We start from the raw sequence: 72,089 nt of genomic DNA, 5'->3' as shown, positions 1-72,089 counted from the left end.
CAGTATTACCGATTCGATGTTACTGAATCGGTAATACCGAGAGATATTTAAATGGTGCTAGGGTGTCCAAAGGACACCCTGTTGCACCCCTGAAATGTGCATGTGTGCACATGTGGCACACATGCATGCGCTAAGGGCATGGATGTGTGCTACATGGCACATTTCAAAAAGCAAAAAAGTGCTTTTTGTAAGGAAATCGCTACTTACCACTAATAGCGATTCCTTAAGGCTGAGGTGCACTGTTTTAAGTGCAACGTAGATTGCATTTAAGGAATCAGTATATACCGATTCCTTATTACCAATTCCTTCCCTACATCAGGAATGGCTAAATACTGGTTGGTAACAGTGAAATTTACCGAATTTCACCGTTACCGACCTGTATTTGGGCCACCTACATCTGGCCCATTGTACTTTGCTCCGTAAATCCGCTGAACATGAAATATAAGACTTGCCTGGCTCAAGATGGTGTCATGCATGTTTCCTCTGTGAGGTTGATGTTTTCTATGCTAAAGGATTTCCAATGAGGTGCCTGCCTTGCTCACAGATGGATCCTTTGTGATCTGGGTCATGTCAAGGGTTGCACAATATGGACAAATAAGACACCTAACTTCAAATGTGCCTCACTTGGTTATGAATTTTGGAAAAGGTGATGGACAGAGTTTCTGAATGATGCAGAATACTCCTACCCAGTCAAGAGATCAGGGCTTGATCCATCACCGTTTTTTAGCTCACTGCACCATCCCAGCTCAGAACCTGGCTATATGCAAATTAGTCTGTTCCTGTCCCAGTGCATGATGGGAACAGGGCAAGCCAAACTACCGAGCCAATTCTTATACTGGGAAGGAGACAAGCTTCCAGGAACCGGTTTCTGGCATTTCAGCCGTCGTCGGCCCGGCTTGCTTGAATCCTGATGGTGCAATGAGCTAGGGACTCACGTCAGAGTATACCCTCCCACACTTAGTGTGGATAAAATCAATTTTGGAAAAGGTGATGGACAGAGTTTCTGAATGATTCAGAATACTCCTACCCAGTCAAGAGATCAGGGCTTGATCCATCACCGTTTTTTAGCTCACTGCACCATCCCAGCTCAGAACCTGGCTATATGCAAATTAGTCTGTTCCTGTCCCAGTGCATGATGGGAACAGGGCAAACCAAACTACGAGGCCAATTCTTATACTGGGAAGGAGACAAGCTTCCGGGAACCGGTTTCTGGCATTTCAGCCGTCGTCGGCCCGGCTTGCTTGAATCCTGATGGTGCAATGAGCTAGGGACTCACGTCAGAGTATACCCTCCCACACTTAGTGTGGATAAAATCAATTTTGGAAAAGGTGATGGACAGTGTTTCTGAATGATGCAGAATACTCCTACCCAGTCAAGAGATCAGGGCTTGATCCATCACCTTTCTGCCCAGCCTGCTGATCATTATGTCCGCCGGCTGGTCTTGTCATACAGGCCTGATTAAACAATTGCAGCAATAAGGACATGGAGTTGCAATGTAGCAGAATCTAAAGTGTCGGGTTGGCTCTGTTGTCAACTAATTGCCAATGAAAAGATGAAAATGTAATTTCCAAGGAAGAAGAGAAGACAATAGGAGCCATGTTTTGCAGCCAACAGAGCCAGCAGTGGAGGAGCGTCACAAACATTCAAGAATACCTATAAATACAAGCATGTTGATATACAGAACACACAGAACCGAAAAGAAGAAATGTGCTAATAATCTGTCAAGTAGTCATTAGTTATTCCTAAGGTAGCAAACAATGACAGTGCCAGCAGCCACCGATGGATCACCAACTGTGCTGACACTCTGTCACCCTTCAAGAAGACACCAGGAAAGCTACAGTCAAAAAAACCAAGCTGATTCACTCCCACCCTCCACAAGTCCAGAAGCACCTGCTGATGACTAGAGAAGCAATGGAGGAACAACAAAACCTCGGACATCCATGCAACCTTCAAATCCGCCATCAACGCATATCACCTTCTCCTTAAAACCACAAAGAAAACGCCTTCAAGACAGACTAAATGCCAATGTACACAATAGCAAAGAACTCTTCACCATCATCAAGGAGATCGCCAGGCCTTATAGCGAGACCATAGACATCCCAGGCTCTCAAGACCTCTGCAACAATCTCAGCACCTTCTACCACCAGAAGATTAGGCAGCTATGAGAAAGCTTTGACACCCAAGACCCAGCCCATCACCACTGCCTTCAACCATGTGGCACCCCAACAGCTTGGTCTCAGCTGGACTCCGCTCACCACAGACAACACACTCAAGACCATGCAAAGCATCCACTCAGGAGCCCCATTGTATCCTTGCCCGTACCACATCTTCCACAGAGCAGGAGTCTCCATCTCCCCCCATCTGCGCCACACCATCAATTGCTCCATTAAAACCGCCACCTACCCCGATGACTGGAAATGCACTGAGATCATCCCCCAGCTGAAGAAACCATCCGCCTGCCTGACACACTCCATGAACTTCAGACCTATCCCCCTCCTCCCCTTCCCAGACAAGGTCATCAAGAAAACCATCAATGCCTAACTCGCCAAGTTCTTTGAAGAGAATCGCGTCCTGTATACCTCCCAATCCGGTTTCCGAAGCAACCACAGGACTGAGACAGAGTTCCTCATCGACACCGACGACATCTGCTCTCTCCTCGACTGGGGTGGAACCACACCCTTCATCCTTCTGGACCTCTTGGCCACCTTTGACGTAGTCTCCCACTGCATCCTAATCACAAGACTCCACAATGCCACCATCCACGACAAGGCACTGCACTGGTTCCACTCCTTCCTGAATGGCGGAACACAGTGAGTCAGACTACCTCTGTACCTCTCAGAAGTTACAGAGATCAGCTGCGAAGTACCCTAGGGCAAGTCCCTGAGCTCCACACTCTTCTACATCTACATGGCTCCGCTCGCAGCCATTGTCAGAAGCCACAGACTCAACATCGTCCCCTACGCAGACGGCACCCAACTGATCATCTCCCTCTTCTATGAAGCATAGCCGCCAGAATCAAATTTCACAACAGAAGGAAGGCAGTTGCTACCTGGATGAAAGACAGCTGCCTCAAGCTCAATTCGGAAAAAACTGAAGCACTCATCCTAGGACCCACCCCCTCATGCCTTGGATGACTCCTGGAACTCTTCTTTCCGCAACAGACCACGCAGGCAACCTTGGTATCATACTAGACTCCTCGCTCTCAATGAACAGCTAATTCAAAGCAGTACCCACATCCTGCTTCTAAACGTTGTACCTGCTTAAAAATGCATTCTGATGCCTCCCCACAGAATCCAGAAAGACGGTCACCCACGCACTCATCACCAGTAGACTGGACAGCGGCAAAGCACTCTATGCCAAAATTACCCAGAAACAGCTCAGGAAACTACAGAACACCCAAAACACTGCAGCCAGACTGGTCCTTGACATCCCGCGCCACAGACAAATGACACAAAACCTCTGACAACTACACTAGCTCCCTATTAGCAAGCGAATCCCCTTCAAGCTCCTCACAGATGCCTACAAGGCCCTCAACAACACAGAACCAGAATACTTGAACCACCACCTCGAATTCCACACATCCGCCAGATAACTCCACTCCAACCAACTCACCCTGGCCTCCGTCCCAAGGATCCACAAGGCCACAACTGGAGGAAGATTCTTCTCCTACCTCACCACCATGACCTGGACCACCCTGTCCCTCCAACTCAGGCAATCTGCGTCATTGACCCAGTGTAGGAAGGACCTCAAGACCTGGCTCTTCTACTTAACCTCCACACCCAAATGGATCAAACCCCCCCCAGCATCTGAAGACCCTCATGGGTGAGTAGCCACACTATACAAATCCCAGATTGATTGATCAATTGATTGATTGAGTGATTGATTGATCCATAGACTAAATACTTTTCCCAGTATAATTGGTATAATCTCTTTCTGTAACATAAACTATATACTTTTTTCCACTAAATATTCAGAATTTGTCCCATATATTCTTTGCATATGATTCTAGATATCCAACTATACTAATGTTTCTTCTAAATTTTCTTCAGAAATGTATCATTATATTGTAACTGGCTGATAGCAGGTTTTAAGAAACATAGGGGCATATTATCAAGGGGGTTTATCTCCGCTTTTTTGGCTTTAAAAGCCAAGAAAGCGGAGATAAAATTATCTCCCTATTACCTAGCTGTCACTAACACCAGTTAGCGACAGCTAGTAGGAGATAGCGATCATCTTGGGCCCCACTTTGCATGTCAGTGATATTTATCACTAATGATATGCAAAGTGGGCGTGCCAAGATGTTAGCGACTGAAAACAGTCGCTAACATTGCTATCTCCTGTTACCATCTTTTGGAGATATTCGCGCTAAGCGCGAATATCTCCAAAAGCTAACACCTGCCCTGAGCAGTTCTTAGCCATGTTATCCAATGGGAGGTGGATAACATGGTTAAGAGCATTAGCTCGGTAATGCATGAATATCGCGGACTTTTCAGCGATATTCATGCATTGCGGCGATTTTTATCGCATTTGCGATAAACCTTATTTGCGGTAAAAATCGCCGCAGCTCAGCGGTAAATTTTTGTCTCTAACCAAGCAATAGCGATAATTATCGCTATTGCTTGGTAATATGCCCCATAGGGCCTTGTTTTTGAAGGCCTGCAAAACTTTTAAGCCGCCATTGCATCACTTTTTGTGACGCTGCGGTGGCATAAATAATGCGCCACGTTGCACCATATTTACAAATTGACGCATCTAAGCGGATGCTTCACTCTGTAAACTCCTGCATTATATTATACTTGCGTCAGGTATAATATATGTAGGACGAACATTCCCTCTAAGTAAAGGATCGTAGAAGAATCTAAGAGATTTCAGTGCAACACTTCTAGGACTCTACTGCATCAATATCTAACGCCTGCCTCAGAGCAGGTTTAAGACTGACACAGGCCCTTTCAAGGGCACTTGCCCATGTGAAAGGACACATTGCTGAAGTTGTGTCTGCTACAGACACATCCCAGCAATGCGCCACTTTTGCGCCTACAGATACATCAGAAATACTGATTTATCTGTAACTCCTTGCGACATGGAGCACCGTGCATTAAATACGAATCATATAGTTTGTCAGAAGGAGGGCGCAGTGAAAACTGTTGTATCACTGTTTTCATGCAGCGATACAACAGTTTTCATGAATGAGGCCCTCAGCATCTTCCTCTAAATTGCATACTAGAATACCTAGAAACCTCCCAACCAAACCATAAATGTCTCACACAAAAATCGCATTGCATATTCTGTAAAATCCTAGGTGTGGAGCATTTGGTGAAAACTCTTGCCTCTTCTACTTCACTTTTGTCTTGCTGTTCTTACTTGGGCAATTGATAATATTTTTCCGGTGTAGAAGTGCTGCCTGAAAGTTTGAAAGAACTGCCTGCTATCTGACCACAGAGTGGGTTTGTTACTGTCGATATTCACAATGTTGTCTTGACAAGATTTCTGGATTTTATATGATCAGCTTTTGTGCAAAATACTGGAAAATGGATTGATCCACAGAGTTGGAGAGTAAGTCACAGTGCCATCAAAGCGGTCTCTATATAAGGAAATGGCCAGGCTCCGGAGATCTGTGTGGCCACACTGAACTAACATCTTTGCCCTGCCCTCATCACATTATAATGACTGGATGGGTGGCAGAAGCATAGCTGTTGCCACTGGGGATGCAAATTCAGGCTTCTAAGCCAAATCTTGATCTCTAGCGACACCATGCTAAAAAAACAGCACCCTCGAAGTGCACCTATTTGTTTTACCACTACACATATAGAATGTCAGACAGGTAGAGCATAATTCTGAGTGCAAAATCAGTACATTTATGGTAGTCTTTAAGGAGACACTGGACATTTTCTAAGTGCATTGCCTAATATTTTGCCTTATTGTTGACTCTTTGTTGGTGTCTACCCCCTGTTTTATTTCTTCTCTGGTCGCTGCTGATCCCTTTAGATGGTCCTGTGTCCATGATCACCCTCGGTCAAGGGCATGTACTGCTGTCACCTTATCCTTCCCTCCCAACTTCCATAATCACCTGCTAGCATGAGGGAACAAATACATTTTTCACATATTTCCTTTTTTGACTTGGGTGTTAACGTCACACACCAGTAGCTCAAGACAGGGCTGGTGCAGCCATAAAGTAAGGGAAGTGGGCAATAGTAGATGTCAAGCAATAGTGGTGCCTATTTACCAAGCAGTCTGTTTTTAAATACTTTTCAAGCAAAATATTGTATGTACGTGATCAGGGGGAAGCCAAGATAGGTGTCAACAGCCTCTTCTAGGGGATTTGACAGTTCTTCCTTTACAGCATGGCAATCTGCTTTGGATGATAAGATGGTGCAAAATTAAAGTACAAGATTTCCAGCGGGGACAGCTCAAAGTGTATTCTGGGAAATGAAGTTCAATTCTCAGTCCCTTTAGTCTGTGATCTAGATGTAGCATTGCATACAGAATTCACAGCCCTGCTGACCCTTTAATTGGGTGAATGGCAGGGAGTCTTCTGGGACACCGCTTCCAGCTCCTGGGTCCCACTCACTGATCTCTGTGTGGCCTCGAGGCACCCTATGGATTGTGGGAGGCCAGGGTTAACTGACAGCAGCTCCATGAGCAGAATGGCATAGTGTGTTCTGGGCCACTGAGTCCTGCTTTCTAGATCCCGATGACAGATCGCCCTTAAAGTTGCTTTTCAATTTATAATATCATTTTAGACTAGCACTGCGAGGATATTCAGCTACAGTGTAACTAAAAGTCTAGATTGTTTAACTTGGAACATGGACTATTACAATTTCTGACTGATGCTTAAGGACACAGCTAAGCAGAACATATGCTTCGACGTACATCGGCTCAGCGAAACTATTTTTTTAAGTGGTGGCATCTCCAGCAGAGCTATGTGTTATTTACAAGGAACGATGAATGTGTTTTATGTGTCTGTTCCTGGCTGAGAGCTAAAAATAACAGCCAGTATTTTATTCAGTAGTGTTACCCGATTATTGTGTTGATAGAACGAGTATAGCTGAGGACTCTAACATTTTCCATGGGTGTTGGACGTGTGGGAAGACTTCTAGGATCTCCTGCCAAGAATATATTTTTGTAGAGCTCAGGAATTAATTTTTAACACCATTTCTAAAATATATTGGCCTAAAAATGTACAGCACTTTTAAATAGAGATGTATAAGATATTCCAGTACCTTAAAATGTAATGCTGTGCAGAGAAGCAATATTGCTCAGCAGCATTAAATCTTGAATCCGCCTCTAAAAATTATGGGGTGCTCTCTCTGGACTGCTGGTGATGGATGGTCATTGTGAACCTGCGGATTTTATACATGGATAAACATGCGCAGTTTTGCAGAATACTCCAAATTGTATTAATTTATCCCTTTATAAAGTCTGTTCGCACTATCAATCTATATCACACATTTATTTTCTGATTGCGAATACGTTTTATTCAATATTCTTTAAAACCATACAAGAGATATTCTCAGCATATCCGGCATTCCGATTCCTATACCCAATGCATTCCATGCCACAAAGTCAGTTTTCTCATTTTAAACGACTTCGCTCGGTTGTCTTGTCTTAAGCACTTTCTCTATATTCATAAACAACCACAGTGGTCCAGTCCAGAGAGCTAGTGATGAAAGCTGCCCTGTCTCCAGCCTCTGGAGAGTGACGCCACAAGCTTCTGTTTAGGCTGCCGCCATTCATCAACCCCCAGAGCCCTGTAAGTGTCCTGTTGGTTTACAGCCAACATGACGGTAATGCATATTTAATGGTTCATAATAGCCCTTCCAAAAATACTTGTGCCAGTGCTACAATAACTCAAAGGGTCTTTTTGAATAATTGGGCTTTTGCAGAACAACTGCTTATGATGCCACTATTTCATCACTTACATACATAACCTGAATTTGACAATATGAGAAATATCTTTCAAATTTATAAATAACAGAGAGACATGACACAATGATTGGACTTCCAGGAGATGGCCGACTAGGCTTAGGGATGCAGGTTTGAGGGGGTTGATGTAAAGGCAGTGGGGGAAAAGTAAAAACATGGTGACAGGAAGAAGGCTGATGCTATGACAGCGAGCTAGAGAAGGCTGATGAAGCACAGAGGAACAGAAGATAGGTAGAAGGTGTTGTGGCTCAAAAGCAACAAGCATAAAGAGGGTGACAGATAAACAAAAGCAGCAGACATTAGGGTGAGGGCTAAATCTTGATAGGAAGGCGAACTTGACTGTGCAAAGACGGTTAAATGGAAGGAGGGTGAGGAAACACAAACTTTATCTTGAGGAACAAACATAGGCAAAGAGTTGGCAACCAGTCAGAAGGAAGGCACGGACGTTCTTATGCTGAATCACAGTTGGATGCAAAGAGGAAAAAGAGAGAGGAAGAAATTAGTCTTATATGAAGAAGAGATTTGGTTGAAGGCGAATGAGGATGGATGGGTGAACTGTTGACAGAAAAGTAGTAAACAGGTGTGAAGGTAAATGATCGGAAAAGAAAACAAAATATTCTTCAGTTAATAAAAACTTACAATTAAAACACCATTATGCAATTCTTCTTACATTTCATACATTATTGAGCCCACATAATAAAAATATACATTTTTCAATTTATAAAACCAAGTTTATATAAAACCACCCTTATTTTCAAGAGTTAAGCAGTTTCTTCTCCACTATTTCTGTAAACTTCAGAAGTCTGCCTGTAAATTGCAAACTTTCTCCTTGTAAACTGGCTATGACTGCTTGTCGGCATGTTCGTATCATTTGACTAATAAAGTCCGACCTTAGCAGCCTCCTACATTCCTCTATCAGTGCAGGGCCATACGGATTATGTGGCAAATATCTTCCCTCTTATTATTACAGAGGTGATACATCCTCTCACTACTCATAAATTTCCATGCAGGGGCGTCTCCAAGAAATTAGCTATTTCCAAATCGGCGATTCATAAGCTTCAGATTTGCCCTTTGGATTTTTGAGTCTCCTAAATAGCTCTGAGGTTTTAGCATACCGTGCAAAGCAATAACTGTCCATGCATGGGATCTCTATTCTAGTACTGCTTTATCCCATAAAGACAATATAATTGAACAACAGGGGGTGGTGATGGACAGAGTTTCTGAATTAAGCAGAATACTCTCACCCAGTCAAGAGATCAGGGCTTAATCCAACACCGTTTTTTAGCTCACTGCACCATCCCAGCTCAGAACATGGCTCTATACAAATTAGTCTGTCCCTGGCCCAGTGCATCATAAGAACAGGGCAAACCAAACTACCAAGCCAATTCTTTCACTGGGAAGGAAACAAGCTTCCGGGGACCGGTTTCTGGCATTTCAGCCGTCTTCGGCCCGGCTTGCTTGAATCCTGATGGTGCAATGAGCAAGGGACTCACGTATGAGTATACCCTTCCACGCTTATGGTGGACAAAATAATTAAACAACAGGGGGTGGTGATGGACAGAGTTTCTGAATTAAGCAGAGTACTCTCACCCAGTCAAGAGATCAGGGCTTAATCCAACACCGTTTTTTAGCTCACTGCACCATCCCAGCTCAGAACATGGCTATATGCAAATTAGTCTGTCCCTGGCCCAGTGCATCATGGGAACAGGGCAAACCAAACTACCAAGCCAATTCTTTCACTGGGAAGGAAACAAGCTTTCGGGGACAGACTCACGGCAAGATGGCGGACGCGATCGTGTCCGTGTGAGCAGGGCAGCAGAGGCTCCCGACCGGCTCCACAAGTCACCGCAGAGTCACCGCAGAGGAAACGGGCAGATAACGGAGCTTAGCAGCAGCAGTAGTATTAAGCGGAGCGGATTTGCAGGCACCAGAATATTTGGAGAAATAAATCAAAAACTCACGGATTTGTTTGGATAGCTGCCGGCTCTGGTATGCGGTTAGACCCGTGGAAGAGCTACTCGCGTTTCCTGCAAGCAGCGTGGCAGCAGCGTTCCTACCCCTCCCCCGTCTCCACACCTGGTCAGAGAAGTCAGAGGGATTACCAGGCAGCACCGAAGTATACAGAACGCCAGCAGCAGATACAGCTACGGTTACAGCGTCCACATTTACAGGGGAAAAAACGCTATCCTGGTGGGCAGACAAAGATAATGGCGCCAAAAAACCCTAATACAGTGGTTCAAAGACAGCAGAAGCCAAAGACAAGAGCGGCTACAGCAGCAACACAGGAGACTAAAAGATAAGACGGCATCAACAGCGTTATCAGCAACTGGCGCAGTGAGTACAACTAGCACAGTTTCTGTTGGAGCCTCATATGAGAGAGTCTCTCAAAATATGACTGTAATAGATGCCTCTTGCAGCGAAACTACACCAGTAGTACAAACACTAATGGATGCACAAAACATGAACAAGGTGGATTCTGGGAGTTGTAGGCAAGGTGCAATTCCCCAAAAAATACCAGGAATGTTTGTGAAAAAAATCGGTAGTTCAACTAACTTTCCGAAAGGCCCTGATGTTTCGAATACACTTCCCGGTAAAGTACCTGTTATTGGGTCAGACATTAATAATATAAATATTTTGGCGAATGAAGAATTGAGTCAACTTGAGGAGGTTCCAGAACAAATGGGCTCAGGACCACCTAATTTAGGGGAGGATTTGGAATCTATAGACTCTGCTGGAAATTTTTACTCCATGACAGACTTGTCTCAAGCCTTAGACTCAGAAAGTACTGAGGAACAGGAGCTGGAAAGAAGGGGCCAATCTCTGCAAGATTTTGAAAAATCTTTTTCTGATCCGGAACATAATGATTTATCTGACTCAGCAGAGTCAGATCCGGAAGAATCTCCTAACAGACTAAGACAGGATGACAACGCACCTAATCCAGCTACTATAAATAAAGAAGGACCTGAAACACCTGAAATAACATTGGAGATTTTGTATCAAGTCATGCTACATCATAGGGAGGAGACAAGAACAGAGAACCTCCGTACTCAAGGGGCAGTAAAAAAGCTGCAAAATAATCTGAGGAAAGTAATGAAGATATCCAATGACACAGTGGCAAGGGTTGCTGAGACAGAAACCAGGATATCGCAAATAGAGGATTCTATGGTCCAGCAAAATTCAAAAATAAAGGCTATGGAGGGGCTAAAAGAAGATATCAATTGGAAGATGGTTGATTTGGAAAATAGATCACGCCGGAACAACCTTCGAGTCCTTGGAGTACCCGAAGGAAATGAAGGATCTAATCCCAGACAATACATGATTGATCTATTCACGGAAGCCTTTCCTGAACTAAAACAATGGAGATGGGAGACAGAAATTCAAAGGGCGCATAGATTTCCTTTTTAAAAGAGTCGACAAGATATGGCCGTAAAACCTCAAGCTATTCTGATCTCATTGAATAATTTTCTAGCTAGGGAAGCCCTTTATGACTTGGCCAGACCAAATAGGAAGCGTAAGGGCAAAGATATTGAATTCTTTGTGCGTCCTGATTTTTGTCACGTCACGGTTCAACTTCGGTGGCAATTTCGTCAGCTTATACCTCAATTTCAGGCTAAAGGAGCACAGGCTTTTCTGTTGAATCCGGCAAAGTTAAAAATAATTCATAAAGAACGTACTTATTTTCTAACATCAGAGGAGGCTGCCAAAGAGTTATTAACTTCACTATGATCAGGAGGGCAGGAACATAAAGGCTAAAGGGGAAAAAAAAAGGGAAAAAAAAAAAATAACATAAAAAAAAAAAAGAAAAAAAGGGAAATAATAGCTATGATATGGTGACATGATGACATAGTGACAAGCTGGCTATATGTCCCTATAAGTATCAGGGCATTTATTTATTTATTTATTTTTAATATTTTTTTTGGGTACTTTCTCTGTTTAGTAGCTCGATACAGTGATTAGTAGTTAGTTTAAATGCACAAAGGATGTATATTATATGTTGCATAAGATCTTAAGATTTAAGAAGTGGGGCTAAAGGATTCTTACTTGGTGTGATATTGGAGTAATAGTAACAATATGATGTGGAACCATAGGGAGAGAGCCTCTTAGCGGCTATCACATCATCAATGAGAGGGGCAAACCAGTCCCTTTGCCCTGATAGGTTGGGGGAGGGAGAAGGGGTGGGTGGGCTCAGGTTGAGCTTGGGGTGGGCCAGCTGGGACGGTAAAATGGGGGAAAAAAAGGTTTGCAAACAAAAACAGAAATTATCTAATGGTGTAGCTATAGGAAACTTCATTGTTTTTTTTCCTAAATTTGCTTGTTGTCTAAGTTTTGTGAAAGGTATGAGACATATAATAAGATCTGAGATGAACTTCGAAATCTATGCTCTCAATAATATCGTATATATGCTGAATGTGGTAGTAGGAATAGAAAATATATATCATAAATGGAAAAATTGAGAATCTGTTCTTGGAATATATGTGGGATTAATAACAGAAAAAAAAGGGGAGTGGCCGCTCAAATGATACAGACTATGAAATTGGATATCCTATGTTTACAAGAGTCACATATTACATGGAATGATAGAAAAATGTATGATGAGCTGGGGATGAAATTATTAGTATGTACTTCACAAGGCACAACAACCAAAGGAGTAGCAATTTTAATTAGAGAAGGGTTGGGGATCTTAATCAGGAACAAGGCTGATCAATATGGTAGATGGGCAATAGTAGAGTTAAAAATTGATAATAAAATGTGGACCATTTGCTCAGTATATGCCCCAAATTCAGATGACCCAGAGATTCTAAACTTCTTAAATCTAGAATTAGCTAAATGGTCTCCATTACTAATATTCTGTGGGGACCTTAATCTTCATATAGATATAAAGAAGAATATACGTGACATCTCACATTATCAAGGGATTAAAAAAAAATCTTTTAAATCTCTAAGTACTCTATTAATGGATCATGGGCTGTTTGATGTTGCTTTCGAAAAGAATCTCATGATATCTGGATTCACATATTTTTCTTTTCCCCTCAAAAAATCTGTACGCCTTGATTATTTTCTTATTAAGAAAATACTACTGTGTGATACTAAATTTGAGATCTATCCGCGAATAATCTCGGATCACAACCCAATTCTAATTGAAATTAAAAATAATTTAATGACTCCCAAGGTTAGGACATGGACTTTTGATAGAAAATTGTTAGTGGATGCTGAATATGTACATATTATGACTAAATAGGTAAAATAATTTTTTGATATAAACAGAGGAACGTCCACAATCCAAAATGTTTGGGATGCATTTAAGGCGGGGGTCAGAGGGGAATCATTATCATATGTTATTAAAAAACAAAAGACAGTACGAGCAAGTGTAGATCAAGGCTTTAAAAATGTATTATTATGGGAAAAAAAACTATCAACTGCAATTATTCAAAATCTCCCAACTGAAGATATTGAAACAAATCTAGCAATCTATAAAGCCGCTTTATATGAATCTTTTGCTTCAAAATTGGCAGGGATAATTGCAACCCATAGATCTCAAATGTATGAAATGGCTGAGAACGCAGGGAAAATCTTGGCTAAAAGAACTAGACAAAAAGAAGTCTACAATACAATTGATTCAATTAAAGATGAAGCGGGACATATACATAATAACCCTGAAGAAATTTTAGAAACCTTTCGACAATTTTATCAAAAACTATATACATATAATGATGATTCTTACTCTTCGCAAGATTGTATGAACTTTGCTAGAGCTAATACTCTACCACTTCTATCTAATGATCAAATGTTAGCTCTAGAGGCTGAAATCTCATGGGAAGAAATTGAAATAGCATTAAATTCTTTAGCGTTAGGAAAAGCCACTGGACCCGATGGCATTCCATTGGAATTTTATAAGGTTTTTAGAGATGTCATAAGATAAGATATACTTGTCACTTTTCTAGAAGCACAGAGAGGTTCCCCACCGGACTCCTGGGCCCAGTCGTTGATAATGACATTTCTTAAAAAAGATAAAGATCCATTAAACCCGGCGTCATATAGACCAATATCTTTAATTAATACAGACAGTAAGATATATTCAAAAATATTAGCAACACGATTATCAAAAATAATTGCAACAATTGTATCCCGGTGGCAACACGGGTTTATTCCAAATAGGGATACAGCAGATCATGTACGGAGGGTAGTGGCTATTATGGACTGGGCTGAGGGAACAGAGACATCAATAGGGATTACCCTATTGGATGCAGAAAAAGCATTCAATAGGGTGACGTGGCCCTATCTCTGGGATTTGTTAATAATAAAGGGCTTTGGTCCGGGAATCATAACTGCTTTCAAAACCTTATATAAAAATCCAATGTCATCAGTAAAAATCGGGGCTATGAAATCAGATTTATTTCCTATCCAATGTGGAACGCGTCAAGGCTGCCCATCCTCCCCACTCCTCTTTGCTATTTACATTGACATCTATCTTTCTTAATCAACTACATCAAGATGAATATATCGCTCCAGTGACAGTGGGGGGTATAAATTATAGAGCCCTAGCATATGCAGATGATTTAGTTGTGCTTACCACGGATATAGAGAGGACGTTTCCTAGAATTGAAGATCTGGCAAATAATTTTGGCTCCTTTTCAGGTTACAAATTAAATCTATCTAAGATGCAAATAATTTATGTTGGTCAAGACTCTCCTCCTATTGCCAATATAGTCCGGGAAGCAACATACTTGGGGATTAAATTAACTACACCTATAATAAAAATTCCAGACCTAAATTTTGCCCCGATTTTGAGTAAAGCGAATTCAACATTGGAAAGAATAGACCATTTGCATCTTTCCCTATACGGCAGAAATAATGTATTAAAAATGCTAATTTTGCCAAAATGTATATACTTATTTAGAACAATCCTCTTGGAATTCCCGCTGGAGTATTTCAAACAACTTGAAAGAATGTCAGGAAGATTCTTATGGGGGTACAAGGGTATTAGAAGGGCATATAAAAAAATGATACTGCCAAGGGATAGAGGGGGATGGTCTGTTCCGCATTTGTTATTTTATTATCTTGCTACGATATTTCCGTGAATTGCACCATTAATTGTGGGCAAAAAAACTCCCATCTCAAATGCACACTCTCCCTCGATCTATGAATTAATTTTAGGCCAGGATTCTAACAATCAATTTCTAAGAATAATAGAATCGAGCTACTACAAAAAAACAAAATTTAAGATCATATTAGCAGCTTTCAAAGCATGGAGAATCATTAAAAAATTGGTGGGGATCCCAAAGGTTATAAGATATACTCCCCTAAATTCTCCACACTGCTTTCCACCCATTTTTAGAGACGCAGTGATGAAAAGGTGGAATAACAGAGGTATATATTTTCTGAGTGATTTATATCCGACTAATGCAAATACTCTAATCTCCTTTTCCGAATTACAACAGAAATTTAAAATTCCTTCACAAGATTACTTTAAATATTTACAATTATCTAGCTTTCTAAACCCTTTAATGCTTAATAAGTATCAAGACTTAAAATCGATCTTGTTGATAGAAAGTCTGTATGTCAAAAGAAAAATAGGATATTATTATAAACTTTTCATGACTTTTCTATCTGATGATCTTTCTGGAATTCAACACAAATGGGAAGAAAAGTTGAATGTAGATAATCTGATGTTGGAGGAATCAATTATAATGGCTAATAATATTCTGATTACAGGACGATCAAGAACTCAGCATTATATGGCAATGTTTAACCTTTATCACACACCGGAAAAAATTATGAAATGGGGGGGCACGGCAGGTATAGTGTGCAATCGATGTATGCATATTGGAGCAGACTCAATACATATGTTTTTCTCATGCATCAAATTACATGGGCTTATTCAACAATTACAATGCTTTATTGAAAGAATTACAGGAAAATAGATAATTCGTACACCAGAATTGATTTTATTTGGACTTTCATCAGATACATTAATTTTGGAACAACAACATTTGATTTTCATTATGTTAGCTGAATATCGAGCATGTATAACTCAGGAATGGATTAACTCAATTCCACCATCGTTTGCTATGTGGAGAGCCCGTTTTTTAGCAAAACTTAATTTTGAATCAGCTATATACGCAACTAAGGGAAGGAAGAAGAGGCAACTAGGGATGAAAATATGGGCTCCGGTACAACAATGGATTCAATGGGAAACGACCTAGTACATGTATATATGTAGTCATTTGTGTAAACTTCTAAAAATGACAATGTTGTTGTGTTACGCTGATGTATGTAACATATAATTGTCTTAATTTCTGTGTGTTTGCAACCTGAAATAAAAAAAATGTAAAAAAAAAAAAAAAGGGAAGGAAACAAGCTTCCGGGGACCGGTTTCTGGCATTTCAGCCGTCTTCGGCCCGGCTTGCTTGAATCCTGATGGTGCAATGAGCAAGGGACTCACGTCTGAGTATACACTTCCACGCTTATGGTGGACAAAATAATTAAACAACAGCGTGGAAGGGTATACTCAGACGTGAGTCCCTTGCTCATTGCACCATCAGGATTCAAGCAAGCCGGGCTGAAGACGGCTGAAATGCCAGAAACCGGTCCCCGTAAGCTTGTTTCCTTCCCAGTGAAAGAATTGGCTTGGTAGTTTGGTTTGCCCTGTTCCCATGATGCACTGGGCCAGGGACAGACTAATTTGCATATAGCCAGGTTCTGAGCTGGGATGGTGCAGTGAGCTAGAAAACGGTGTTGGATTAAGCCTTGATCTCTTGACTGGGTGAGAGTATTCTGCTTAATTAAGAAACTCTGTCCATCACCACCCCCTGTTGTTTAATTATTTTGTCCACCATAAGCGTGGAAGGGTATACTCAGACGTGAGTCCCTTGCTCATTGCACCATCAGGATTCAAGCAAGCCGGGCCGAAGATGGCTGAAATGCCAGAAACCGGCCCCCGGAAGCTTGTTTCCTTCCCAGTGAAAGAATTGGCTTGGTAGTTTGGTTTGCCCTGTTCCCATGATGCACTGGGCCAGGGACAGACTAATTTGCATATAGCCAGGTTCTGAGCTGGGATGGTGCAGTGAGCTAAAAAACGGTGTTGATTAAGCCTTGATCTCTTGACTGGGTGAGAGTATTCTGCTTAATTCAGAAACTCTGTCCATCACCACCCCCTGTTGTTTAATTATTTTGTCCACCATAAGCGTGGAAGGGTATACTCAGACGTGAGTCCCTTGCTCATTGCACCATCAGGATTCAAGCAAGCCGGGCCGAAGACGGCTGAAATGCCAGAAACCGGTCCCCGGAAGCTTGTTTCCTTCCCAGTGAAAGAATTGGCTTGGTAGTTTGGTTTGCCCTGTTCCCATGATGCAATGGGCCAGGGACAGACTAATTTGCATATAGCCAGGTTCTGAGCTGGGATGGTGCAGTGAGCTAAAAAACGGTGTTGGATTAAGCCTTGATCTCTTGACTGGGTGAGAGTATTCTGCTTAATTCAGAAACTCTGTCCATCACCACCCCCTGTTGTTTAATTATCCCATAAAGACGACAATTTTTTGTTCACCCATTTATAACTTTATTAAAAGCCACCTGTGAAAGAGGCAAGGCCCATAGTTGTTCCGCCTTGAACATATCTATGGCTATTTTAAAATATTCATGTGCCTGCTTATGTTTATTATCGCATATTGCCTCCCAGACCACTGACATAATCAAGGAATTATTATCCCTTCTAATTTTATGGCAGAATTTTAAATATGCTCCTAATCTATTTAGGTTCTGTTGTTTAAGTCCAAACTCAAGTCGGATTTGTGCTGGTGAAGTATGTCGCAGAAGATTAAAGAGGCGTCGGTACCCTGTCACTAGCTTATCTATGTTGCTGTCAGCACATCCTCTTAATATCTCTACTCCATATGCGAGAGTTGGCACATGTTTAGCTGACATAATTTAAAATAGCTGGTTAAGGGGAAGCCTTTTAAGTTATTCTGGAGTATAGAAAATGCAGCAATTAATGAGTTATTTCTTCTCTGTATTGCAGTGCACTTGTTTTTACCCGTGCCCCAAGCATCTATTATAACACCCAGATATCTATATTCAGTGACCAATTCTAAAACAGTACCTTCCATTCTCAATTTTGGTCTTACAGCCAACCCCCTAGTCACCAGCATTGTTTTTGTCTTTTTTAAGTTAATCTTTAGGCCATGAGTGGAGGGGAGTACTGTGCACTTTCACAAATTAATCTCTGCAGTCCCACCTTGGTATAACTTATTAAAACAATATCGTCGGCATGAAGTAAATGTGAAACATTAAAACCTGCCACAGACGGTGCGTGAGAATTAATTTCACTAAGGCTTGATGAAATCCCAGTTAAATACAAGTTAAATAAGTTTGGGGCCAAAACACACCCCTGCTTCAGCCCGTCATTTACCACCATTTTTTGTGACAAAACTGTGGTCGTTGGCCCAACCTTACTCTCGTCCAAGTATTAGTATATAACAATTGTATCGCTTTCAACAACTCAGTGAAATTTCCATTTTCGTTAATTTGTTCCAAAGAATATTTCTATGCACAGTGTCGAAAGCTGAGCTAAAATCAATAAAACATAAATGAAGGTTCATTTTACAGCTTTTCGCCATTTCCATTATAAGAACTAGCATTTGAACATTAATAATTGTTCCCATGCCTTTAATAAACCCTGTTTGATTCTTTGGGAGTAAATTACTGACAGCAACCTAAACCGTAAGTTCTGTTAGCAGACACTAAACAAAGAACTTTGCTTCACAATCCATAAAAGCTATAAGTCTATAGTTAGCAGGGTCCGAATCTTGACCAGCTTTGTAAATCGGAGCCAAAATTGAACCCCTCCATTTGTCTGGGACTTCTTCCTTCATTAAAACATGATTGAATAAGTTTGACAAGTTCTTTGCCCAATATTGTGGATTTTCTTTAAACAGTGCTTGAGGAAGGCCATTTGGCCCTGGTGCATCACCCCGTCTGCTAGAACTTATAATTTTTTCCACTGTTGTCTGCTGGATCATTAGCTGGGCGGTTTTTCTTACATTATCATTGTCCCTTGTATTTTCCACTGAATTTACTTCTGTTGGCTTTATTATATTTCTGGTGTAACCTGTCATTGATCCCAAATGCTTCTCCCAGACTTCTTCCGATATATTTGTAGTTTGATGTTATTGTTTCCTACCATTGGCTTGATTGACCAGTCTCCAAAATTCATGTGCATCTTTACGTTTTGCTGCATAATTGATTTTACTCCAGAACAGATCAAGCTCGGTTTTTGTTTGTATTCATACTTCTTTTTTATAGAGTGACCTCAGTTTTGGTAATATCGTACCCCTGACATTGGAGGATGGCTGATTTCTTAGGAACTTCAGCGCATTTTTCAATTTCTTTTTCGCTACCTTAATTTTTTTAAAAATTTAATTATCATTTTGGCAAGTAAAGGACAAAATCATTGTACAGTCTGATGGTGTGCAAACATTAAGGTCACAGATAATACACAAATCAATTAACACATCACAGCTACATAAAGACGCAGGAGAATCATCAATAGTGCAAATACTGTAATTGGGGTTACAGCAACACCGTCATCTGTTATGATGTCAGTAGCACAGCAACCTTATCAACATGGTGAGCACTCTCAATGTGAGCAAGAGAACACAAATAAATCTTTAGAACCATCCTCGCGAGGCTAGACAGCATCCATCCGCGTCAACATATAGGCTGTATAAGGTCCCCAGATGTCTCGTCGCCGAGACGCTGATGACAGGCACTCAAATCAATAGGTAAGTTGGTCGCGGCAATATGCCAGGTCCCGCAGCCATTGCTGCAGGTCAGGTGCCTGCCGCCCTCCCCAGCATGGCAACCCTACGCTTGGCTAGCTGCAAAGAGAGCACTACCAGTTTGCGTATCGCTGACGGTATCTTGGACACTATTCCCAGCAAGCACAACTTGAGGTCATTCTCAATCTGAGCACCAGTCATAGCAGACAACACCTCAGTCACTCCCGTTGAAAATGCAGATATTCTAGAGCTAGCCCTTGCCAGGTGCACAAAGTAGGCACCCTCCGAGCCACAGCGCACACAGCAATCAGAGTTTTTCAGACCATCTTCATATAGCTGCGCCGGAGTATAGTACATCTGATGGAGAAATTTGTAATGTATAAGTTTAAAATTCCATTCACAGCAAAAGTTCAGTCATCCTCCAGCTTTCTTCCCATTTGTCATCTGTCAATGGTTGCAGAAGGCAATCAACCCATTTACCCTTAGAGCGCGACCCTGCAGCACCCTCATCCATCTGCGTTGCACAATATAATCGGAAGACCATTTTTGTCCGGGCTGTGGCCGTGTAGAGAAGCTGCAATGCGCCCAAAGTAACTGGCTCTTTGGGAAAGGACGGGTATAGGCTACACACCGCAGCCCGGAGTCTAGCTTAAATGAATGTGGCCATAACTGCATTTCCCCCTTTCACTAAGAAGTCCTACAGCGTAAGAAACTTTCCATTGATAAAGGTGTCCCCCACAACCCGCACCCTGGCAGCTTGTAGAACCACGCTCAGGCTGTACATTGCACCGTGTCCACCTCATCTCTATCATACACTGGGTGTGGATTGCCTATCATGGCCTTAAGAAGCAATGGATGAACCGCACCAGCCTCAACCGCCACGTGCGGCGTAAAGGATGGAGCCGACTGCCAGTATGAGGCAAAATGTGCCTGCACACATAAATAGTATAAGTGCATGTCTGGAATCGAGAACCCGCCTAATACATAAGGTTTTGTCAGTGTATCCCATCCTACGTGAGGTTTTTTACCCCCCAAGCCAGAGTGATCAGCAAAGAGCGAAGTGTGTTAAAACAATTACTTGTCAGTGCAAGCATGGCAACCCTACGCTTGGCCAGCTGCAAAGAGAGCACTACCAGTTTGCGTATCCCCGACGGTATCTTGGACACTATTCCCAGCAAGCACATCTTGAGGTCATTCTCAATCTGAGCACCAGTCATAGCAGAAAACACCTCTGTCACTCCCGTCCAAAATGCAGATATTCTAGAGGTAGCCCATGCCAGGTGCACAAAGTAGGCACCCTCCGAGCCACAGCGCACACAGCAATCAGAGTTTTTAAGACCATCTTCATATAGCTGCGCCGGAGTATAGTACATCTGATGGAGAAATTTGTAATGTATAAGTTTAAAATTCCATTCACAGCAAAACTTCAGTCATCCTGCAGCTTTCTTCCCATTTGTCATCTGTCAATGGTTGCGGAAGGCAATCATCCCATTTACCCTTAGAGCGTGACCCTGCAGCACCCTCATCCATCTGCGATGCACGATATATTCGGGAGACCATTTTTGTCCGGGCTGTGGCCGTGTAGAGAAGCTGCAATGCGCCCAAAGTAACTGGCTCTTTGGGAAAGAACGGGTATAGGCTACACACCGCAGCCCGGAGTCTAGCTTAAATGAATGTGGCCATAACTGCATTTCCCTCTTTCACTAAGAAGTCCTGCAGCGTAAGAAACGTTCCATTGATAAAGGTGTCCCCCATAACCAGCACCCCGGCAGCTTGTAGAACCATGCTCAGGCTGTACATTGCACCATGTACACCTCATCTCTATCATACACTGGGTGTGGATTGCCTATCATGGCCTTAAGAGGCAATGGATGGACCGCACCAGCCTCAACCGCCACGTGCGGCGTAAAGGATGGAGCCGACTGCCAGTAGGAGGCAAAATGTGCCTGTGCACATAAATAGTATAAGTGCATGTCTGGAATCGAGAACCCGCCTAATACATAAGGTTTTGTCAGTGTATCCCATCCTACGTGAGGTTTTTTACCCCCCCAAGCCAGGGTGATCAGCAAAGAGCGAAGTTTGTTAAAAAAATGACTTGTCAGTGCAAGCGGGACATTAACAAATAAATATAAAAACTTGGGAAGTACCACCATTTCATTCAGGGCGACCCTATCCGCAAAGGACAAGGGTAAACGCGTCCACCGTAACACCTGGACTTCAAGTTTGGAAATCACTGTCCCATAATTAACCCTAATAACCTCTTGCGGGTTCCCATGTACCCAGATGCCGAGGTATCGGATGGGCTCCGTTGCCCACTCCAGAGGGAAGTTTAGTTCAAACATTACTGTACTGGGGGTGAGCAGTAAGATAATTGATTTAGCCCAATTGATGGCCAGGCCTGAGAATCATTCAAAGCAGACATACTCCCGGATGACCCCTTGCAAATATCGCTCCGTCTCCCTCACATACAAGACCATGTCATCAGCATTCATGGAGACCGCCAATGGCCTATGAAAGAATCGAAGCGCCGACTGGCATGCCTCTGCCGTAATATACAAGCCAGAGATTACAGTACAAGAGCAAATAAAAAGGGTGAAAGCAGACACCCCTGCCTGGTGCCCCTCTTTATTGAGAATGTATCCAGTCAGTAAAAAGAAAAGGGCACCCCCATGCGGTGGAGAACTGTGAACATATACTGTCATACGATCGAGTCGAACGCTTTGGCAGTGTCCAGTAGGACAGCCACCGCCGATAGTTCTGGCTTGAGCAAGTGCAAGACAGCAAATAGAGCTCTCAGATTGTGAGCTGTGGAGCGCAACGGGATGAATCCAGATTGGTCTGGGAGAACCATGACATTAAGCAGCAGATGCAGCCGTGTCGCCAGAACCTTATCAAGGATTTTTACATCAGTGTTCATGAGTGAGAGTGGGCGGTATGTCTCACATTTATTTGGCGGCTTGCCAGGCTTTGTCAGCACCACTATAAGTGCCTCTCTGTGTGTGGCAGGTAGGCCCCGCTGCTCGAACGCTTCCGCATACATAGCCGTGAGGTGGGGCCACATCTGGTCTCCATACTCTTTATAAAATTAAGAGGGAAGGCCGTCAGTACCTGCAGCCTTCCAATTTGGCAAGCGGCGATAGCCTCTTTAATCTCGTCTGCCGTCAAATAATGCATTAAAAAGTCCTGCTGCGCCTTGGAGAGCCATACCAAAGCCACATCATCCAAATACTGCGCTATCTCTTCCTCACTTGCCGTACTCTTATGCCCATACATGTCTTTGTAGAAGTGGACAAAGTGCTCTAGTATCTCAGCAGTGTCTGTCATTGACCTATCACCCTCCGTTAGTTCCTGCACTACACAGTACTTAGCCCAGGGTTCTGAATTCCTTTCAGCCCACCCCCGCCTTGGATGACCTCCCTCTCCATAGTATCTGGCTTTGTGTCGTTTCGCTAAATGACTCATCTCCTGCTCAGCTAACTCATTGTATTCATCCACGTTCACCCTTATAGTAGCTAGGAGGGAATCAGCCAGTGTTTCCTCATACTGCCATTCAAGCCCCTCCAAGTCACTCTGCAATCTACCCATAGTAGCCTGTATTAATTTAAGCACCCCTGCCTGTAAGCCGATGCATGTCCCCCTTATGGTCACTTTAAATGCCTCTCAGACGGTACTCATATCCTCAACCGACCCGACATTCACTGCAAAGTACTTCTCTATAGCCTCGTGTATGCTTTCACAAAATACCAAGTCTAATAGGGCCGTGGGCTGCAACTTCCATGCAAATGGGGCAGGAGCATATGTTGGAAGTAACATGTCGATCATGACGGGTGCATGGTCTGACAACGTGCGGGGCAAATGCACGGCTTTCGCTACCCAAGTATTATCATCCCGGGTCGCTAACCAATAGTCCAAGCGGGACCACTTGTTTTGCACATATGTATAGCATGTCCCTTCCCTCGCACCAGGATGCCGCAGACACCACACATCCACCAATCCCAGATCAACCATGCCAGTTCGCACCGTTTGCGCTGCTCTCTTATCATGTGTGGGGTTGCAGGACTTCTTATCTATTTCCTGATCCAGTACCACATTGAGCCCCCCTCCGCATATAATGGCAGATGCCGGTAAAGCATAGACCTTGTTCCATAGCGTTGTGTAAAACTCAGGGTCGTCCACATTTGGACCATACACATTTATCATTGTGATCAAAGTGCAGCATAGTTTACCCTAGAGTATGATGTACCTGCCATCTCTATTGATTTCCTCAAGCATGCTCTAAAAAGGGACATTCTTCTTTATCAGTATCGTGACCCCCCTGGCATAGGACGAATAAGTGGAGGAGAGGCGAACCCCAGCCCATTGTTTTGCCACAGATGTAGCAGTATGTCCTGTGAGATGCGTCTCCTGTAGGAAAGCAACCTGTACATTATGGCGATTCAAATACGCCAGGACCTGACTAGTATTCTTCGGGTTGTTCAATCCCCTTACATTCCATGTAATCCAAGTGACTTTACCCACTCTATCCATTAGGAGTCATATAGAAGTAGCCTGTGACAAAGATTCAAGTAGCACACCATCACATTACATTGACAAAGCTCGTATTCAAGCAACCTGATACTGCACTCACGAAACTTGTACACCTTTAAAGTGAAAAGTAACAAACAATCCCACTTTCCCCTATCCCAAACCACCAGCCCACCACTCACTTCAGCATCCCCAACCTGCCAAAGCCAACCCAAATACCCTCCGAACCCCCTCCCCAACCATCATCATCCAAAATTTGGGGTACTCCCATATGATGGGGCGTAGATGCGTAAGCCTCCCATTTAACAGGAGGTGGCCAAGCAACAATATTATATCATCCAATATCAACAACAGGAAACATGTGCCTTCTGGCAGGCCAGAGCAGCCGATCTAGGCCACGTGCAAGGAGAACAGTAGACCCTACCACCATCATGAAGACACGTATATGCAAAGGGGAACAAATTGACGCTGTAACCAAACGTTAGTACGATGAACAGTTCAAGAAAAGTAACATTTCCAAGTCAGTTGTCAATCCCTAGGCAATAGAACAACAAGGTTATTCTATCTCCCACCAACCATAATGGCAGGATACAAGTGCAACACACAATTGAACATCTAGTACAACAATTCAACAGGCAGTGTCCCCAATCTGCTGGAGCAAACCACTTAGCTCTCCTCCGCCCCCTGTTCCTCCTCCTCGGGTACCTCAGCCGAGTCTCGCTTTTTGCGTTTTAGCTTTTTTGAATAGTCCAATGCTGCTTTCGGGGAGGTAAAGATCTTGTTGTCTGCGGAGCCGGGCTAGGTACAGCATGGCGTAGGGGACAACCTCCTTACGTAGAAATTGTTTCACATTGCCAAATTCCCTCCGCGCGGCCTGAACCGCGACTGTAAAGTCCGGAAAGAATGCCAGCTTGTTCCCTTGATATTCAATCGTCCCTTTCTCCCTCGCCATACGCAGGATGGTGTCCCTGTCTCTATAGTTCAAAATACGAGCTTTATAGGGAGTGGGGGTGCTCCAGGCACTGGACGGGCAGCCAAAGAGCGATGGGAGTGTTCAACTATAAACATGTTGGACAACTGCTCCACTTCGAAAATGTCCGCAATAAGACGCTCCACATACACCTCCATTTTACCCACATTTGTGGATTCCGGCAGCCCTGTGACGTGGATATTATTGCGTCGGGACCGCACCTCCAAATCCTTGCTCTTTGCTTGGATAATAGAGAGGACCCGTTCTATATTCAGCGCCCTGTCAGTGACCGTCGATAGGCCATCCTTCGTGGCGATACCCTCTGCTCCACCTCCCCCATAGGGGCATTCTGTTTGTCAAGCTGGCTAGACATATGATCAAGCCCGTGATTTACCGCTGACATGGCACCTTCAATGGACTGCAGTGTCTTCTGCATGGCCACCAGTGTGGCCTCCAAAGTGGGTGGGCCCCCGCTTCAAACTCCAAGTCCGAGGCCGCCTGCAGCGAGGCTTCAGATGGCCACCGTGCCTCAAAGGTGAGCTTTGGCTAGGTTCTGTCTGTCCGGCCCATGATGAGGTTCTGAACGCAGCACAGTTATAAATGTGGGCAGATATTAGGCCAGATCCGTAAAATTTTCTTTACCAACAGTACTATCCCCGGTCACTACCAGATCCCGAGTGCCTTAGTTGATAAGGGTATGGTATGCCACTAGTGCCCACTCAGCATATCGTGCCCCCAAAGTCCCGACTCCACTGCCCATTCAGCACTATCCAGCCAAAAAATTAGAGCTCCAGCACACAGTGGGTGATAATGTACCACCAGGACCCACACAGCCTATGATAAATCACCAAAGTGCAGCAAGAAGAGGATCGCCAGCTACAGCAGCAGGTAGCCCGGGACACAGTCCCTGCAGCCGCAATTGTTGAGAGAGTCAGTAAGGCCCGTGGGCACCAGAACCTGGCTGCAGCTAATTGAGGCCGGGGATCCACGGCCTACCTCCGGAGCCCTGCGCAGGATTTACCGCAGCAAATGTCAGGGCGCAACTCACGCCATCGCCAGGCAGCCCACTTTCATCTCCCCGATGCCTCCAGCCGGCGCCGCCACCTCCCACATCCCCCGACACCAACCGCAGGGAGCAGCCCAGGGCCATGCCTGGCACCGCCTTCATGATCCCAGCTGCCCCTAGGCCCCAACCCCACTCACCACGGCCGGCGCAGGAGAGGACTTTTGCTTGCTGTTCGATCTCTTGTATATTATTTACTGTCCAGTTTATCCTTCTATAGGTCAGACCTATAGGCTCCCCTAAATCAGGGGCGCTTTGTTCGTAAAGGGTAATATGAAGATTGAGGCTGATCATTTGTGGTTGGTGATAACTTTCCAGTCTATTTCCAAGGTTATAGCTTATTATTGATGGGTATAATGGGAGAGACACTAAAGTGTAATCAAACAGCTTTGGATTGTGCCGTAAAATGGGTCACCTGTGCTGGGATGTCCGGATCCACTCGGCCATTCAAAATCTAAAGGCCGTGATGCTCCAGGTTTCTCATCATTTCTTTACCCATTTTGTCTGATAATTGTTTAGTTGCATCAGTTGCCGGGATATGCCAGATTTGATCAATCACCTCCATAATTTGATTCCTAGGTGCCCATTGAAGAAATTCATATTAAAATCCCCTTTCAAGATGATCCAAGGAACTGGATTCATCATGCTTAGTGTTATTATTAGGCTCAGTATTATCTCTATTGTTTCTTTTTTTTGCTGCCAAGAGGATGTATGTATACATTTATTATCATCAAAGAAGGAGCCTTATTTCCTGTGCAAACCGGCCAGACCTCAATTGCTTGAATGTTTGAATGGTCGATTTCCACTTCTTTGATCTTTATTTTTAAAGCCACTGCAACATATAAGGCCAAACCTCCTGCTGCTCGCCCCTTCCATTTTGTTTTAATTGCTGGTTTACCGTACTATAAGTATGCTGGTAACTTAATTTCCTCCTGTGCCCATGTTTCTTGAAATAGGATTATATGATATCTTCCAATGTATGTTAGGAATTCATGATCGTCCACCTTTGCTGCCAAACTCTCTATGTTCCTTGAGCAGATGTCTACCTTTGCTGCCAGACCCTCTAAATTCCATGTGCAGGTCTCACCTTCATTTCTATTGTCAACTAGACGGTTTATATCCTGTCAGTATCTTACACCATTGTCTGTCCTGACGTTCAAGGCACTCGGTAACCAGGATCACGCCCGATTTTGAGTAAAGAGTTTTGCTCTCCTTGGCATCAGTGTAGTTATCTGCCTGAAGGGTTATATTGTAACTTAAAGGGGTAATTGAGCTACTCCTTGCCCCTTTCAAGATCGTCAGTATCCCCGATTGTTGATTTTTATTTCCCATTTGTGGACTTTTCGTTAGTTATTGTCTTCCCCTATCACCTTCTTCATTGACCCTCTTAAACTGTTTATCTCCACCCTTCGGTTTTAGAAACTGTGGATAGGGTTCTTCCTTTTCCCTTATCATCTCAATACCCCATGTTTCAAATTTCTCTTTTTCCACCCATAGTTGGTCCGCTATCTCAGCAGTCGTCCATGTGATCATTGTTGCTTCCTCACCTCCCCACATCAGGTTACTTACAAATTTAACTGAATGTATGTCCGTGGACTCTTGGTGTAAATGATGTTGATAAATAAGGTGAGAGGTAAGCGCAGAGAAATGGACAAGTAGGAGGGAAGGTTCATTTATTGGGCAGAGGACAGGTGGTGAGTGGAGACTTGGGAATTGATGATTCCTCCATGCAAGAGGTTCTCCCTTGTTATTATTATTATTAGTATTATTGGTGACTTGTAGAGTGCTTGGCTACCTAGAATAGGGCTCCCAGCACTAGCCTCCTCACTAAACCAAGGACAATCAAACATTCACGATTGAAGAGGTGAAAACAGCCAAGTTTTAAGCTGCATCCGAAAGACTGCGAGTGATTTGCAGGCTCTCAGCGAGTGTGGCAGGGTATCCCAAAGCTTAGGGCCAAGATACGCAAATGTCCTGCCACCCTGGCAAGGCTTCTTGATCCTAGTAATTATTGCCAGCTCCTGATGGCTGGATTGGAGTGCATTGTTTGGAATGTATCCAGACAACTAAAGGTCTCAGATACATTGGCTCTGAATGAGCAAGGCACTTGTGCATATAGCAGAAGGTCTTAAATTGTACTTTCTGCTCAGTAGGCAGACAGTGAACAGTATGTAGCAAACTGGTTGAGGAGGTGAACCTGGGTTTGTTGAAGAAGTAAACAAACTGCAACATTTTGGACAATTTGGAGCTGTTTGATCAAAGACTTTACAATACACAGATACAAAACATTGTTGTGGTCTGGTCTGGAGATCACCAAAGCCTGGACAACTATTAGTTGAATAGGGACTCGGAGACATGCCAGAAGTTCATTTAGCCATTTAAGGATGCCAAAGCAAGTGGCAGCCACTTTGTTTATCTGGTGACTCATGGACAGCTAGTCATCTAGCTATAGTCCCAGACTTTTTACCACCTGAAGTGATGTGGGGGCATACCCACAGTAGATGTCCAAAGATGAAGACACCAAAAGTGGGGGTAATTGCCCACTAGCAGAGCCCTCATCTGGTTCCCATTAAGTGTCAGTGAATTGGTGTTCATACAGGCTGAAACTTTGGCAAGACAGGTATTAAGGGCTTTTGCATTGTGATTGTCCTCAGAGGATAGGGATACCGCAATCTGAGTGCCATTGGTGTACGGGAATATTGTAAGCCCATGGGATTCCACAATCTCTGCAAGAGACCTTACTTATAGATTGAACAAAAGTGGTCTACAGGTAGAACCCTGCAGCACCCCTGAGGTTAGAAGCTACGGTTTGGACCTGTATTGATGTGAATGCACCTGGAAAGTGTGATTATACAGGAAAGATCTTAGCCAATACAAGGCTGTGCCCTGCACTTCCGTTCCTTCGGGTCTGAGACGCAGAGAAGAATGATTCACTGTGTTGAACGAGACACTGAGATCAAGAAAGAGCAGTGCTGCAGTCCTTCCTGAATCTAATTGGCCTAGGAGATATTCCATGACACCAAGGAGGGCAGATTAAGTGCTGTAACCAGCCCTGAAGCCCGATTGCATGGGGCGCAGTATCCTATTTAGATCAATATGGGATGTAAGTTGCAGACTGATTGGCTGGGGTAGGCAAGAGCGAAATGGGCCTATAGTTTGACCATATGAGAGAGTCAAAGATAGGATTTTTGACTAAACATGTGACTAAGTCCCGCTTCCACGCTAAGGGAACACTGCCTTCAGTCAAACAAGCATTCAGAAGCTGGGTGAGTTGTTTCATAATTGGCATGGCCAGCTTACCTCATATAGAAGCCAGGAGCCTAAAATAGTTACAAGGAGTAGTGACATAAATAAAGGCATCTCAAATGGGGGAAAAGTATTTAAGGCACCGGACGAGCATGGAGGAAGTTCAAAAAGACAGGCCATGGATGTGCCCGAAAATGTGGTCTGAATATCATCTATGTTTTAAGAAGAAATCGGAATTTTGTCACATTGGGCTTGTGAACGTGGAGTGGTAGGGCAGTAATAGAATGGTCAGAAAGATTCTTTACTACCCCTGAAAAGAGTTTATGGGCAATGCATCCGAATATTAGTAAGCTCTAATTGTGCAACATTTTTTCTGCTAGTCTTTCTCTAATAGAGAAACATATAAGAGAGTACAGCAGTCAGGAATGAAAAATTGAAAGTGATGGAAAGTAAAATTAATTTAATCTTGACCAGGACCTTTGATAAGTTTAGTGATTAAGTTAATTCAAGTCATGAATAAAATCCAGTCCATTTTGTTTGACAGACATTAAAATTATAAAGAAGCATCTTTCCATATTAACTCTGGTCTGGACTTGGGAAGTCACAAAGGGCTCCCAAATCTCACTGGTTATCTTTAAAATGTGCACAGAATCCTTATGTGCAGCAATATAATAATGTTGGTGCTGTGCAGTTATATTAAATTAAATACCTGCTGTACATTGACCTACTGGTAAAATGAAACTTATAGCATTGCAAAGTCATTATGAAGGACATCACACTTTTGTTTAAAATGTGTAGAACTATTAGATGAGGAAAGCACAGCCCGAACGGATGTTTACTGTGCATGTGTGTATGGGACGGGTGTGTGTGTGAGTGAAACGCCCAATGCGGAATACATTGCTGTTAGAAATAGGATTCCTGGTTGGCTGAGGTTTGCACCCAGGTCAGGCAGGAAGCACCACTCTCATCAGGGTAAACTAGTTACGCACTACAAGATAACCTGTTCTCACCCTCTTGAAGCTTGGAACAGAGCATTCAGGCATATCTAAAGAGGCAATGTTAAAGTATTTGTGGAACACATGAGTAGTGTTAGCCCCTCCCTTCTATCCTGCCCCGGCAATGCCATCAGAATGCAGATATATGTAGATGCACCAAAGTTTCTTGTGTTTGAGGCTGTCTAAAGGGAATGCACAAATTGTAGCTGTCACCCACCCCAGAAGTGTATTGAAGACAGGCTGTCAGCTACCCAGAGTGGAAAGTGCAGAAAAATGTTCCCTTTCTGAAAGTGGGATTTCTATTTATCGTAATCATCTCAAAGATATGAGACTTGAAAAAGCTACTCCCTTCTGATCGGGAATTACCACTTAAAAGTGTATAAGATAATTCCCCATGTCATCCTATGAGAGAAGTAGGCCTCATGGTAATGAAAAACCTCCCTTAGGGGTGACCTATATGTAATAAAGGGGTAGTTTAACTCTTGGCAAGTACTTTTAAATGCCAAGTCGAGGTGGAAATAAACTGCACACAAAGGCCCTGCAAAGGCAGGCCTGAGACAGGTTTGAAAGGCTACTTATATGGGTGGCATAATCAGTGCTGCAGGCCTGCTAGTAGCATTTAATTTCCAGGCCATGGATATATGGTACACCACTTTACAAGGGACTAATGGGAAAACAAAATATGCCAATCAGGTGCACACATATGTCACCATGTTTAGGGGAGACGTACATGCACGTTAGCACTGGCTAACAGTAGTAAAGGGCTCAGAGTCCTAAGGCCAATACAATGAATTCAGCAAAAAAAGGAGGACAAATAGAAAATGTTTGAAGTGATCCTTCAGAGAGAACATTTTCCAACAGTTGCCTGCAAGAAAATTGTTTCCCTGCTATTACAAGCTGCATGGAAACAAGAAAGACTTGAATTATTACCTCCTAAGTTCTTCAACTGCTCAGATCAAATGATAAAATCTGTACACCACTACTGGTGTTACCCCAAAATAATATGAAAGTATCTATTTTCAACATTTCCAATACAAACTCAAATATCTTAAATCATGTACAACACAAAAAATATTTCGATCTTTATCAAAAAACACTTCATGAACAACAATAAAGCAACTTAGACAGGTAAACATCCACAAGCTCACTTATCAGCATGTGCCAGTTTCTTCACCAGCAGCATTATGATTGCACATTGCAAATTTGTGGTCAAATGTGTATTTTCTAAAACAAAAAACTACCTTGGAACGGTTGGGTAGCGGAGAGCTTATGGAGAGCAAATATGGTGGCTGAGGTTGCCCTTGCATTTCGAGTCCACACCTATGATTAACTTCAAATCTACAACACAGAGCAAGCATAAATAATGATCATTGTCAACACATGTCTCTCAATGGAGGCCAATTGTAAATAGACCTGTGTAATACAGACATGCCAGCACCTGCAGAATGGAGTGCGACACACAGATACATCATGATCTACCATGATGAGTTGCAGGGGAACTGATTGGGTGTGGTTGATAAAGAGGCATAAACACAAGCTCATGCCTCACTTATGGCATTGTCCATGAACACAAGAGTTATCACATCATTCCAATCAAACAATAGTAAACTATATACAAAATGGATGGCAAACCAAAGGTAAGTGCAAACAAAAAGTGTTATTAAATTATATCCTCCACTTGCCTCGCAACCAGTAACTCTAAACAAACCCCAATTAACCTACAAAATATAAGCTATAACGATAAAATATATTCAACACCAAAGTGTTATCCCTACTTCCCAGTGGATCATAAATTTTCCATAATACCTGGCAGCTACTACTACATACCCCACTTGCTCCCACACTAACCATACAATTAAAACCCATTAAACTAATGTAGGAAACAACTCTTACCCCTATATGCAAGCATTTTCTTTTTTTAATATTGCAATCCAATACATGGGTGAATACAGATTAATTTCATAAATGTGATATACATTACAAAACATCCATATATCCTCAAAAGAGGCTAATAGAAATTCAGTAGACGTATAAAGCAGGATAAATACCTCACAAGCACAGTTCAAAACAACTGATATATAAATAAGTTCATAATAATCCTTCATATGCTGAATCATAGACCCCCATATCAGTTATCCTAGTTTCCGTTTTCGTACCCCCTTATAAGCATAAAGACTTTGTTCCAGGTTAAAAATAACATAAAATCTAGCTCTCCAGATTTCTAAAGTAGGGGTTTCCTTCTGCAACCCCAAAGGGGCCGATGTAGGTGTCAAAATACCGGTCGAAACGGGCGAAAATACCGATTTTCGGCCGTTTCCGACCGGTATTTTGACATTGGTATGTAGGGCATTGAAAATCCTACAGATTCGGTAATTTTACCGATCGGTAATTTTACCGAATCGGTGAAATTACCGATTCTGTAAAATTACAGAATCTGTAAATTTTACCGATTTTGTAAATTTACCGATCGGTAAAATTACCGAATCTGTATTTTCCTATGTAGGTAGGACTTCTAACAGTGCTACAGGGCCTTTAGAATTCGTTATTTCCCATGTAATTTAATTGCATGGTAAATAACAAATTCTTGTGTACATGCACATCTGTGCATGTACACCTGTGCCATGTGACACACATACATGCCCTTAGGGCATGTATGTGTGCCACATGGCACACAAGCCAGAAACAGGGGTGTAACAGGGTGTCAAAGTGACACCCTGTCCCCCTTGGCAATTCGGTATTTTTACCGATTCGGTACATACCGAATCGGTATTTGCTATTGAATCCTATGGGCTTCATTGCCCATAGGATTCAATAGAAAATACTGATTCGGTATTTACCGAATTGGTAAATACCGAATCTTAACGATTCAGTAAAAAATACCGAATTATTACCTACATCAGATTTACCTATTCTAAAATACCGAATCAGTAAAATTCAGTATTTTAGAATCGGTAAATCTAATTTACCTACATTTAGACCAAAGAGGCTATACAAAGACAAGCTACAGCAACTGCAATGAAAATCAGATATCGGAATTCAAATTCTGGGTGTCCATCTGTCATATCTTCCCCTATACCCAGTAGCATAGAAGATGGCGTGATACTTATTTCAACCCCAGTAATTTCCAAGAAGAACTTTTCTATATTGTCCAAAAATTGAGTTAGTTTCCTACACATATAAAAAATATGCACAATATCAGCCGAGTCTGCACTGCACTGAAAGCATTTCCCGTCATTGGCTCCCCCCATTTCAGCATTTTCGCTGGGGTGTTGTATAGATTAAATATGGTTTTTAAATGCTGTGTTCTTAGGTTAGCAGAAATTAAGATCCTCCCTGCCATATCAATTGATTGCTCTATATGTACATCTTGACATCTCAGTTGATCCCCCCATTTTATGTTTTGAGCCTTTAAATCATCTTTCTGTGTGTCTAATAAACTGTGGTATATCACACCAATCCGCTGTTTACATCTAATGGCCTCGACTGTCGAGTTCAGCTTAATTATCCTTTGTCTTTTTTTCAAGAAGTCCTGCATCTGTACGAATCAAAAGAATTATGTTTTAGGGAGTTTGTATTTGTGAGCTAACATTGAAAATGAAAGCAGGTCCTCATCCCTATATACATTGCCTATATATAAAATGAATGAAATGAATGAAAATGCATTTATAGAGTGCGTGGTTATCCATGGGCATCCCAGCACTCCCTTTCAAACCCCATTTCCACTTATGCACTGCCCTATCAGAAAAGACAGCTTGCAATAAGGTGGGTATAACTATAGGTGTATAAAGACAAACCCCCTCAATCTGTAGCTTTCTTATACCACATCCAATACCTTATAAGCAGCTATTATCACCTTGAAGCAGGTTTTTTGTAGTAATTAAATTCTAGTATTCTAAATTAACAGTTCCTAATCTCTGCACCCAGTACCATCTGATATATAGACTCTGTGGGGTCGCCTACTTCCTCCCCAGTCAGCATTATCCGTATAGTTTGTAGTATACACACATATTAAATAAAATGTAAAATCTGGTACAGCCCAGCCGCCCTTCTCTCGGGGTAATGGCATGAAACACATTGCTCTATGTGGCTTCTCTTGAGACCATAGAAATCTAGTACAGCATGATTGCAGTTGCTGCAGCTGTCCCCTGGACAGCTTCAGTGGTACAGATCTAAAAAAAGATAGGACTTTGGGTAAGATCATAATTTTTTCAATATATCACCTCCCCACCAGTGAAAGGTGGAGACATTCCACTTTATCTAGTTTGTTGTTTCACACTTGTGAGGATGGCATTCCAGTTAACTTCAACTAATTCCTTTAAGCATGTCCTAATCTTAACCCCCAAATATGGCACTTCTTTGGTCACCCTGGAGTCTCTAATACAAGTCTGATTAGTGCAAAGGATTTGTGTCTTTGATGCATTGAGTTTATAGCCAGACACAGATCCAAACCTGTGTACCAGTCGTTCTATCTCGAGTATCACTACCCCTGGGTCAGATGTTACGACCGCAATGCCGTCTGCATAAGCTAACACTCAGAGCTGCTCCTGTCCACAGTTTACAGGTTTAATTCTTGGGCTTCCTTCTAGCATAGTTAAAACGGATTTATGTATAATGCAAATAGCAGTGGGGAGCACAGACAACCTTGCCTGATGCCTCTTGATATGTGCACTGGTTTTGATTATAAGCCAATAATACAAATTCAGGCTTTAGGGGTCCTATACACAGCTTGGATTGCTTTAACAAACCCAGGACCGAACCCCAACGTAGAGGCCCCCGTAAACAATTTCATGAAACACCATCTCTGCATCTAACAAAACAAGTCCCATGGTGGTACCCTGCACCTTAGCTGTATCCAAAAGGGGGTGGTGATGGACGGAACATCTGAATCAATCAAACACTCACACCCAGTCAAAAGATCTGGGTTTAATCCATCACCATTCTTTAGCCCACTCTGCCACCCCAGTTCAGACATGGCTATATGCAAATCAGTCTGACCCTGTGCCTCATGGGAACAGTCCAGCCCGAACTGCCAAGCGATGTCTTCCCTGGACCGGAAACAAGCCTCCAAGGACCGGTTTCTGGCACTCCAGCCGTCTTCAGCCCGGCCTGCTTGAATCCAGTGGCAAAGTGTGCAAGGGACTCACGTCTGAGCATACCCTGCCACACTTATGGCGGCCAAAAGCGGTACAAAATAGGATGGTGATGGACGGAGCATTTGAATCAATCAAACACTCACACCCAGTCAAAAGATCTGGGTTTAATCCATCACCGTTCTTTAGCCCACTCTGCCACCCCAGTTCAGACATGGTTATATGCAAATCAGTCTGACCCTGTGCGTCATGGGAACAGTCCAGCCCGAACTGCCAAGCCATGTCTTCCCTGGACCGGAAACAAGCCTCCGAGGACCGGTTTCTGGCCCTCCAGCCATCTTGAGCCCGGCCTGCTGGAATCCAGTGGCAAAGTGAGCAAGGGACACAAGTCTGAGTATACCCTGCCACACTTATGGCGGCCAAAAGCGGTACAAAAGGGGGTGGTGATGGATGGAGCATCTGAATCAATCAAACACTCACACCCAGTCAAAAGATCTGGGTTTAATCCATCACCGTTCAATAGCCCACTCTGCCACCCCAGTTCAGACATGGCTATATGCAAATCAGTCTGACCCTGTGCCTCATGGGAACAGTCCAGCCCGAACTGCCAAGGCATGTCTTCCCTGGAACGGGAACAAGCCTCAGAGGACCGGTTTCTGGCACTCCAGCCGTCTTCAGCCCGGCCTGCTTGAATCCAGTGGCAAAGTGAGCAAGGGACTCACATCTGAGCATACCCTGCCACACTTATGGCGGCCAAAAGCGGTACAAAAGGGGGTGGTGATGGACGGAGCATATGAATCAATCAAACACTCACACCCAGTCAAAAGATCTGGGTTTAATCCATCACCGTTCTTTAGCCCACTCTGCCACCCCAGTTCAGACATGGCTATATGCAAACCAGTCTAACCCTGTGCCTCATGGGAACAGTCCACCCACACTGCCAGGCCATGTCTTCCCTGGACAGGAAACAAGCCTCCGAGGACCGTTTTCTGGCACTTTCAGGTTTATTCTCCTTCTGAAATACAATGATATTTGCCTCTTACCATGATGGCGGCACTACCTCCCCTTGCGCTCGTTGCAGATGACCAACAACTCAAATTTTAGTTCCTGAAAGTAGGTTCTATTAATCTCCAGAGACAACTTGCCTTGGCCCACAGCTTTATCATTACTCAGGTTGTTTATTCTTCCTCCAGTTCTTCCATTGTAATAGGGTTTTCTAAGGTAAGTGCTTCTTCCCAACCCAATCTTTCGGTTTATGCCCCTAAGACCCTCGTTGCTATCCTCTGTATACAGAGTCCTAAAAAATGCATGAAAGACTTCCAGTATCTCCAGAGAGGTATCCACTAGTTTACCCTGTGTGTCCTTCATACTTTTAAGTCTTTGCGCAGCTTCTTTGGAGCGAAGCCTTTGTGCAACACTGTGGACACTGTAGGTGTTAAGTTAGTACCAACTGCTGGCCTGTGGCAGGCAACCCAAGGGTTGTCATCACATTAAACCCAGCTTTTAAAATAGCGAGCCACCAAAGAACTTTGGTATTCACAACACTTTTTGACAATGATTCGTGTCAGGTAGCTCCAGAAGGAATACATTCAATGGTGCAAAATCGAAACCGTCAATTAACCGCCAAATACCTAATGACAAAACTTATTAGTGAACAATTTATGCAGCAATTCTGAAAAATAAAGACCAACTCCGATCATTTAAGGGATGTATAGAATACTACCCAAATTTGTAACAGACTTTGCTGACTGGGGAATCACACATCTTATTGAGGAATGGCAAAGCTTGCGCATGGGAACCAGAGCAACAAAAAGCTTTTTAAAGAGTTAAATTGTTGATCTGACAGTAGATGCAATTGCAATCGGAGAATGTTCTATTCTCCCCCAGTAGTTCAAAAGCAGGAAAAGCTACAGGCATTTACCCCTCATTCCCCATCACCGGCAGACAGTAACTATTTGGTGGTAGAGAAGGAGAATATTTCTGCATGTACATTTGAGGACTTAAAATCACTCTGACTATGTGGCTTTCCACAGAGTGTTGAGGTCTACTTGAGTTTCTCCTTGGAGTACGTACCTGACAGAAATAAACAAGTGAATGATTGTTTATCTAGCTTGCCTGATGCTAGCAAGAGGGGCGATGACTTGGAAACTGAAGAAGTTGTGGCATGTGTGTTGTAGAGGAAGGTGGGTATGTAGTGCCAAAGAATGATTTGAAATGGGGCATGTCAAAGGATGGTGTGTTGATGGGGCTAAATAGTTTGTTAAAGACAAGCCCCAGATGTAAGATTTGTACCAGAGTGAGCAAGGCCTTTTTTCAAGATTTTGGATGGTCTCACATTATGTAACAATGGGGTGTGAATGAGAGTTGAAAGGTTTGTACCTCAAAGGGGCTTAAGTAACGGCTTATTGGCTTGGCCCACAAGGGACATTTAGAACAGACATAGATTTGTAAAAGGCTCAAGGTGAAGTTTTGGTTGCCTTGTCAGGAAGAGCAGATGGAAATATTGTGTAGTTTGTAAATCAGGAGAGAAAAGGTTAAACATTGGTGATTCTAAAGAAACTTCTCACCACATTGATGATCCAGGATCTCTCTGGGAATTATTGAAGTTTTGTAGGTTCATTTAGTATCCTACTTGATGAGTTAAGATCAGCAGCACTTGCTGTAGACGTGCATTAACAGTGGGTTGATGTGTCACTTATGAGGAGTATCATTGTCACCTCTACAGTTGAGCTTCTGAAGGATATTTTCAGGAGAGAGGGATACTCAACATCTCAGGAAATGAAAAGCTTCTCAGAAGCATGTGTTGTACAACATATTCTAGCATTCTTGTATAATCCCTAGACCAATGGCCTGGGGAGCAGATAGACTGACTGGTCAATGGCATAGTGCAAAATGCTTTTAATTCAAGGCTAAACATTGACAGTGCAGTACGCGATATGGTTTAGGCGCATTACATTGTCCTTCATTTACAGGACTGGAGGAACTCTGTTCTAGCTGATGAGAGATAGGTGTGCTTGCTCTAAAATGGTTTCAAGTTGGTTAAGAGGATTTGTTGCCATTAAACCTGATATGGAAGATGATTACCTATGTGGCCACAAAAGAGGCAGTTTCCTATGTGACCATCCACAAAAGAAAGAGGATGAGACTAACCTTCCTTTAAGGAGTCTTCATCTTCTAAGAGGAAGAACCAAGAAAGGCCCTCTGCATTGGAATGGTCCATCCCAGGTCTGTATTCCGCTGTAAAGTCCATTAACTGTAGAGATATGGATCACCTTAGTAGCTTGGGGTTTTCACCTTTCATTTGCATAAACTGTCTGACAGGTCTGTGATCTGTGACCAGTTTGGGCAAAGAATTGAGAACCACACTGGTATGGTGTCAGCTTCTTCAGGGGCCACATTACAGCAAAGGCTTCCATCTCAATGGCACTTCAACCCTACTATCTGAGGAGAAGCCTCCTGCTAATAAAAGCAACAGGTTGGTCATGACGAACATCAATGATCTGGGAAAGGCCGCTCCTATCCCATGTTCAGAGGCATCTGCCTTCACTGTTAAATGCTTGGTATAATCTGGAGCCTTCAGAATGTGTGCTGAGCGCATTGCTACTTTCAGGGAGTTAAAAGCCTTTTGACAGTTCACTGTCCAGTTAACCATTTTATGACATCCTCTTGGAGGTCAATTCTGTGAGGGGGTCACAATGTACCCATTCCCCTGCACTACTCTCCCGTAGTACTCAGTCAAGCAAATGAATGCCTCAATTTGAGTCTGAGTGGTTGGAGCTACCCAGTCCGGAATGGTCTTGATCTTGGGTTGTACGAGTTGACCTTGGCCTCCACCTACAAGGTGTCCTAAGTATATAACTGTGCTCTGTGCTATCTGGCACTTGCTTGCCTTTAATAATGAGGCCTGCACTATATAGAGCCCTCAGGACCACCGCAAGGTGGATCCGTTGTTCCTGCCAGGGGAGCTTAATACTGCTATATCATCATGGGAGTTCACTGGCAATTTTTGAAGGGCTGAAAGTGCTCTGGGATTCTTGGAGACCTCACAGTTGCAGGACGAGACAGCACGCCACGATGGTTGAGTCCTGGGAGTGTCAGACATGGTTCTGCACCAAACATCTGCAGCAGGTCTTTGAGTCACAGGTCAACAGCTCTTCTTTGTCTGTGTCTTCTTTGTATACCTCATATCTAAGTTCAGGGTCCAGGGATGCCAACTTAATACTAAATTTAGGGGTGTTAAAGGGCTACTTACCTTTAAGGAGTCTACGCCCTCTAAGTGGCCGCTTCCTGTGAGAAGAGGAACTACCCTAGCCCTGACAGGTTAATTCCTGTCACCCCAAGATGGAGGAATTGGAAAAGTAGTGTTCTGCATTCTGGCCTGGGGAAGGCATGAAGCAGCTCTGCCAGATTCAGATGGTTAGGGTGTCCTTCTTGGCTTCCTTGAACCGCTGGTGGTATTTGCTGAGGGTGGATTTAAAGGTGATGAGGTCTGAGAGGATCCCAATGGAGCGCCACTGTCTCTCCAGTTGCTTACACTCACGTTTGAAGGCTCAGAGTTCGGGGTGAACCAGCTGGCGTGTTTGCTGTGCCTTCTAGAGCTGTCTATGATCATTGAGGAAACTGTTTTGGTGCAGTTGGAGAACTTATGGATAGCTAGCTCTTGGTTGCTGGTGGTGTGGGGTCTCGTGGTTTTGAGGGCAGCAGTCCATTGGGTCTCTTGATTTTTCTCCATCTGCTGCTGATCCAGCAGTTCACCAACAACAGATACTCCACTACCATGTACTCACCTGGGCCCATAAGCTCACAAGTGGTAAAAAACATGTTAGGGGTCAAGCTAAGTTTGTGATTTCCCACAGTGCTCAAGATTAGTTATTTAATATTCCTAACTAATCTTTCACTGATCAAAAAGTAATTTCCTCTGGTCAATAGACCATTCATTGAACTAGTTGATGGTGAAAATTAACATACACTAACTGCTCTTTTATTCTATGAAAATAACCACAGACTCAGGAAAGTTTTAAATCTTTATCTAAATTAATGCATGTGAAACCATCCTAAAATGCAGTGTAGTCACTGTCACTCATAGGAGAAATAATTTGATTCATAAAACACCAAGCATATACTTCGGACTGATACAATAATCTATGCTCAGAAAGGGAGAGGACAGAGAGAAAAGAACATCAACAAATAACCAGAAAATATAGTTACAGAGGATGGTGTGAAAAACCAACCCCCTGGCCAAAGGGCTGGTGACGGTCCCCCGGGATATGGCAGGAGACAAAGACTTCAGGACAGGAATCAGGACCGGATAGTTGACCTCTCTAGAATACCAACTATTGCGTTGCATCTTTCTCTTACACTCTCTTCCCCCTCAAGATTCTTCTGCAATCTTCTGATCTAACCTAATTAAATTAGGATCGAAGGTTCTGCTTCAGATTCTGCATATCTCACAGCATCTTTTCCAGCATTCTGCAGGGCTCCATCATCATCAGCTCTCAGCATTACATTCGGCAAGTCTACAACTGACTAACTAATGCTGTCTTAGTTATTCGTTCTCTATGTTCCACCCATTAATGTTTCAATATCGTAAAAATACTAAATTTGATTTGTCAAGCAAGGGAAAAGCTCATCACACCATGCTTACATGTCATTAAAATCAGTTCATTTATTGTTCGTAAACCCATCTCCTTAATTTTTTATTCATAGTTTTCGTTCTCACACATTTCTAAATTTACTTTGCAACAATTTTTATTAACATTCTGAATAAGAGTCTTCTTCATTGAACATGTAACCCTCAATTTTGGCTTCTTCTCAACTGCTCAGTCATGACCTTCATGGCCTTTCCTCCATGAGCATGCGTGAAGTTCGCGTCACTCAGCTTAATCCAGTTAAGCGAGAGAGGCCCAAATATGCACTAGTGATAAAGTCAAAAGACAGATGATACTTTCACAAATAAAATGGTCGCACTGTATACCACCCACTTTCACTCGAATCCACTTTATTTATTTATGTCTTTTGCCACATTAGCATTAGTAAAAAACACTCGATTTAGTTCAAACAAGCAGATACAAAGCAGCATGTCTTCAAGACTCAATTTTAATATCTTCTGCTCATGCGCCAGAATTTAACTCCAAGCGTTAACTCGTCATACTGTGTGGATGCAGTTGACGCATGCGCACAACAGTTTCCCCGTTTAAAGCGGTGTCAGTCCGTCTTCATAATTATTCCCATTAATACACATATAAGCAATTTTCACTAACCCGCATATTCAATGTGGTGCGTATTAGTTATTAATGAAACATGATTTTATAACTTGTTAGTAAGTTAACAAGTGGATCGCAACTAGCAAGTTTATTTTTAAGCATGGGCGTAAAATCTGGTCCGTTCGCGGAATTTGCGGATTTTCTGCAATTTCGCGGTCCGCGAATCTCGCGAAATTGCAGAAAAATCTGTAAAATCGCATGCCGGACGGATTTTCAAAAATTGAAGTACATGAAGCACTTACAGGGTTACAGCAGGTGCCCAACTTGGAGCTAATTTCTTTGTAACCATTTACAAAATGGTTACAAAGAAATTACCTTCAACTTGGGCACCTGCTGTAACCCTGTAAATGCTTGCTGAGCGGCGCCTCCAGAGTTGTTGCCTACTTGCAACTATTCTCTGACCCTGCTCCGACCCTTGAAGCAGGGTCAAAGAATAGTTACAAGTAAGGCACAATGCTCCAGGCTGTCACAAAAATTAAATCATAACAGGAAGCACTTACAGATAAGGAAGCAGGTGCCGGACTTGAAGCTCAAATTCAGTAACACATTAACCAGCCCCCGGTTGAGGCTGGGCAGGTGTGCTTTCTCCCCATAATCTACAGTGGTGAACCAGAGGGTGCTGTGATGAACCAGAAGGTGCAGTGGTGAACCAGAGGGTGCTGTGATGAACCAGAGGGTGGCAGTGATGAACCAGAGGGTGGCAGTGATGAACCAGAGGGTGACAGTGATGAACCAGAGGGTGGCAGTGGTGAAGTAGAGAGTGATGTGGTGAACCAGAGGGTGGCAGTGGTGAACCAGAGGGTGGCAGCGATGAACCAAAGGGTGGCAGTGGTGAACCAGAGGGTGGCAGTGATGAACCAGAGGGTGGCAGTGATGAACCAGATGGTGGCAGGGGTGAACCAGAGGGTGGCAGTGGTGAACCAGAGGGTGCTGTGATAAACCAGAGGGTGGCAGTGGTGAACCAGAGAGTGGCAGTGATAAACCACAGGGTGACAGTGGTGAACCAGAGGGTGACAGTCGTGAACCAGAGGGTGCTGTGATGAACCAGAGGGTGGCAGTGATGAACCAGAGGGTGGCAGTGATGAACCAGAGGGTGACAGTGATGAACCAGAGGGTGGCAGTGGTGAAGTAGAGAGTGATGTGGTGAACCAGAGGGTGGCAGTGGTGAACCAGAGGGTGGCAGCGATGAACCAAAGGGTGGCAGTGGTGAACCAGAGGGTGGCAGTGATGAACCAGAGGGTGGCAGTGATGAACCAGATGGTGGCAGGGGTGAACCAGAGGGTGGCAGTGGTGAACCAGAGGGTGCTGTGATAAACCAGAGGGTGGCAGTGGTGAACCAGAGAGTGGCAGTGATAAACCACAGGGTGACAGTGGTGAACCAGAGGGTGACAGTCGTGAACCAGAGGGTGCTGTGATGAACCAGATGGTGGCAGGTGGGAACCAGAGGGTGGCAGTGGTGAACCAGAGGGTGGCAGTGGTGAACCAGAGGGTGCTGTGATGAATCAGAGGGTGGCAGTGGTGAACCAGAGGGTGGCAGTGGTGAATCAGAGGGTGGCAGTGATGAACCAGAGGGTGGCAGTGATGAACCAGAAGGTGGTATGGGTGAACCAGAGGGTGCTGTGAAGAATCAGAGGGTGGCAGTGATGAACCACAGGGTGGCAGTGATGAACCAGAGGGTGGCAGTGATAATCCAGAGGGTGACAGTGGTGAACCAGAGGGTGACAGTGATGAACCAGAGGGTGGCAGTGATGAAACAGAGGGTGGCAGTAGTGAACCAGAGGGTGGCAGTGGTGAACCAGAGGGTGCTGTGATGAACCATAGGGTGGCGGTGATGAACCAGAGGGTGACAGTGATGAACCAGAGGGTGGCAGTGGTGAACCACAGGGTGGCAGTGGTGAAACAGAGGGTGACAGTGATGAACCAGAGGGTGGCAGTGGTGAACCAGAGGGTAGCAGTGATGAACCAGAGGGTGGGAGTGATGAACCAGAGGGTGGCAGTGATGAACCAGAGGGTGACAGTGATGAACCAGAGGGTGGCAGTGGTGAACCAGAGGGTGCTGTGATGAACCAGAGGTTGGTATGATGAACCAGAGGGTGACAGTGATGAACCAGAGGGTGACATGGGTGAACCAGAGGGTGGAAGTGGTGAACCAGAGGGTGGCAGTGATGAACCAGAGGGTGGCAGTGGTGAACCAGAGGGTGGCAGTGATGAACCAGAGAGTGCCAGTGATGAACCAGAGGGTGGCACTGCTAACTGCCAGGGAGCCCTGTGGGTGTGAGCCCCCGCGCTGCTGAGCTGCCCAGGGGTTGTGAGCCCATGCGCTACTGAACTGCCCGGGGCCCAGTGGGTGTGAACCCCCTGCTGCTGAACTGCCCCAGAGCCCTCTCAGTGTGAAAATCCTTTGTGCTCAATTGCCTGGGAGCCCTCTGGATGTGAGCACACATTGTGCTAAGTACCCCCCTGCCCCCAGTACATATATAGCCGTACCGCACAGCACCATTATGCTCTTTCACCTAGAAGTCTGGTGCCTGGATGCTCCTGATCCGTGTAGGTGGTACCACTGTCTGGTGCAATCAAAATGTAAAGTCATAACTTGCTACACAGCGCCAATAAACACGTGTCCCCCCTGGCAAGGGTATGCGCATGTACCAGGCGTGGAGCACCCACATGCCACTGCACTCTATTGCCCAGCGCCAGCATATGCCTGTACGGGGCAGTTTAGTATGAGATGGGACATTGTTCAGCAGAAGCAGCTGCATGCACCTGAACCCACTGAGCAGGATCAGAATGGCTTTGTACCAACACGCACAGCAGACCTATCTTGGAGATCTGAAGGATTTTGGGGTCCTGTGCCAAACGTATTTTTGCATCCATGAGTTTCCCGATCGCCATCCCCGTGTAGCTCCTGTGACCAGGAGGCTGCTTTCTCCTCATCTGCTGCTCTGCTCGGTCTCTGACCCTTCATAAACAAGATGCTTGTGAAATCACATAGAAGCCCCGCCCGTCTGGCCCCGTCCACCACACACTAGCGGTATGAAACTTCTTCCCGCCCTTCCCCACTATAATGGCCAGCTCACTCAAGGGACCTCGGTGTTGTAAGCAAACCTCAGCTAGGCCTACTTTATGCAAGGGGTTCGCCCTTCTCTGCACAGAGTCTTCAGACCTTAGGAAGAAGTTGGCAATGAATCTGGAAAATACAAAAGCAAAGTTTATTAAACCTTTAAAGGTGGTACTACAGTCCACACAACACCCTTCAGTATTGTATCGAGTAGCACACCGAACTAAAGCACATGGCCCCTTTTATACACAATGAAGGGGCTCAAGAGACGGTGGAACAAAAGACAAGAGCAGTTTCACATACAAGGACATATTGGAAGGCACAATCGATAAGTGGGCGGAGTTAACAGTCTTCCGAAACTAGTAAACACATTCCTATCTGGAACTAATTAGTAACGGCCGTAGACCCTACTGCACATGTCTGGACATGCTGGAAGCGGGGAATACTAAAAATAGCCTGTTGCCGGGCAGACTTCAGGCGAGGTGAACAAAAAGGTAGGACTAAGCACATGATGAGCACATGGCGATGTATGGCATACAAAATGGCCGCTGCAAATACTAAAATGGAGTCGGCACATTTGTTACGATAATGGTCAAAACGAAGGATGTCTTCTGCTAATACTTAACCTAATCGCCATTGATTTACAACAGACGACCCTTTCAGCATTAGCTGAAGACATTCGACTTCCTGGGTAAAAGCTAGATACTCATCCCTTATATCAATGACCATCATGCTAGCTAGCTCCTTTTTCAAATCATTCTGCATTTTGACTTCTGTAACATTGCTTTTAGTTGGTATACAAGCAGTGACACACATAAAACAAATCATCGGGCTGCATTGAATACATACACAGCAAGTGAAAATTATTGCAATTATTATACACAGAGCTGTTAATACTTTCCAGCCCCAGGCAGAAATTAAAGTCCAAAGCCAATCTGTTAAAGTCCATGCACCATTTTCTGTGTGAAGGTCTGCAGCGATTTTATGAAGTTTATTATTCGCTTTATATACTGATGGGGTGTGGTCAGGTATAAACATACAGCAGCTACTACATATAACACAACAGGCACCACCTCTATCTGCTAGCATGACGTTCAGTACCATTCTATTCTCCAAAGCTACAATTCTAGCAATTTGCAATTCTTCAGTGTTGTTTCCTAAAGCTACAGCTGTTTGATCTGTGACAGCTTCCACTACTCTAGTCAATCGTCGCACTTTTCTGCTGTTTAATGCAGCACCTACAAAAAAGAACAAACATAAATTAAAATCTACATATTGTTGTAGACTAGTGTCAGTCTGATTAATGCCATCAGTAGTCAAAGTCCTCTTGTATCTATTTACAGTAATATTGTTAAACAGTTTAAGATTTTGATGATACAATGGTGGTGCTAGAAACACAGTGGGCAATAAAAATGACACATAACTAATGCCGGTCCAACTGGCTGGCAGTCGATAATATCCACGATTTCCGCACACAAAATAAGTGTTGTGTGAAGCTAAAAAGGTACTGTTATTTAAGCCATCTATATTCAATACTGACCCCCACAGGGATATGTCCAATGCTCTGAACACATAGTTCTGCCTGTGTTTGAGTAACAGAAATGACAAAATGTTCGGCATTAGACGAGTCTCTTGTGTTGGTGAAGATATATGGCTTGAAATATTGTCCGGTTGATATTCTTCCCACTCCCATTTAGTTCCATTCGCTTGAGGATACCCATCCTTGTCCTAATGGCACTCTTTATTTAACCGGAAAAGCAGTCTACCCACTGTAGGCTTCCTGGTCGCAAAGAGCAAAGTATAGCAAGCTTGGCAAGAGCCAATATGCGAAAAATGGAGAGGTAGAAATGGTGTACCTCCTTTCTTTTGATGTGCAGGCATCATCCCACAAATCCAACAGTTTGTAGCATTCGTAGCGATGTGGGTGTGATGCAACATTTGAATGAAGGTATTATTGAGATAAGATTGTCGATGTTTCAACTCTTGATATGGGAGCGTAAAGAAATAATGCTCCTCTGGTGTGGGTGTAGTAACAACAAAGAACTCACGAGCAGGAGTTGTCTCCTCAACAGACCATGGTATTGTTGCCATTATTACCAAAGCAACAACAAACCCTACAGCACAAAAAATCTTCTTCTTCTATTCCATTTTAGTCAAAACACAGAACAAATCTTCCTGAAACTAAAGTAGCTGTCAGAGCTCTTACCCTGGGTAGCCGTTGATTTCTTTACCACGGGCCAAGACGGGTGTCACTACTCTAATGCAGGGCTGATCCCCCCCCCCAGCCACATCGGCTCTCCGTTTCACTGATCCAGGGAAGGCTCAGAAAAGTTTCATAATGCTTCAGATTTCTCTCTCGGTCTCAAATTATATCTGGTTGCTCTAGGGACTGCTTGGTCCGATAAAAACTCCTCAGATCTGTCAGGCGTCACAGCACAGCCTTTCTCTGCAGTCAGAACCTCTCGATGGTCGGTCAACACAGAAGGCTCCACCAAAGTCGGAAGTACTCGTCGGCAATGGGTACCATGGACCCAATTTTTTCGGTTCGTGACTCAAACTGCTGTCCTCGTGGCAAGTAGCACTTGCTCTGGCCCGGGCCACCTTGGCTCCAAACTGCTCGATCTCTCAAAGGACTTCAGGAGAACAAAATCGCCAGGTCGGAGGTTGTGGCCTTCACCTGTGGATCTATCAAGGAGGTCTTCTCGAACCTGTTGGTGAATAGAAACCAAGTTATTAGTTAATTGTGTCAAATAGTCATTCATTAAGACACAAGGTACATTGTACACAGAACTCGGTTTAGGAATTCCCCAGATATTCATTGGCCTGCCAAACAGGATCTCATAAGGTGTGAGACCTGTTCGAGAATGGAGCACTGATCTAATTGACAACAATGCCAATGGCAACGCATCTGGCCAATTCAGAGAAGTAGAAGCCTGTATCTTAGCCAATTTCAGTTTCAGAGTAGCATTGTATCTTTCCTCCAATCCTGCTGATTGTGGGTGGAACACTGCATGAAACTTCTGTTTAATCCCTAATCCTTTCAGGACATACTTTATAACAGCCCCTACAAAATGAGGTCCGTTATCGCTCCACAAAAATCTGCAAACACCATAGCGAGGAAAGAATTCCTTCAAAAGCACCTTTGCCTTAGTAATTGCAGTATTGTCTTTTGTGGGGTACGCCTCAATCCATTTACTGAAGGCATATACCACTACCAAGACATACTTCAGATTATTACAGTGTTCAAGCTGAATATAATCCATCTGCAAAACTTCAAAAGGTGCAGTCGGTATAGCAAATCCTCCTGCTGGAGTTTGTGTCCCTTTCCCAGGATTAAATTGCAGGCAGATCATAAAGGACTGTACTACTCTCTTAGCTGTGTTAGCAATTTCTGAATGCTCCCAAAGTTGTGTAAGCAATTTCACTATTGCTGAAGCTCCAACATGTGCTAGCCCATGTGCCATCTGAACGATAGGTTGTATAAAAGCTATATGCAACTTCCATCTATCCATCTGTTTGATTCGCCAACAACCTTCATCATCCAACTCTCCATCCTTGGACCATTGCTCCCGTTCTTTGTCAGAAGCGGTTCCTCTGTATCTCTAGTACTTCCTTCCTAGCATTGTGCCACCGCTCAGCTTGTGATTTCACTACATACATAGAAGTAGTGTCAGGCTGCATCGCATTCTCATGTGTCACTCGATCTACAAAAGCGCTTCCTTGTCCCACCTTATCTGTCACCTTTTTATGCGCACTGCATTTCACTATAGCTACTTTCTTTGAATACAATAATGCAGTCAAAAGATTATGTACTAGTTCTCCGTGCATTATGTGCATCCCGTGTGATGTCAGAAAGCCTCTTTCCTTCCAGAGCAGGCCAAAATCATGCAAAAGCATAGCGGCTATTTGTATAAATATTCACATGCAATCCTGTACTAAGCTCACATGCTCACGTCAAAGCTATTAGTTCTGCTGCTTGAGCTGACTTCTGTGGTATGCGAGCTGTCTCTACTATCGTGTGAAGCGTAGTCATTGCATATGCGTCTGAAGTTGTACCATCCGGTAACTTCAGACATGACCCATCAACCCACAATTCTCCATCCACATCTGTAAGGGGCGTATCTTGCAAATCAATATGACCCTTTGTCTGTTCCTCAGTCAGAAAAATACAATTGTGTGTTTCCTGTGCCTTGCTAGGCGCCCTGCTGAACGATAGCAGAGGCGCTGGACTAGAGAATCTGTTTTTATCATCACTAAGTCAACTGGAGACTAATTTTAATTCTACCTTGTCTGGGCTCGGTGGAGTGTGGGCGCCATCTTTGGTTGGGCTGGTCAGGCGACCTAGCTCGGCGTCACACCCCCCGCGCTCCGCCCCTATTTAGGAGTGGCTGATCTCTTCACTCGTAATTGGAAGCAGGCGACCCCAGTGGCAGTGGGTTCGCGCCTGCACTCAGGAAACGAGACTGTGCCTTGCTAGGCGCCCTGCTGAACGATAGCAGCGGCGCTGGACTAGAGAATCTGTTTTTATCATCACTAAGTCAACTGGAGACTAATTTTAATTCTACCTTGTCTGGGCTCGGTGGAGTGTGGGCGCCATCTTTGGTTGGGCTGGTCATTCGACCTAGCTCGGCGTCACACCCCCCGCGCTCCGCCCCTATTTAGGAGTGGCTGATATCTTCACTCGTAATTGGAAGCAGGCGACCCCAGTGGCAGTGGGTTCGCGCCTGCACTCAGGAAATGAGACTGTGCCTTGCTAGGCGCCCTGCTGAACGATAGCAGCGGCGCTGGACTAGAGAATCTGTTTTTATCATCACTAAGTCAACTGGAGACTAATTTTAATTCTACCTTGTCTGGGCTCGGTGGAGTGTGGGCGCCATCTTTGGTTGGGCTGGTCAGGCGACCTAGCTCGGCGTCACACCCCCGCGCTACGCCCCTATTTTAGACGTCCCCCAATGAGGCAGCGCAGCGGACGAGCGCAGCGGGCGCGACGAAGGCGGGCCGAAGTCGAGCCTAAGTCAAGCCCGTCTGCGCCCGTCCGCGGCCGGATGGGGCTAGGGGCACGTCCTTATGTCCCCCCATATACATCTGAGGAGCTACTTGCTATGCAGGGTCACTGGCCCCTGGATGTCCCCGTCATCAAGCGCATTTCTGCTCTTGGCCTTGATCCCACCTCCCTTCATTCTATACCTACTAACCCAGCTTCTCCTTTGTCCCATGCTCCCCATTCTGGCTCTTCACCCCTCTCCCCTTCTCTGTCCATTATTTTACTTAATACCAGGTCGGCAGTAAAGCACCACCAGGAGCTATTTGTGCTGCTCGACACTCACCAGCCTGACATGTTATTGTTAACAGAAACATGGTTCTGTGAGTCTTCCCTACCCACTCTATTGGCCGCTCTTCCCCCCTCTTATGTGGCCCTCCGTGCTGATCGACCAGCAGGTAAGGCAGGGGGAGGTGTGGCCCTCATCTCTCGATCAGAGCACAACTTTCAACTCCTTCCCTCCTCCCCTATCAATCCTACCGAGCACCTTGTGGCGCGCTCCCTTGCCTTCTCTCCTCTGCTTACCTGTCTATTAATGTATCGCCCTCCCCAGCCCTCTCACCTGTTCTTGCCAGCATTCCAAGACTTATTAGCCACCTTAGCGATTAATCACACCTCAGTTCTGGTATTGGGGGACTTCAATTATTGGCCCTTGGACCCTCACGAATGCACCGCTTCGAAGCAATTTTCTGACTCTCTTACATCCCTGAATTTTGTTTCTCACCTCCTGACCCCTACACACATTCACGGTCATGTACTAGACCAGGTCTGGTCTCTCAACACCTTGGTCTCTTCCATGTCCGTGTCCCCTTGCCCCTGGTCAGATCATGCCCTGATTTCATTCTCCCTCTGCCTCAAGTTGGCCACAAAGATCCCGCCTGTCAAAAACATCTGGGCGCGGAACTGGAACAGGGTAGACCTCCCTGCATTGTCATCCTCCCTTTTAAACTCCGCACCTAACTTAGAGGGCTTATCCTCTATCTCTCAAGCCGCTGCTATCGACACCTGGCTTGCTGAAGGCTGCGACACGGTAGCCCCATTACGACGGATATCAACCCGAAGATCCAAGGAGTCGAATCGGTGGTTTGGTGATGACTTGAAGACCAAGAAGTTGACTCTCCGGCGGGCCGAGAGGCAATGGAGAAAAGACTATTGCCCTCTATTAAAAACTCACTATTTGACGGTGCTGAGCGATTACAAAAGGGCCATACTAAAGGCTAAATCTGAACATTTCTCAACAAAAATTCTTATGGCAGAGAACAAATCTAGGGAGATCTTCTCCATCGTTCAGGACTTGGCCTATTCTGACAGGGCCACCCTTAAGCCCCCCCCACTCAATCCCTCTGTGATTCTTTGAATGTTTATTTTTTAGAAAAAATTAGTAATATCAAAGCCAATATCCCACTTCCCTCCCCCACCTTCTCCGAGCCTTCTCCCCCTTCTGTTCACTGTTGTCTCTCCTCTATCCCCCCGCTTACTGAAGAAATGTTTCTCACAATACTCCCCAAAGTAAAGTCTGGTTCCCCGGCGGATATCTGTCCAGCCCATATTTTGCAACAGATTTACTCTGTTTGCCCTAAACCGCCAATCTCCCTTCTTAACAACTCATTGGCCCAGGGGGTGGTAATTCCAGCACTTAAAACCGCCACCATAGTGCCCATTCTTAAAAAGCCTGGCGCGGACCCCTCTGCTCCAGCCAACTATCGTCCCATCTCTCTCCTGCCCTACCTGGGCAAGGTGCTGGAGCGACACGTAACATCGGTCCTCAGTGCCCATGTGGAAGCCAATGGGGGCCTAGCGTCCCGCCAGGCAGGCTTTCGGCCTAGGCACACCACCGAGTCTGTCGTGGTGTCGGTCCTTAATAACCTCAGGGAGGGCATGGACCAAAACAGCCACCAGGCTCTGGTGCTCCTCGATCTTTCCGCCGCTTTCGATACAGTGGATCATTCCATCTTACTTTCCCGTGTCGGAGCGGCGGGGGTCGGGGGCTCAGTCCTTCCTGAGGGACCGCACCCAGGCGGTCCAGTTAGGGGATTTCTCGGCCACCCAACTCAAAGTCACATGTGGTGTTCCCCAGGGTTCTTCTCTTTCCCCTCTTTTGTTTAATCTTTATATCTATCCTCTGATTTTCGCACTTCAGCAACTGGAGGTCACTGTCTACAATTATGCAGACGACCTCCAGCTCATCTTCAATCTGTCCTCTTCCTCTCACTCTATTTCTAATCTTCAGTCTATTATGATTTTTATCAGGGACTGGATGAACCACAACCATCTGAAGTTGAACCCCGACAAAACAGAATTGGTCCTTACGGGTGGTTCCTCCAGTCCCTGGAATTCTTCCTTTTGGCCTTCTTCTCTTGGATCCTCTCCCACACCCTCTCCCTCAGTTAAGACTCTGGGCATCAAACTTAACAATCATCTCAACCTTCACTCACAAATCAGTTCTGTTGTTTCTTCCTGCTTTCTTGTTCTTCGAACTATTCGCTCTGTCTCTCGTTTCTTCTCTCCTCCTGCACTTAAGCTAATCATGTCCGCTCTGGTTGTTTCCCGGCTAGACTATGCCAACGCCCTCTACAACGGCATCCCAGCGTATAGTCTGTGGAAGCTCCAGCTGGTTCAAAACCAGGCGGCCAGATTGGTGCATGGCCTCCCTCGTTCCCACCACTCTACCCCCCTATTGAAGGCACTACACTGGCTACCCGTTAGGGAGCGATCCCTTTTTAAAACAGGCTGCATGGTCTTTCAGGCCCGCCAGGGCACTGCCCCTGCTTTCATCTCTTCATTGTTAAAAGAATATACCCCTGTTCGTGAGCTTCGCTCATCTACTCAAGCTCTCCTTCAGGTTCCCCGGTACAGACGTAAGAAATGGGGCGGAACCAATTTTTCATTCCTAGCACCATCCTTCTGGAATTCCCTCCCCGATCACTTACGTCTGGCCACACAATATCTCACTTTTCGAAAAGATCTCAAGACCTTTCTGTTCACTCAGGCTTTCTGTAATGTAAACTGACCCCCCTTTTTTCTATTTTCCAGTTTTCGTCCCTACTGCTAAAGTTGCTTCCACAGCGCCAAGAAACCGCCTGGTGAATGATGCGCTATACAAATATTTTAAATTCAAATTCAATTCCTTCGCCTCAGGCTGAGTCGCCGAAAATGGCAACAATGTGGCAGGGTTTAGTGTTGCACATCTCTTCAGTGTAATATGCGGAGCTAACAGTGTCAGCTCATATCCTGTCAGACGAGCACTAGTTAAATGCTGCGTCTATGTTTGATTCAAAAGGGCATCAACAGAATGGGGTACCAGCACCAACAACTTATGTTGCGGGAAGGAGACAGTGGCAGTGTCCCCGACCAGCTGTGCGAGCTGATCTGGGTAGTGTAAGCAAGTTAGCGCTTCGTTTTTAGAAAAGCTTCGTTTTTAAAAATTGTACTTTTAATCTTGCTGGAATTATTTTGTGTGCTTCCTAAATTGTGCTTTACTTAAAATACACTTCCCCCTGCACCACACGCCATAACTGATTGATTGCTTGAGCCGTCTCCCGGCATTTCTTCGTTGGGACACTTCCGGTTGGCCTGCTTGCAGAGCGGTTGGCGCTCTAGTGTCCAACTTCCTGTGGCTTCTTAGGCGGAGCAGGGGCTGCAGCGCATTGCGGGAAGGAGACAGTGGCAGTGTCCCCGACCCGCTGTGCGAGCTGATCTGGGTAGTGTAAGCAAGTTAGCGCTTCGTTTTTAGAAAAGCTTCGTTTTTAAAAATTGTACTTTTAATCTTGCTGGAATTATTTTGTGTGCTTCCTAAATTGTGCTTTACTTAAAATACACTTCCCCCTGCACCACACGCCATAACTGATTGATTGCTTGAGCCGTCTCCCGGCATTTCTTCGTTGGGACACTTCCGGTTGGCCTGCTTGCAGAGCGGTTAGCGCTCTAGTGTCCAACTTCCTGTGGCTTCTTAGGCGGAGCAGGGGCTGCAGCGCATTGCGGGAAGGAGACAGTGGCAGTGTCCCCGACCCGCTGTGCGAGCTGATCTGGGTAGTGTAAGCAAGTTAGCGCTTCGTTTTTAGAAAAGCTTCGTTTTTAAAAATTGTACTTTTAATCTTGCTGGAATTATTTTGTGTGCTTCCTAAATTGTGCTTTACTTAAAATACACTTCCCCCTGCACCACACGCCATAACTGATTGATTGCTTGAGCCGTCTCCCGGCATTTCTTCGTTGGGACACTTCCGGTTGGCCTGCTTGCAGAGCGGTTAGCGCTCTAGTGTCCAACTTCCTGTGGCTTCTTAGCCCTCGCACTATCTCGGGCGCGCAGCTGTCGCGCGCAGCCCCACCGAAGACCCACCAAAGAGCTGCCCGTCTGCGCCCGTCCGCGCCAAGGCAGCGCCGGGCACTCTGCTTGTCATTCTGGCATTAAGGCGGCAGGATGTGTTACTCCAAATCGGAGCTACTGAGTCTTCAGCATTCCTCCTGTTCTTGCACCAGACGCAATCCTGCTCATATACACCATCCGCTCGTTACTCCCTCTCAACTGTGTTCCACTTCCAAACGTAAATCCAAACCCCTCCCTGTCCACACCTTCAGGCTAGGACACCTCAATGTAAGATCCATGTATAAACATCATTCAGAAATACATGACCTTTTAACTGACCATTCTCTAGATGCCCTGTTCATAACTGAAACTTGGCTCCTTGACGAGATGGACTCGGTCTGCAACCTGGCAACACCTACAGGCTACTCTATCTATACGGTGAACAGGGGCACGAGAGGGGGCGGGCTAGCGCTCATACTCAAATCCCATTTTCAGTGTCAACTTGACAAATTAGACATCAAAGGCAATGAAAGTGCTCGCTTCTCGATTAAAGTCAACCCCCAGTTCTGCGCTACTGGCCTTCTGGTCTATAGACCTCCTGGCGCTGACGTTCCCTTCACTAACTCCCTTCTACAATATCTAAATACCAATGTCATTAACTCCGCCAACTTCACGATTATTGGCGACCTTAATCTGCATCTTGACAAGAATACCGAGTCTAAAGCGGCAACTTTTTTAGCGGATCTTGCGGCTTTCGAACTCGAGCAACTTGTCCACGGCCCTACCCACAGAGCAGGACACCTTCTTGACCCCATTTTCACCAACATCACTGGCGGGTTCTCTGACATATCTATTCCCATGACCTGGACTGACCACTACTTAGTGATGTTAACCATCCCCTGCAACTCAAGTTCTGTTGTAGCATCCACCCCTTCAGTTCAGAAACGGCCATGGAGAAAACTCCATCTTGAAGAACTCCATGATATCCTGGCATTACATCCCCTACCTCCGAGTGATGATCTGGATGCAGGATACGATCAGTTCTGCCTTTGGATTACCCAGGCTCTCGACACCCTTATCCCTGCTAGATGGACCAAGACCCGCACTCACACGGCGAGTCCTTGGTACAACTCAGAACTTGCCACCTTGAAAAAGGAATGTAAGAAGGCAGAGAGACGTTGGAGGAAAAGTTATGATGCCAGTCTTAAACAAGAATATGTCCTGCTCCAAAAATCCTACCACCGTAAAGTCTGCAGAATAAGAGCGGCATACTATGCCAGTGAAATCAACAACAGCTCTAATACCTCAAAATCGGTTTTTAAAATTCTGAAAGACCTCACGGCAAAAAAAACCGTCAACGTCATTACTACCTCGCCCGACCTTTGTAACAACATGGCTAATTTCTTCACTGAGAAAATCAGGAAGATATATGACACCTTCCCCAAAGACCCACTGTCACCGGTCACCTTTGATCCTACCAGGCCTTCCCTCACTTCCCTTCCCACACTTGACCGTGAGACTTTCTCTAAACTTTGTAGAAAGATCAAATCTGGGTCTCCAGCAGATCCCTTAAAGCCCGACCTTTTCTGTGACGCTCATATACTCATCACAGATCACGTTCGTGACATCATCAATCGGTCACTCTCCACTGCCAGTGTCCCTATCAAATGGAAACAGGCATGGGTGTCCCCCATTCTAAAAAAACCCACTTTGGATCCCTCACTTCCGGAGAATTTTAGGCCGATCTCCTTGCTCCCTTGGCCTGCTAAAGTGGCCGAGGCACACGTCAATAACATCTTGTCCAACTTCCTCCTTACCAATAACATCCTGGACGACTCCCAACACGGGTTCAGAGCTGGTCATAGCACCGAGACAGCCTTGCTCAGTGTTTCTGAGGACCTCCGTACCATTCTTGACGCCGGCGGTACTGCAGCACTGGTCCTATTGGACCTCAGTGCTGCCTTCGATACGGTGTCACATGAGGTCCTCTTGATGAGACTGGAGGAAATTGGAGTCACAGGGGCAGCCCTGGGTAGGCGTGGGCGGAAAATCCGTTCCGCTCGCGGATTTTGCGGATTTTCGGGAAATCCGCAATCCGCGAGATTTGCGAATTTCCCGCAAAATCCGCAAATCCGCGAGCAGCGGATTTTGCTCGCACTGCTCGCACTGTTCGCGTGAGTTCGCGCCCCGCGAATAAGTGCAAAATTGCAGAAATACGATTTTAGCAAAACTGAAAGTAACTACTTACCAGGTTCAAAAGTTCAGGCTCATCATTAGTAGCCATTTCCTGGAGTGCTTCCTGAGGGGCCCCTCCAGAGTTCAGTTGCCAGTTGAAACTAGTATGTGACCCTGCTCTGAACCTCAGAATAGTTACACATATGCCACAAAGGTCCTGAATTACAGCTAAGGGAGACAAGCAGGAGCCAGGCTGGAAGTTAAAATCCATTAATCAGCCCCTAATTCATTATTGTCAGTTGGGGCAGGGCAGGTGTTGTAACTAATTTTGCAACAATGAAAGCACTTAGCAAGTGCAAAAGATCACTAATCAGGGCGCACTAAGGAAGCAGGTGCCAGCTAAAAAAATATTCTGTGACACATGAATCAGCCCCAAATTAATTCAGGTCACTTGAGGCAGGGAAGGTGTGCTTTGCTTTGCCGAAAATAATGTACACTGGACAACCAGAGGGTGTGGTGATGAAACAGAGGGTGGCATGGGTGGGCCAGAGGGTGGCATGAGTAGTCAGAGAGTGGCAGTGGTGACAGAGAGTGGCAGTGATGAAGAAGAGTGTCCCAAACAGGCTGGACACGTAGAAACAACAAGTTCGCGAAACTTGCGACCCGACAGGTAAGTTTGCAATTTGCGAAAGTGTACAAAACCCTCGCGAACTGGCAGAAACACGGGCGAACACAAAAAAAAAAAAAATCCGCAAATTCGCGGGAATTCGCAGATTTTGCGGATTGCGAATCCGCAAATCCGCAAAATTCGCGAACGCGAGATCCGCAAAATTCGCTCATGCTTAGCCCTGGGGTGGTTTAGAGACTTCCTGTCCAACAGGTCTTTTAGAGTCTCCACCCCCCCTTACATCTCGAAGGAGCATAGCATTGGGCAGGGAGTGCCGCAGGGCTCGTCCCTTAGCCCTACCTTGTTCAATGTCTATGTCCGCCCGTTAGCGGAGGTGGCTAGAAGGAATGGTATGGCTTTGGTATCATATGCAGATGATACCCAGTTGGTGGTGGCACTGAATAACAACAGTGGTCTGGAAGCCCTTCACTTTAAACAGACACTCATCGACATCACCAACTGGATGACGGCGAACTTTCTCCAACTAAACGCCGGTAAAACCGAGATTCTCCTCTTGGGAAAAAATACAGCTTCCTGGGGAGATAATTGGTGGCCTGACATTCTGGGCCCACCCCCCAAGCCAAAAGACTGTGTAAAAAATCTAGGTGTTTGGGTCGATTCGGCTCTAAAATTTACCATCCACACCAAGAAAGTGGCCGCCACGTGCTTCGGCATTCTACGCAACATCAGGCCCATCCTGAAGTTCTTTGACTGCCGCACTCGCCAACTTATCGTCCAGGCGACGATCCTTTCTAGACTGGACTATGCCAGCTCTCTCCTTTTGGGAGCAAACCTGGCTGAAACCACCAGACTGCAGAGAGTCCAGAATGCGGCTGCCAGGGCTCTGGTCGGCCTCCCTCGCCACTCTTCTGTCTCTGGAACGTTAAGAAAACTGCATAGGCTCCCGGTGGGAAGAAGGATCCAGTTCAAGGCTCTATGTCTAGCCTTCAAGATCCTCAAAACCGCCTCTCCCCCACTGCTGAGTCCCCTCCTGTCTGAGTATACTCCCAGTAGATCCCTCCGCTCAGAGGGACAACATCTAGTGACCATCCCCCGCACTAGACTTGCTAGAGTGGGGGGACGCTCTTTCAGCCTCCTTGCTGCCAAGTTATGGAACAGCCTGCCTGTAACCATACGGGGGATGCATGATCTTTTAGCCTTTAGAAAAGCCATCAAAACCCATCTTTTCCAATAATCCGTTTTCTTTGTGCACCTTCATTCTGCACTCTGGTCAGCTTGCAGCGCCGGGACGCCCCTTGGCTGGGGCAGCCGCGCGCTATACAAATTCTCATAACATAACATAACATAACATAACATGTGACAAGACTATCCCTTCACTCTGGTGTATTGACACAGCTGTTGCTGCTACTGAGCGAAAACAACCAGGCAACGCTCAAGCAACAGGATCAAGTACTGCTGAAAAATATGCACAAGGGCTTTGCTTCTCACCATGTGTCTGTACTAAAACTGACAATGCACATCCATCCCTCTCGTGTACGTACAATGTAAAGAGTTTCGTGTAATCTGGAGTACCTAACACTGTTGCTGAAGAAAGAGCTTGTCGTAACTGTCGAAAAGCGTTCTCACATTCATCTGTCCAAGGAAGGGGTGTTTTTTTTGTCAAAAGCGCCAACATGGGTTTAACAATATGTGAAAATCCTAATATCCATTGACTACAAAAAGAAGTAAGACCTAAAACTGCTCGAACCTCTTTCTGTGTGGAAGGTACTGGTGTGTCTAGAAGTGCTTGAATGCGATCTGATGTGAATGCAAGCCCCTCCTTAGACAAAAGGTGACCTAAGTAGGTTACCTTTGGTCTACAATACTGCAATTTCTTTCTTGATACCTTATGGTGATGTGAGGCAAGGAAAGAAAGCAAAAACAGCGTGCATTTCTCACATTGTTCAGGGGTATCGGCTGGTAACACTATATCATCAACATACTGAATGAGCGCCACACCCTCGGGTAGAACAAAGGAATCAAGCTATCTTTAAGTGTCGTGATATCAGAAACTACCGGATATTGCGATACCACTATCCTTTTGACCTCCCGTAAATCAATAATACATCTGTAGATCCTAGTATCAGTGTCTTTCTTCAAAATTGGGAGGATCGGACTGTTACAAATGTTAAAGGGAACTTCCTCAACAACTCCAACTTCAATAAGATCCTGCAAAATTCGTATGAGTGCTTCCTCACCCTCCTGTGAAATTCGATATTGAGGCAGGCGTGGCAACACAGCTGCCTCCTTTACACTAATATGCACTGGTAGAATAACCATCTGACCCACATCGGTATCTGAAGTAGCCCACATTGTTCGGTAGGGAAGCTAATGCAATATCCTCTTGAACAATACAAACTCTGTCTGTTACTGGATAAATGTCATTCAAAATCACAAGCACTCCTTCAGGGGAACATAAAATTGTGGCTTAGAAATACTTGAGCATATCAAGACCCACAATATTATCTAGAGTGTTTGGGGAAAGCAAAAACGGGCATGGAGCAGCAACCTTGTCAACATGAAGTGCAAGTGGTTGTGACAATGGGCTAAGGGAAGGTGTTCTATCGAACCCTATCGATGTAATCGTTAAGCTAGACAGGGGAGCCCTCGGAGCCAATTGTTTAGACAAAGCGCTATGAGTAGCTCCTGTATCAACCAGAAACTGATCAGTAGAACCTAAAAGATGTGCTGTAACATAAGGACCCCTCTGATCTACTGGAACTTCAACTGATTTCTTACCCCATCCTACGCAATCCTATGCATAAGCAGAATCATGCAACTCAGGCTGCACATAATCAGATATCTGGTATTGGTTGCGCCTATCAAAAGTATTGAACCCATTTTGTACCCGCACATTAGAATCAAACCTAGAACGATCATTCATGGCACCTCTGGGTCCTGAGTTCCCTGAGCGGTTCCTCATGGATCCTCGGCCATGGACATAGCGCTGTGAGCGCAACAATGGACACTCTTCTGCCCAATGACCAAATTTCCTACGATACACGCATTGATCTATGGCCAAAGAGGAACGAGTATAAGAGGAATTAGAAAATCCTTGTCTGCCTCTATCGATACCTCGAAGAGGTGGGCCATAAACCTGAGATAACATAACTTTTGTTTTTAATTCTTTAGACTTTTTATCCTCATTGCCCTTCGCTTCTAATTCCTGACGCTCGTAATATTGAGCCATCGTCAGGACGGATGCCGTAGAAGAGGTGGTCCAAGAGCTTTCGCTAGCTTTCAAGCGGCTAGCCACTCCTGGTAATAGATTCGTAACATACTTATCTACAAAAAAAGTGGCGGCCCGTATCGTCCGTTATCGGCTAGGCACTGAAATCATGAAAAGCTTCCTTAAAACGTGTGAAGAAATATGAAACTGATTCATCTATCTTTTGTTTACAAGATGCTAGAATAGTCCAATCAATCTTTTAGGGATAATAATCATTTTCAATTTAGCTAATATTGCACAGGGAAGATCTAAAATCAATTGACATGGCCTTTTTGCTGGTTCCCTGTCCACATCTTCCCTGTCTATCTCCTTCCATAATGCCCCATACGCTGTGCTATCATCTATTTTACGCACGTATCTCCACATATCGGGCGGCATTATGAGCTCGGAAAATAAATCAATATCAGCCAGTGTCATGGTACAAGAATTTAAGGCTCCCTCAATTTCCTCATAAAAAGCGGCAGGATTTTTACGCGGATCAGGCAATGCAGCTTTAAGTGCCATAACATCTGCTCTATTCCAGGGAGTATATACCCAATTATAAATATAATATCCTTTTGCATCTACATAATATTTATCGTCGTTGGTACCCGCTCCTTTAGGAGGAACATATAAAGGTGCGGCCTCTCGCATAGGCTTTGCATGCACTATCGCAGTCTTATCTGTTTCGAAAATAGATGATTGTTTCTCTTCGACCAATCCCGCTCGTTCATCTGGTTTAGCTTTCCATTTCTCCTCCCGTAGCCGAAGCGCCTGATTTCAAAGTTTAACCAGCTGCCTGATCGTATCAGTCACCTGGGAAAGAGTAAAAAGACCTTTACGTAATTGCTTACAATTGATTGCCACATCATCAGGTTCGAGAACATCAGATACTTTTCGAAACATATCAACAACTTCTTATGCAAAATGTTCAGTAAAATATATCTGCTCTCTATCTTGCCATCCCTTAAAATTCTCTAAAATATCCGAAACAGCAACAGTATCCTTAAGTGACTGTCGAGCAATCTTTCTAAGTTCAGCCGCACGATCGACCAGAATCATAGAGCGGGTGTCACGTTTCGTTGTATCTACCCCGGAATCCTCATCTTCACCAGATGGAGCGGACGGAACGATATATGGAGGCGGAGGACGATCTAACAAAGAAAAATCATCTTGCGGTTTATTAAGGACAGGAGAAAGGTGTTGTTGAACAGCATATTGGCCAGATATCTGTAATCTGTGCTCTTTCTCCTGCTTCTCTTCCAATTCTTTTGCCTCTTTCTTTCTTAGTTCTTGCACTTTTTCATACACATTCTTCCATTGTTCTTTATCAATCGGCGCTTGCTCACGTTTCTCACCCTCACGTACTTCTTTCACCAATATTCGCACACTCTCGAATATATCTTGTCTAGATTTCCGCTTAAACATACACTGTTCCACATACTCAATTTTTCGCACATCAAACGACCCATACTTTGGCCAACATAATTCAGGATCCTTTCGCGTGTATTTCCTTGACAATGTGTTGTACATTATAGAAGAAATACCATATTTAAGGTACATCTCTCTATGAGGCGTCCCCTCTGGGGGAGCCGGTTGCGATTCCTCAAGACTTAACCGATTATTTTCACAAAAGCAGCACAACCTACGAAGTGCGCTTAAAACAGGCATGCCAAAAATAGTGCAGAATGCGCAGTATTATAATCAAAGTAGCACTTAAAGTATCTGTAATACGTTGTGCCGTTCAAACCAAAATCGCATTGTAGAGAAAAATCTCCTCATTACCTGCCTATATGTGTTGCAACACACATATTACACATACACATACACATCATTGACTAGTCATTTCAAAATTGCCACAGCAAGTGTATCCTAAAACTGCCTTGCCTCTCCCAGGCTTTCAAAACCCACAGCAAGTACCGTACAATGGTTCTTACCAATCACAGGGTGTCCAGATTCCAACTGCCAAGTTCTAAATTCGACCAAACGGCCACTGCACGGCACGCCAACAGAAGAGATCTCAGTCGAAGACCGACACCACCTGGATGGTCAGATCAGAAAGAAAGGAAAAAACGCCTTGGATGCCAAGACGCGGGTCTCTTCTGGCATGCGATCGCATCCGCAGCGAGATTCCAATCCTTCGTCATGACCACTCCTTCGGGAATCCGAGTCACTGATGAGCCCCACGTGTCGGGCGCCAATTTGTTGTAAGCAAACCTCAGCTTGGCCTATTTAGTGCAAGGGGTTCGCCCTGCTCTGCACAGAGTCCTCAGACCTTAGGAGGAAGTTGGCAAAGAAACTTGAAAATACAAAAGCAAAGTTTATTAAACCTTTAAAGGTGGTACTACAGTCCACACAACAACCTTCAGTATTGTATCGAGTAGCACACCGAACTAAAGCACATGGCTCCTTTTATACACAATGAAGGGGCTCAAGAGAAGGCGGTACAAAAGACAAGAGCAGTTTCATGACCATACAAGGACATATTGGAAGGCACAATCAATAAGTGGGTGGAGTTAACAGTCTTCGGAAACTAGTAAACACATTCCTATCTGGAACTAATTAGTAACGGCCGTAGACCCTACTGCGCATGTCTGAACATGTTGGAAGCGGGGAACACTAAAAATAGCCTGTTGCCGGGCAGACTTCAGGTGCGGTGAACTAGAAGGTAGGACTAAGCACATGATGAGCACATGGCGATGTATGGCATACAAAATGGCCGCTGCAAATACTAAAATGGAGTCGGCACATTTGTTACGATAATGGTCAAAACGAAGCATGTCTTCTGCTAATGCTTAACCTAATCCTCGTTGATTTACAACATCAGCGCCTTTAGGCGAGCTGGAAAAGTTACAGGCACACTTGGTCCCATATTTGTGCAAATGGCACAAAGATCCGCGAGTTCGCGGGGAAATTCGAGAACTCGTGGTTTTTTTTGCCATTTCGCACGAATTTGCGGACCGCGAATTCTCACATTTCGCCCATACTTATTTATTTTCCACAAACCTTGCTTCAATCCGCTCTCTGATGGCATTTTTGAACCATCACAAAATTACCCATCTCAACCAGATGCCAAATTTAGTATCTCAACTTCTTTCCCTTCTCTTGGATCTTTGTCAGTTTCTCCTTCTCCTTTCAAATCTTTCATCCTTTTTTTTTATAGCTTTCCTTTTATTTTTTCCAGCTGAATTTCTTCATATTCTCTCTTTCTTTTCCTTCTATTTCTAAATGTATTCTTCTTTTTCCCTTGCTTCTACAAGACGTGCATGTAATCATCATTATCAAAACTATTGTCATCATCCAAACTAGTGGTAATATTATTTGTCCTAAGAAATTCTTACCAAAATCAGTAAACCATTTCCTTATCGATGTTATACTCTTTGTTAGTCTTCCCCATACACCGTTAACCTCCGGTTGTTTCAAATCTTTGACTTTTTGTAACCTTACTTTTATCAGGAATATAAGTATAGCAATGTTGAACTTTCAACATACCACTGACTCCACCCTCTTTTGCCAATAAGATATCAAGAGCAAGATGCTTTTGTAAAACCATAGACCTTATCGCAAACATTTCTGTATTAATCATCAAGAAACCTCCAGCCGTGTCTGTAGAAAGTCAATCGACTATTGTTGACAATTTGCAAATCTTACGTGAATTTAGAACGACTCCAACTGAGGGTATCAATGCACTACATATATCACCTACAATTTCAGATAAACTAGCTCTTCTTCTTCCTATTATTCCATTAGATATTTCATTGATTCTGTCCACATGGCAGATTTTTGGAAAATATATTCCAAAGTAACAACTACCATACCATCTTGCAGGTAACCTATAATAAGCATTATTTCCACATACATAATAAATTCCTGGAAATACAGGATCAGTTCCCCCTTTGAGTCCCCAAACCCTTATGATTAGGAAGTTGTGTTCACATTCACTGGAACCAATGAAAAAGTTATTATAATCTGTCTTTAAGCTATCAAGGCAGAATTTTCCCCTTTTCACAAAGTCTAGGGACATTGCAGCAAGAGCCTCAGCCTTTGCATACATTCCCTCTTTCTCAGCCCATGAAGGTACATGAGATTTCTGTTCAGCAGCTTTCTTGGTTAAATCGTGTCTTCTTTCTTCAACTAAATTCAAAAACTCTTTTTCTTCTTCATGTAATATACAAGTTAGGTTTTCCTTGTGTGTCTGTGATATATCTATTGAACTCATTGTTAAGAAAAATTCACCCATAAACTGTGTATTTTTACTAGTAAGTACTGGATTCAAATTCTTTCTAATAGGCAGTTTAGAAAATATAACATCTAAGTTTGTATAAAAATACTGACGTTTTCTGGTTACATAAAATAAGCTTGATAAAACACTACATGATGCACCATATGCTAAAGGTATATGGTGATGGGTCACCCCTTCCGACACAGATGAGTGTAACTTCATACAGCCATAATAATCACTTATTTCCATTGTATTAACGTACTGAAATAACAACTTAGTAATCACATTTAAAGACAAATCATTGTCTGATTCATTATGATGATAGTTTATCTCATCTTATACCCCTATTTCTATTTTAGTTCCCTTTATTCTATCTACTTTCTGATTAGTAATTGTATTATTTTTGTTACTTGTTTCCATTACTAAAGCTACTCCCACTGTTAAAAATAATCACACTAACACTACTAATAGAATACTACATAAACAAAACCTAAAACATTTTCATTTAATACTTCGTTTCGGTTGTATAGCGACTTCGAATTCTGACATTTTAATCTGAGAACATTTCTTTTCTCTTTTCTTTCTTTATCCAAAATTCACTCTCTTTGTTTCTAAGGTGGTCTTAATCTGTTGTAAATAATCTGTGCAACATGAAGTTCCTCTGGTTCCTCACTTGCATCTAATTTTCCAAATTCTTCTAGAATTACATAGGTCCACTTAGGGGCCCTGTATTTTATGTTCAGACTTCTCAATCTTGGGCTTCTTATTGTGAGTTTTACTGCTGGCTGTTTGGACTTAGTTTGAATGTAAACTTCATTTACTTGCTCTGGTTGCTCAACCAGATTTTCTAATGTAGTATCTTAATCTTTTAGCTCCACCTGGCCAATTATCTCCTTTTCTAACTTATTTGACCTGAACTTCACTTTCACTTTCTTTGCCCTTTTCGAAAGTTCTTTTATTTTTCTTTTATTTTCAATATGTTTAGGCACAACCTGTTCTTGTTCTTCTTCCCTTACTAATTCTCTTTGCTCTGTATTTTGTTCTTCTTCCACTTGTCCTTGTACTTTTTCCCCTACATCTAACTGTTCCTGTTCAGGTATTTCTATAGTTTGGTTTTGCTGTTCCTGAACTTGTTCTTCTAACCCTATATGATCCTGTTCAGGTCTTATTTCAATTTTCTCTTCTTCAGCCTGAAATTGTTCTTCTCTTCCCTGTCCCTACTCTGGATTTTTGATAGCTTTGATTATTTCTTCCTGAGTATGTTCTTCTTTCACTGACTTTTCCTTTCTACTTTCCTGTCTCTCTCATTTATTTCTTCTTCTTTCAATTGACTTGTACTTGGTTGTTCATCATCTATTTGTTTTTCAGCATCTGTTACCTTAGATTCTTCGACTTCACAACCTTCAGCATCTGGTGTTTCAGCTGATTATGTCAGTTGCTGTTCTTGTCTTCAGATGGGCTCGGAATTCTTCTGGTATGGCTAGCGTGAATCCAGTTGGGCAAACCTGCACACTTCACTGCTGTGATAGTGACAAGTATGACTTGACATGGTTTATCCCACGTGGGTGCTAGACACGATTTTCTTGCATGTTTCTTCACTAACACCCAATCTCCAGGATTCAAATCATGCGCCTGGTCTGGCTGCCTTACAACTGCGTCTTCCCCAACCTGTTGAAGACAGATCACACCATTTCAGCCAATACTTTGCAATAGTCCAATACCAGAACATCAGTTATATTCATCAATTAATTTCCAGGAATAAATGCTTGTCTCACTGCCCTTCCCATGAGCACTTCATGAAGGCTCAAGCCTGTTTTCCTGTCAGGAATGCTTGCGAGACCCATCAAGGCAAGAGGCCATGCATCTGGCAATTTTAGCATTGTGGATGCACACACCTTCTTTAACCTTGACTTGATTGTGCAATTAAGCTGTTCAACTATTCCAGAAGCCTCTGGATGATAAGCAGAGTGTAGTTTGTGTTCAATGTTAAATGCAGCACAGATTAATCAAATTATTTCATTATTAAAATAAGGTCCTCTATCTGAATCCAAAGTAACCGGAAAACCGAAACGAGGTATCAACTCCCTCAACAATAATTTAGCAACTGTTTATTTGAGAAGTTTTATATAGCGCTGGCTAGACCCAGTGGTATCAGAGTGCTTTACATGAGCATCAGTGGTTTACAAGTTATATTATTACATCAGTTACAGGAGCCCATTACAAAAACATGAGATTACAACATAATAAGGGAAATTGACATATAGTACAGTTAAGGCACTGGGAAAAGGAGGGGGAAGGGAGGAAAACACAGCAGGGAGACAAGGAAAACCGTGTCAGATGTCCGGTTGGGTAGGTGCCGGCCGCGGGGGTGAACCCAAGCCAAACTCCTTTATAGCTGTAAGGGACAGCTCCACTGGGCATCAGCCATGGTTGCTTGAGTACCACTTTAAGTACGAAGAGATTCAGGCATCCACCCAGGGGGGTATCATCATAGATCCATCAACGCACCGGTCCCGGTGTTATTGGGAAACACCAATCATTTTGTCTTCAACTCGCCCTCAGATCAAAATGAGGAAGATCAGAGGGACAAAGGACAGTTCCAGAGGCTGATGAGTTGAGGGACAACCCAACCTTCTTGTCTACAGTCTTCCAGGCAGGAGTGAAATTGAAGAGGGGTTGTGAATAGAAACCAGATCTTCATCAGAAATGTGTCCTCTATTGGCCCCCATTGTGAAAATACAGATATTGATCCTAGAGAGCAGATTGTCACAAATTCAGTATTGTCCCAGGACCATATTGTCAGTTGACCCCTGGTGTGCAAATATTACCCTCTGAATGGGGATTGAACACTGATGTTTGCTTGTCTTCTCCACCATGCACAGCATTACACGTCCCAGCTCACCGCCATCTTGGAGTCAGGCACAGGTGATAACGATCTCCCGGTCGGTTACCGGGGGACTTTTCCTCTGCTCCCAAAAGTACCACCACTTCATGCCACCCTGCCAGCCACGGTTTCCATCTTCAGTTAAGTGAGCCTTGACCTGCAGGCCTCCACATGCACCAGTTGCTCAGTTCAATGGAAGTTAGTCAAGTGTATACACGCACTCCCAGCAACCGGCCAACGGTCCCAGTGGCATTCTCTGCTGGGACACACCGAGAGGGGAAGCCCACGCCAGCCCAAGAGTGCAGAGCAAGCGAGGCCAGACCCCTCCCACTCTCCCCCATTACCCCTTCTCAGCGCTTGGCTCTTCACCCAGGGTAAGTCTCACCAGCTGGAGCAGGACGCGCCCACCTCAGCATCTTTTGTGTCACTATCCCACACCTGTGCGGTTTTTGGAGCGCTGTGTATCAAGCGTCTGCTCCTTGCTCCCGCACCTTCAGATGGATGGCCCTCAACTTTGCGAGTGCTTGACCATGCTTCATTCGGGCAGTCGACACGGAACCCAATGTGCACAGCAGGATTCTTCAAAGGGGCTTGCTCCGTCATCAGTCTCAGGGCACACCAGTTATCAGCCGCAGCGTTGCCAGATGCAGACTCCGTTGTGACACCACGATCAGCTGGTCTTACCAATGGGCCTGTCCCAGCACTCAGCTTCTGCAGCATATATTGGCCATTTTCCCCGCAGAGCGGGACTACTGCCAGATCATCCAAGGGGCTTCTCCAGTGGTCAGTCTAGGCCGTCAGGGCAGCTTGACTTCCAGTTCGGTCGTAGGCGATTTAACGGTCTTCAAGCGCCATTTTGTGTGCCATTCCCCGGTGATCTCAGCAACCAAAAATAGACTTCCCGGGGTCATTAGAGCCTCTGTTTTCAATCCTGCTGTTGGTTTGAGTATTCCAATCACGGAATCATAACTTTTTGTAAGGGTTTGATGCAAGGGAGTGCCGCTCTGTGGCAAAGTGCGAGGTCAACACGGAGCATCAGCTCCAGGCGGCCATTCCAGCTGCTGGCCCCTCCTTCCTTTGTCTGTGAGACTGTAATTTCGTCTTGTAGGGTATGCCTCTACCCATCTCGAGAACAGGCCCACTGTGACAATTACATACTTCAATCCGTTGCACGGAGGAAACTCAATGAAGTCTAATTGCAGCCTGGTGAATGGTCCTTCTGCTTTTTCAATTTCTCCCTAGCTAACCACCGTCTTTCTACCTGGGGTTTGCAGCTGACAGATCAAGCATCTTTGGCAAAGGCTCTCTGCAACTACCCTAAACTTTGGATTATACCAACTTTGTCCGAATAGTCTGATCATTGAATCCCTGCAAACATATGTTGTCCCTTGGTATAATCTTGCCATTTGCGAGAGTAGGAAATCTGGCATGACTGGTCTGCCATCTAAGTACACCCACACTTCATCTTCTGTCCTTTTGGTACAACCTATGTTTATCCAGTTTTCCTTTTCCTTTTCCTCAACTTCTTCCTGCAACTGTCTGACCTCATCACAGTTTTCTGGACCTGAGAAAAACATACATTGGCAGCTGGTTTCACCTATTTCCACTTTTCTGTTAATTGCCATTGTATTTTTTTCAAAGTATTGAGCAATTAGGTCGGCATATCTATTGTCTGCCTTCACATAGTCGTTTCCTAACTGTTGGCAGCACATTTGACCTCTGCAATTTATTTTGTCAATTGTAATGGTTCCAACAATTCTTTTACATTTTAATATTTCTGAAAGGAGACCCTGAAGAAGTCAGAAATCCCCTCTGCATCCCGAGCTGACCAAAGTCATGCACAATCCTGAAACCATATTGACTATCCGTAAATATGGTTATTCTCCAATTTTTCCCAATCTTGCATGGCTTTGTTAAGGTTACCAATGTGTCTACTCATGCAGACTTGACTCCAGGTAAACAGGATGCTTCCATTGACTCCTGTAATTTTGCATACAGAATATGCAGCACTTAACCCTCCACCTTCCTTTCTCAGGCAAGACCCATCCACGAACATTTCATGATCAGATTTCTTCAAAGGAGTTTCCTTTATATCTGGCGGGGCTTAGTACGTAATTCTGTCACATCCAAACAATCATGATCATTTTCTTCTTTTCCTACCTCACAACATGGATCTGGCAATAATGTGGCAGGATTCATTATTGTACATCTTATCACTGTCACAATTTGAGTTCCCAAAATCATACTTAGTCATCCGACTAGGAGTGAGGTGTTCTTCTCAAAATAATCTCCACTGAATGTGAAACATATACCTTTACAGGATGCCCCATCACAATTTACTCACTTTGCTCCAGACTCATACAAGTAGCAGTTACTGCTTTTAAGCAGCCAGCTAAGGGTGAAGCCACTGGAACCATGGTGGCAGAAAAATACGCCACTGGTCGTCGGCTCAATCCATGTCTTCATGTTAAAACTGAAAGCACACACTTATTTTCTCCTTCACAACAAAACAGTGCAAATTCTTATGAATAATCAGGCATGCCTAAGACAGGGGCCACACACAGACAATTTCACAATTTCACAAATGCTTCCAAACATTTGTCATTCCAATCAATTGGGTCTTTCGCTTTTTTCCGAGTCAATTGTATCAATAGTTTTGCTAGCAGGGAGAAGCTATTTATCCACTGCCTACAATACCCAACCACTCCCAAAAACATTCTCTTCTCCTTTTGCGTCTGAGGTGGTTGCATCTGTTTGAATATTTGTATTCTTTCCTGTGTCACTTTTCTAACTCTTCCTTCTATTTTATGCCCTAAATATCAAACTTCTTGTTGACAAAACTCCAATTTCTCTGGAGATATCTCGTGTCTTCCTTCGGCCAAATGGTTCAGTAATGCATTTATGTCAGTGACACAAAATTCTCGTATCTTTGATGCCACCAATACGTCATCAATGTACTGAACCAGAACTGATTTCCTGGGCATTACTAATGACTCTAGATACTTTTTCAAGATTTGATTGAATATTGACGGACTTTCTGTGTACCCTTAAGGGAACTCAGCACCATGCCAAAACACAATCTCCAAACCAGAAGGCAAAAAGATACTGACTTTCTAGATGTAAAGAGAAGGAAAATAATGCCTGGCACAAATCAATCACTGTAAACCAACCTGCATTCCAGGGTATTTGATAAAGAATCACTGCTAGATTTGGCACCACTGGACAACAAGGTACCACAATCATATTATTCTTTCCTAAATCCTGCACTGTCTGTACTTGCCACTAGGCTTTTTAAGTACCACGATTGGCGAATTACAAGGACAACCTATTATTTCTTTCACAATTCCTTGCTCAATCATTTGTACAATCACTGGAGCAATTCCTGCTTTCACTTCTGGACTCATTTTGTATGTTTTTATGTTTGAATAAACTGAGCCTTCTTTTGGCACTACTTTCACAGGGTTTACATTCGCTATGACTGCTATATCCTTTCCTGTAAAATCCCACACCTCTGGTTTTACGGTACCTCTAAATTCTTTTGGTAACACGCTTTCAGTTTCTAATGAAAACATTTCATCCACTTCTGTACCTTGCTTAGCTAACATCATCTTGTACACAACGTCCTCATCAGGTGTTTGGAAAGCAACACCATCAGGCGTCCAGTAAATTGTGCAATTCATCTTGCACAGTAGGTCTCTACTTACAAATTCACTAGACTTGAATCATACACCACAACCCGATGCATATCTTTAAAATTTCCATTATGCACTTTCATTGGGCTTTAAACTACGGTTCTAATCTGTTGATTTGACACTCCTACAACTTTGATAGTCTCTCCCGAAAGGGATAGGTTGGGATATCTGCTCACAGTAGACTGGGTGTGAGTGTTTGATTGATTCAGATGCTCCACCCGCTTTTGTACCGCTTTTGGCCGCCATAAGTGTGGCAGGGTATGCTCAGACGTGAGTCCCTTGCTCACTTTGCCACTGGATTCAAGCAAGCCGGGCTGATGACGGCTGGAATGCCAGAAAACGGTCCTCGGAAGCTTGTTTCCGGTCCAGGGAAGACATGGCTTGGCAGTTCGGGCTGGACTGTTCCCATGAGGCACAGGGTGGGACTGATTTGCATATAGCCATGTCTGAACTGGGGTGGCAGAGTGGGCTAAAGAACGGTGATGGATTAAACCCAGATCTTTTGACTGGGTGTGAGTGTTTGATTGATTCAGATGCTCTGTCCATCACCATCCGCTTTTGTACCACAGTAGACCTGGTAGCACCAGTGTCCAATAGAAAAGTGATGTCACTGCCTTTGACTTTCTCATCAATAAATGGTGCCGCTTTGGCTGCCTTGTTAGTTGCTGGTATTTGTGTGATGATCTAGAGCGCCGGGACGCTCTTCGGAGCAGCTGAGCGCTCTACAAAACCCACAGTAACATAACATAACATAACCTGTCCGATCTATCAGCAAGGATACGCTAAGCATGCACTCCTCTTCCTCCCCCCTCAGGCACCATCATTGTATATAGTCCAATTCATCATCATTCTGCAAAAAATATTGTAAAATCACAGTTATTCTTACCAATTTCACCTTGAAATCCAGCATTCACACTGTATTTTTGGATGTTCACTTGGTTTGGCATAGGAGGTTGTGGCACCTGATACTATGGAGTAATGACTACCTGCT

The sequence above is a fragment of the Lissotriton vulgaris genome, chromosome 11 (genome assembly GCF_964263255.1).
Source record: "Lissotriton vulgaris chromosome 11, aLisVul1.2, whole genome shotgun sequence".
NCBI lineage: Eukaryota > Metazoa > Chordata > Amphibia > Caudata > Salamandridae > Lissotriton > Lissotriton vulgaris.
The sequence above is the reverse complement of the archived record's forward strand: the minus strand, read 5'-3'. Positions refer to the sequence as shown.